Source organism: Lactuca virosa, chromosome 3 (genome assembly GCF_052849685.1).
Source record: "Lactuca virosa cultivar CGN04683 chromosome 3, Lactuca_virosa_CGN04683_v6, whole genome shotgun sequence".
Lineage (NCBI taxonomy): Eukaryota > Viridiplantae > Streptophyta > Magnoliopsida > Asterales > Asteraceae > Lactuca > Lactuca virosa.
In genome coordinates this window covers 413579659-413651747 of record NC_136428.1, presented here as the reverse complement: position 1 = coordinate 413651747, position 72089 = coordinate 413579659, and positions in this window count along the sequence as shown.

Here is a 72089-nt window from a genome sequence, read left to right as displayed (position 1 = left end):
CATTTAACTCCCTTCTTAGGGTTTCACATTGATAAACACATAGATTCTCCGAGACACTTGAATTCTTGAGATACAAATGCACATTTTTATATATAGGATAACTTTTATCATACAAGTACTAGTTAAGTTTGACCGGTTTTACTTGTTGACTTTGACTTTGACTTGAATTTGACAGTTGTCACATGTGTGTTTTGTACTTGTAACGTGTTTATAATTGTAATGTATACCCAATAAAAATTCAATATTTTCCTTATAAAAAGTTATGTAGTCTTAAATCCCAGGACTGAATGTCTGTGTGTTTTGTACTTGTAATGTGTTTGTAAGCAGTTTCAAAATAGGTAAAACCCCTTTTTAAAGTGGAAATTCCCATAAACTATATGTGTCGTTATCTCCCTATGTGAGTCGCTATAACCATACTATAACAGAGATGGTTGCTGCGACTTTCTTCAGGCGTCGGAATCGAAATGACATTTGTCACCTCCAATCGGCCGATCAGGCTTTTGCAAGCAGCATGGGTGTGGGTTGTCAATCCCAATATAGATCTATACACAATTATCACACTCTCTCTACAAGAGACTCTGGTTATAACTGTTCAGGAAATTTTAACCCATACTCTAAGAGTACAATGAAGACTAGTCTCATAAACTACGATAACGAGTTTACGTGTAGTATGCGTGTAAAACCTTTTCTGTGGTGGAATTGAAATCCCCTTTTGTGTAGTATGTTTGTAATATGAAATCCATAAACTATACCTGTTATAGTCTATCATGTGGTAAATGAAAACCCATTTGTATTGAGAGTAAAACCCTCTTCTGTGGTTGAATTGAATCCCCTTTCTACGTAGTATGTTTGTATTGTAAAAGTCCATAAACTATACTTATTATAGTTTATTGTACTTATTTGAAGTGTATGAAAACCCTTATCATGAATGACTAATTTCTGTTTATGATGTTATACTAACAAGAAATATACTCAAAATTTAGAAACTTATTGTTATACACGTTGCTCAACATGCTACAAAGTGTTGTTAATATTGTAAACTATGTAACTAGTTTTTTACTTTTCTGCACTGTTTTAGAAATATCATAGAAAAATAATACGAAGTCGAAAACTGAATCCGTAAACTCTGATAGTTTAGAAAATGTGTCTAGTTTATTCATAATTTTTAGAAGTCTCTAACTTGTGTGAAAATGTTCATATGCACAGACTGGTCCGAATTCGTTTATGAAATGGTAGGCCGTTTTGTAAAAATCACCATAAATTGTATAAAAATCGTATCGAGATGTGCAAGTAGTCATTAGAAAGGTAAAAACCTGAACTAGTTGCATATTAAACAGATATTAAAAATATTAAGTTTAAGATGGTCAAAACAGTCCGTGAATAGGACTCAACATTTCTGTGAAAAGCTGAAGTATGAGTTCGAGTTGTGTTAAGGTGATTTAACTTGTATCCCCCCCCCCTAAAACTTGAAAAAAACATGAAAATTTAGGGTTATGAACTCACCTTGAGTGATTTCCTGAGATGAATGTGGAAGAGGAGAGGTTTCCAAGTCAAGAACACCTGGGAGATACTAGAAGATTTGAAGATCCTAGGCACAAATATGACGATATTTATGTAAGAGATTCATTATTTGAGTGAATGAGTGTAGTGTATTCAAGTGTAGGATGAAGATACTTACCAAGACTGGAGGAGAATGCTCAAGAACAGCCTTGAAATCTCAAGTTTAGAGAGAAAAAGCGACAGAGAGAAATGGGTTCGTTTTTGATGAAAGAGAGAATATATTGGAGGAGAGATAAGGGTTTTTCCCAGGCCTTGATTAATGTATCTTGCTGGAGAAGGGTGGTGAAAGTACAAATAGTTGACTAGCTATAGGTGAATATTGACTAGAAGATGTCATGCAGTTGATATGGGAGATAGCTTGTGTCATTACTTTATGGGGAAGTCAACAGTCAAAGCCAATATCTTGGAGAAAAGATATTATTCTTAGATAAAGGTTTCCCTCAAAATGTGATTAAAATATGAATATACAGGGTCTTATATGTCAAAATATAAGTTTGGGTGAAAATCCCACGCGAAAATCAAGAAAAACGAGCTTAAAATGCGAAAGTGGTCGAAAACTGGGTTTTAGAGGCGAATCTACAAAGTTTGGTCCCTGAGAACCGAGAGGAGGCTCGGTCCGAGAAGCTCACAGGCGAACTCATCAAAAAGGAACCGAAGCGAAGTTAGGCGAATGGGTAAGAGGAGCGAAGGCGAAAGCATGCAGAGCTTCGGTCCGAGAGGCCTGATCCGAACCGAAGGGTGAGTTCGGTCTTTAAGGGTTGTTTCGGTTCTTGGCAGGTTCGGTTCCTAAGAGGGGTTCGGTTCCTAAGAGGTTTCGGTCCTTTAAGGCTGTTTTTCCATTAATCTTCCCGTTTCGAGTTTTTTCGACTAAATTAGGGGTCGGGATGCCCCGAGAGTTCATGAAAAGTTGAAAGGGATTTTTTAGAGAGATTTAGGAGAGAGTTGGGAGATATATATATATATATATATATATATATATATATATATATATATATATATATATATATATATATATATATATATATATATATAGCGAGAGAGATTGAGGGAGACTTTGTTTGTGACCTTTACGAGTGTTTAACTTCGAAATGCAAGGATTGTAAACCCCGTTTTGCCTTGTTATGAGCGTTATACGCCCCCAAAGGGTATGTACTAATGTTTTATCGAGTAGTTCCATCACTTACCCTGATTAGGGTTTAGATTTTCTGAACACGTGAAAACTCTAAGTGATACTTTGCATTAGGATGGTGTGTTGTACAATAGTAAAAATAATATAAACCCTAATATACAAGGGTTAATTGAGTTGGCCGGTTTGACTTGTTGACTTTCTTTGACTTTGACTTGACTAGAAAGTGACGGTTTTCACATCATCCCCCGTTAGAAGGAATTTCGTCCCGAAATTAGCACTTTGACCGGGACTTCAAGAGTTGGGGAAGAGATGTGGGTATTTTTGTTTCATTTGGTTTTCGCATATCCGGGTGAATGCGGGTCCTTGTTTAACGTTCGAACGGACCTTTACACTAGGGATGCGACTTTGTTTTGTTCTTTTGATCTCTCGATCCACGATTTCTACTAGTTCTTCCACGAAGTGGAGACTCTCGTTGATTTCAATATCGTCAAGAGGAATAAGAAGAGTCTCGTCGGACAAGCACTTCTTTAAGTAAAACACGTGGAAGGTCGGATGTACATTATTAAGCTCTCGTGGTAGTCGAAGTTTGTATGTCACTAGGCCAATCCTGGCAAGGATTTTGAATAGCCCGATGTACCTTGGATTTAGTTTCCCACGTTTACCGAAACATATCATTCCATTCAATGGTGAGACATTTAGTAGAACTCGGTCACCAGCCAGTAATTCCGAAGGTTTGCATCACTTATCTGTGCAGCTCTTTTGTCGCTCTCGAGATGCTTTCAGCCTTTCTCAGATTTGTACGATCTTTTCTATAGTCTTTCTTATGATTTCTGGTCCAACGACGGTGCTGTTAGGCACTCGCGCCTTTGCTAGTCGTGTATCTCCCCTTTCAGCCCAATGCAGTGGTGATCTGCACTTGCGACTATAGAGAGCTTCAAATGGTGCAACCTTGATGCTAGTGTGATAACTGTTATTGTACGAGAATTCGACAAGTGGTAAATGGGTATCCCAAGCTTTACGAAAGTCAACCACACAAGCTCTTAGCATATCTTCCAAGGTTTGAACAGTTCCTTTTGCTCTGCCTGTCGGTTTGGAGGTGGTAGGCCGTACTCATATCTGACCTAGTTCCCAGAGACTTTTTGAGTGATTGCCAAATTTGCGAAATGAATCTACTGTCTCTATCGGAGGTAATGGACATTGACACATCATGTAGTCGTACAATCTCTTTGATGTTCGTTCTAGTCAATTTCTACATCTTGTCGGTTTCTTTGATTGGTAGGAAGTGCGTGGTAACTTGGTTATGAAATCCATGGATATCCGCTTCCACTTCCTTTCGGGGATCACTGGTTCTTGTAGGAAACTCGAAGGCTTCTGTGATTCTACCCTGACTTTGGCACAAGTCAAATACTCGCCCACATATATAGCGAGGTCAGCTTTCCTATTCTGGCACCGATATCGCTTTTTGAGGTCCAAATTCATCTTGTCTAAGCCTGGATGAACGGAGTAGCGATTTTTGTGTGTTTCGTTTGTGACGACGTCCCTGAATCCACTAACTTCGGTGTGTAGATCCGGTTCATGGGATAACGTGCCCTGCCGCTCTTGCCTTCTAGGTTCTTATGATCGGTGAAGATTGTACATTTCGTGTCGTAGAGATAGTGCCTCCAAATCTCTAGGGCGAATACTGCTGCTCCTAGTTTGAGGTTATGCGTGAACTAGCCGACCCCGTACGTCTTTAGTTGTCTTGAGGCATAAGTAGTGACTTCTCCTAGAAGCGCTGGATAGGGCCTGCTTTAGTGATTCTCGTTTGTCTATTAGATCGGTAGGGAGCATATAGGTTCGGTTTACGCGAGTAGACTCATTCGAATGGTAGAACGTCCACTCGCACTCTTGGGTAACCTTGTCTCGAAGTTCATGGTAGGATTCGTACCTGGTCCATCTATCATTAACTCGCATATATAGGTCGTATGTAATTAAGATTGGTAAGACAGTCGGATGGGTGACCCTGCCCCAAGTCCACAAACAGTCATGGAATAGGAAAGAGGGCGGGAACACTCATCCAACGTCCATCAAATCTTAATTATATACATTCTCGTGTATACGCATAGTAGTGATAGGCTAACTGCATTCGTGCCAAGCCTCCGTGCTTGATCTTAACCTACTATACGAGTGATATTCTCGAAGGGTTAAGTAGGAATACTTTGAAAAGGTTTCGGAAGGTATAATGCTCCTCCAGTGAGTGCTTCGGGGTTCCGCAACGAGGGATGACCCGGAGGTCCGTGTCGTATTTTTGTTTAAGAGTGATGAGTGTTTCGATATTCAACGGGTTAGGTGTAGGGCCTTTTCATAGCACATCCAATTGGGAAGGTAAGGATTAAACCAATCCAAACCGAATGATGACAACGAATCTTTTTAGTAAAACATGTTTTATGTTGCATTCGCACGAAATATTTGTTAGGGAGATAGAGCATCCTGTGCTTCTTGGTAGTACGTTCTGTGTTGGTCGGTGTTATTATTAATGCAGATGATTCGCATTGCTGCTACTAGTACTGATAATAGAAGTGTTTTGTTAACTAGCGATGATACTTCATATTATGATCCCTAACAGGTCTCTCTAAAATCGTTCGATGAAAATAAGTGTTTTGATTCGATTGAACGAGAGTGTATTTTAACTGCTTTTTGAAAGACGGAAATTGTCACACCCCCAAACCAGAACTGCGAAAACGTTCGGGGGTGGATGACTTCATGTATAGTATCACAACAATTACATCATAGTAATCATAGTAAACACAACCATTACATTGAATACATATATGAAAAGGTATTACTGTTGGATTAATGTCTAAGTCCATAACTATATTTGGTATGTACTTGACCCGACCCGACATGGTCCATTTGGGTTGCACTTCACCGGCACAATTTATATGGATAGTCTTTTGAGAATAGTATATTTATGATTTATATTAATATATTATAAGTTCTAATATATTAATATGGAATCATATTATTTAATTAGTATTGATCAAGAATTAATTTAGAATTAATTAAGTGATCAAAAAGAACTAATTAAATATGGACTCTTATATATATGGAATGGGCCAAGTTCATTTAGGTTGGGCTAAGCTTTCATGGATGGTCCATGGAGCTTTTAACCCATGGATCCTATGTAAATGAAAGGTCATGGGTATTAGGGTTTACATGGATGTAACCCTAATCCTCCATAATATATAAAGGGGTCCTTGGCTCACAAAATTGGGACAAGTGCGAAAATAAGAGTGGGCCGATTTTAGTGTGCATACATATTCTCTCAAGTTCTTCCAAGGTGTTTTGGTGATTTGTGATTCCATTTGAGGCTTCCACACTATTGGGGCTAAGCTCTTAAAGCTTGAAGACATCAAGCTACATCAAAAGGTATGTCATCTAACTAGAACTTTGTAGTATAGGTGCTTCATAATATGCTAGTTTGGATGAAACCTTGGAATAGTTAATATTTGCATGTATAATAGAGAAAACATAGATCCAAGGTTTATAGGGTTGCATGTACACAATAGGAGTGTTAGAATGCTCAAAACCCAACAGTGGTATCAGAGCCATGGGTTGTTTTCTGTTATATTGATGCAAATGTTTTATTTTCAAGTTGAAAAAAAAAGGAAAAAAAAACATGACGTTTGTCAAATTTTAAGATAATTACTTGTTTTGTGAAAAACGAATTATTTGTAAAATTTGAATCATTTGTTATAGGAGTTGAATTAGGTCAAATTTAGTAAAGATAAAATGATATGATTATTTTATTAGTTTTAAAAGTTTGATCTAAATGTTTTAAGGAGTTAGATATTTTGTCATAAAATTTTGGAGCTCAAAAGTTTTTTTTTTAAAGTTGTGATCTTAAGGGTTCTTGAAACTTCCATAAGTTATGAATATGAAAGTTTTTTTTAAAAAAAAAAATTTGATTCAAAGTTTTTATGGAGTGACAAAATTTGGTGTTAATGTTTTAAAGAATTCCATAACTTGTTCTTAAATTATGGAACATGGAAAGTTTCATCATAAAACACCATTAATTCCATAAGTTATGGAATCCAAAGGTTTTCAAGAATTACAAAACTTGCCCTCAAGTTTTGGAATTTGAGAAAAGTTTTTTATGGAAAAAAAAGAATTGAATTCTAAAACTCTTGGGTTCATAACTTAAACAATTAATTAAATGGTTTTAATTTTGAGTTTAATAATTGGAAACATGATGTTTTGTTGAATAGTTCAAATTAACTATTATGGACTTTATTAATAGTTAATTAAAGCGTTTAATTAAAAGAGTATTATTATTCCATAAATATATGATTTGATTTTAATTAAATTAAAAGTCTAGTTTAATTAATAGATTAAACCACCAAGTATTTTAAATGTCTAAAATACACAATTATACTATTATAATATTAAAAGTTTAATATATTATATGTATAAGGGAAAGTCGTCTTACCATTAGTAGGCCTCATTCACGAAGCCAGTCTATAAGGGGGGTATAAGGTTACTACCTATAAAATGGCAGTTTAATGGGTGTCCACTCTCACTCACCGCTTCCTTGACCGGTGGAGGGTCGTTAGCTGAACATGTAGGACAAGGACTATAATTCTCCCTTCATTATAAGTATAATGATAAATACTAAGTAACTAAACACTTATAAATTCCCAATCTTAGTTACTTAGGAAAATGTGAATAAGGTGCTAATCCATGAAATTACACTTTGCACTTTGTTTAAGCTGTTAGTGGAGCGTGTGTGGTTAACCGGCACACTAACCTGGACTTAACAAGGTAGGCAAAGGGTAACTTAATGTTTATCATAGTATCGGTGGAGCGTGTGTGGTTAACCGGCACATCGATTGAGGGGTAAATATTAAGGGTACCAAGTATATTTGCATGGTTACTTCACACCTTGTTTTGTGATCCTCGACATCCCAGTCACAAAACCTGAAGGGCACACTCGAGCTTGAAACATGCCATTGAAAAGTTCAATGAATCTCAAAAGAATGTAGGAGTTTCAAAACCAATTAAAACCTAATAATACATTTCGTTTATCCTGGTGGAAATTGGTGAATCGTCATTCACCTACCTTCAAATATTTTATAGCTTGGATTACGACATCCCTCTTCCAAGTTATAAAATAGTTTGTTGGGTCATAGCCTTAATATATCATATTGGGTGTTATATTAAAGACTTAAATCAACTTTACGTGAATTTCTCCCATTGTTGATGTCTGGTTTGGACAACAATGATCTTCCCAAACCAAGCTTTCCTAATGAATATGACTTCCCGAGTTCGGCTCATGGAAGTCATACTTCTCTTCCTCCACCTCCTCCAATTATTCTCCCTAACCCACAAGTTCAAGGTCACTCAAGCCCTAATGGCAAGCAAGGTCTATGTGTGATCACATCTTAGAGATGAAGTTACATATTGACAAGCCGGGAGAGTTGGGTGTCAAAGTCTTGAGAAAGTTGGATGTTCAATCACTTTCTAAGTCACATAGTGAGTTCCTTTGGGACTACTATGAAACAGACTATGACATGAACCTTAATGATCATATCTATTTGCTTGGTGCTGCTGAATCGGCAATGATTTGGAACGATAGTAAAGCAAATTTGATTAGAAGATCAACTTCCCAAAAACTTTATGGACAGTGACAATGGTGACACTGGAAATCCAGAAAAAGCATTCTCTTCCCCATGGAAAGGGATTGGCCATAGTCAACCCGGTTGACCAAATGGTAAAGAAAAAAGGCTAAGTCTGAGATAGTCCCATTACCAAAGGGTCCATATGTTTATTTTGCCAAAGGAAGGGGCGTTGATTGCAAAGCTGCCAAATTTACCTAAGGATGTTAAAGTCAATAAGTTTGACTCTACATCAGGTAGAGCCCATTATCTAACTCTGTTAAGTTCTATTCTGAGATCCTCATTACATGATGTGACTGGGTCACATGTTGACGTTTTAAGAATCAAAGAATAGAGAGAAATCTTAAAGGAAGTATATGCTGATTCTGATCGCGAAGGTGGATTTTGATCGCATCGGAATTTTGAGCAGTTGCTTAAGAAGTTATGATACATTGCTAAGGAATAGATAAAAACAATTTTCCATGTGGATTGTAAGGATTAGTTTTTCCGCAAAGTTTTAAAATAAAAGAAAATTGTTTAATTTTATTTATTTGAAGTATCCGTACAATGGCATTTGTGGAAAAATTGTTGCTTATATGATTCCACTGACAGCAATATTGGAAAATGGATTTGATTCTTTCATTTGTGGTAGTGTCTAAATTTACCAAATCAGGAAAGTTTTTCATCACCCAAGTTTCAATTGGACCGAAACTTGGAATCATGCAAGTTGAATAGTATGATGAATGAGAACTTTCAAGCATTGGAAAATCAAGACTAATTACTTGTTCACATGGATGTGTGAGTCAAGTGAAGGACTAAAGGGATCGAGTACACATTCTTGTGCACTGGTCAAGTCCACCACAAAAGATCGATAAGACTAGTTGTCATGATTTACTAAATTTTAGTAAATATGGTTATACTTACAAGCTTAAGTATACGTCTGAGACATTGGAAAAGTTCCAATGTATAGAAGAACGAATAAGAAGAATCAAATTAGGCAGAAGGACAAAAGTTTCTCAAATCTGAAAAGATGGGAGAGTACTTTAGTATCATGTTTAATGGTCATCTTAGAGATTATGAGACCATATCACAATTCATCATCTTAGTGCATTCTTATGACTAAGAAGAGGAGTCATGAATTGTTGAAATGGTTAGATCAGGAAGATGAGTCATACTTCGTTCCAAAACAATTCTTAGAGTCATACTCCAAGATTGTAACTTGAGTGACATATCTTAAAGAAAGGTTTAAAACACTTGTTAAATGTAAGAGTAATAGTGTCCTACTCTTGTACATTTGAAATTGGTAAGTTGTGATGTTTTGGATAAAACAAAGACCAACTAAGGCCAATTGTGTGAAGTGTTTGTCTTGATAAAGAATCCGCACTATCTCTTGAATATTTGGCAAGATAGTCTTATATGTCAAGAGGATATTGGGAGTCTTAAAGATCCTAAAAAGAATTTCAAGAACTAATCAAGAATAAAACCTAAGGTTCTTCACTAGCACACGACTTGAGGTTTGTAACCTATTGTGTTGACATATTCTGTGCCCATTCCAGTTAAAGTTGGCTTTGCATAGGAGTTCTGAAAGTTCTCAATTGGTTGCATAACAACTTGGAAGCAATGGAAGGCCCTGTACTGCCAGGTGGCAAGAAGTTAAGATTGCATAAGTTCAGTCCATATGAGTTTAGATTTGTCATTATCCTTGTCTTGTGACTATGGTTTTGACGATTCACATGGATAAGAACACATACACCATAAAATCTAAGGGTCATAAGGTTTCTCTCCGATCCATGAAAATGATGGTGAGGAAATACTTCCACCAAGTAGATTTGAAGCAGATGGCAAAAGGTCTAAACAATTGAGACTATGATTACGGCATCCCTTTTCATAATTCTGAAATTGTTTAGACACACACGCATGCTATCTAAGGAAAGGTGTATGATTTTGATAAAGTTTTATCAAATCATCTCGTATCAGAAATCTGAACTTTGGTTAGAAAGTCAATAAAGTATTGATTTCTAGAAGTCCAGCTGATTTCTGAGTACATGTCAAAGCTAGTGGGAGCATAAGTGTTATGCTAATAATCATCATGTTAGTGGGAGCATGATAATTATTGTTAGTGTTGCAAGTTAGCAATGTTAATTATAGAAAACAAAAGTTTCAATTCGTGAGGCTGGAGGGATTGAAAAAGTTGTTTTGCTATAATTAAGGGAGAGGATATTCTTCATTTCAGTTCTAAAGGCTTAGATTGAGACCTTAATCATCTTTAGTCAAGAATATATATATGAATTTCATGTTGGATTGGTTCAACTTAAGGAAATTCTATATATTGCGTTCTCAAAATTCGATTATGATTACGGCATCCCTCTTCATAGTCAAATTTTGAAAACATGGCAAATAAAAATATTGTAGCAAAAGACTGGTCTAGAATCATGTCTTTATGTGAGACATCATGAATCGTGTACCATTTGCTTTGGGTACAGGATCGATTGCATGTGCTATAATATTTGTCATTTCTAAATTTTTCCAAATGCCTAGAGGCATTAAGAAGGGAAAAGGTCTAGAATTAGATATGAATAAAATGATTAAGCAATTGTCGAGGACAATCTGAGGTTTACCAAAGATTGGTTGCTCAGGGACAGTTGGAAGTATAGTGCTAATTTTGGAAGGACCATATTGACATATTCTGAAAAGAGGCATCTCTTATTCAGAAGTGATAGTCAAAATGAGAATATGGAGTTGTCTCCATAGGTGGAAGTTATCTGTGTAAGAGTAGAAAACTTATTGCAATAAGCATGTCCAAAGCAATGTACTTTGAATATGAGACTTAGTTTCCATGGAGTTGATCTCCATTGGAATACCTTATAATGACTGTTGACAAGTCTTTGTGACTTTGTACATATTCATTATAGGAGGGTCAGTGCATATAAATTTAAAATCTAAACAGATTCCGATAAATGATAGGAATTTGAAATTCTCACATTTTTCGATAAGGATTTGGGAGTGTGAAATTAGAATCATTGAAATTATTTTCAATTGGTTTAGTTCACAAAGTAAGGATCATAGACAAACATAGAGTGCATACTTGGTGTATGGCAAAGCTATTGTTTAAGAAAAACATAGTGTACATGCTTGGAGCATGGGACAACTAGTGTTTTTAATTCAAGTATAAAGTTGATAAAGCCGAAACAATGAATAATGAGTAATCAGTATGGTGATAAATAAAAGTGTTTATTTATATTCATAGGGTTTGATACCATATTTGATTCATTTATTCTTGTGTTTCACTTTGCATGTTTTGACTTCCAGAATAACTAAGTCGCTCGTCCTGAATGATTAAGTTATTTAAACCATCCACAGTCGGTCATATGTTGGAAGTAGATATGAATCAAGACTGTCATGGGTTGGTTTGTAGAGGTCCAAGTTGGTGGACAAAGTGGTGCTACAACACTCATGAGTGCTCATAAGTTCTGAGTATTGGATTCAACCCACGCTCATTTGAATCACTTCATGGATTTTATCACGAGTGATCATGAGACGATAATATCTTATATTCTTAAAACCTAGAGATATGAGTTGTTACTATGAGTTCGTTATACATTGATTGCACGAAAACACATTGGTAACTCAATCTTATAAAACGTGCCTTTATGTATGATTCAATAAGTTGTAGAACAAGCCATATGAGTCGAAGTTTATCCATTCCTTTTACCTTCGGGATAAAAGCGGTATCTGTGGGCCCCTCGATGATTTAGCGATGACTGATTTGATTTGTTCAATCAGTCAGTCATCATAAATCGAAAATCGGGAAACAACAAATGGACAGAGAGAATGATTATAATCCATGTCTCAGTCCATATGATATCTAGAATGGAGGAATATATGATCCCTTATCTAATGGACAAGTCTTTGACAAGGTCAGAGTTCGACAACGGCTTTAAGAGCTATGATTGCCAGTTAGGTTTTGAAGTCATACTCAATAATAGTTTTAGACTTATCCAAGTGGGAGACTGTTGGATTAATGTCTAAGTCCATAACTATATTTCGTATGTACTTGACCCGACCCGGCATGGTCCATTTGGGTTGCACTTCACCGGCATAATTTATATGGATAGTGTTTTGAGAATAGTATATTTATGATTTATATTAATATATTATACGTTCTAAAATATTAATATGGAATCATATTATTTAATTAGTATTGATCAAGAATTAATTTAGAATTAATTAAGTGATCAAAAAGAACTAATTAAATATGGACTCTTATATATATGGAATGGGCCAAGTTCATTTAGGTTGGGCTAAGCTTTCAAGGATGGTCCATGGAGCTTTTAACCCATGGATCCTATGTAAATGAAAGGTCATGGGTATTAGGGTTTACATGGATGTAACCCTAATCCTCCATAATATATAAAGGGGTCATTGGCTCACAAAATTGGGATAAGTGTGTGAAAATAAGAGGGGGCCGATTTTAGTGTGCATACATATTCTCTCAAGTTCTTCCAAGGTGTTTTGGTGATTTGTGATTCCATTTGAGGCTTCCACACTATTGGGGCTAAGCTCTTAAAGCTTGAATACATCAAGCTACATCAAAAGGTGTGTCATCTAACTAGAACTTTGTAGTATAGGTGCTTCATAATATGCTAGTTAGGATGAAACCTTGGAATAGTTAATACTCGCATGTATAATAGAGAAAACATAGATCCAAGGTTTATAGGGTTGCATGTACACCATAGGAGTGTTAGAATGCTCAAAACCCAACAATTACATCTGTTTGATTCATGTTTTTATACATCTCAAGTATAATCAAAAGAAAAAGACGTGACTCTATACGCTCCGTCTTCTCAAGACTCCAGAAGGTACATGTCTACTGATTTCCTGAGAATACAAGCAGTTTTGAAAAAGTATCAGCATAAAGTTGGTGAGTTCATAGGCGATGTTTTTGTAAGGAAAACCTAATGATGACTCTGTAAAAATGTTCGCATGTTTCCAAGAAATTCCAATATTTTTGTTTAGTAAAGTGTGATGATATCAGTTCCATCTATGACGACTTAGTTCATGCTAGCCATGTATAAACCAATATCGAACAGATGGTTGATTATGTGGATCTTCCCTTAGCCCACAACCAAACAAGGAACAGGAAATGAGGCGGAAACCACACATTCTACAGTCCGTTGAATATTCTCCATACGTAGCCTTGGTGCCAAAACTAAGTAATTACAGAATTAACTATGAATGTTTGTTACTGTATCCTGTTGTTGTATAGGAAAAACATTAGTTTGTATGTCTGGTTACTACCAATCGTAGTATGTGTGTATTCTTGTACAAAAACCTTTGTATAGTATTTTTTGTATGAAACCCTGGCTACCACCAGTATGTATAGTATGTTCTGTTTGAAAACCCTGGCTACCACCAGTATGTATAGTAGTTTCATTACTTAAAATAAAACTAATGAAGAATGAAATCCCATAAACAAATGATTAGTTTATACTATTGTGAGTCGTATAACCATGCTTGATATAACCTAGTGACCTTTACGACGTTGTTCAAATGTCGGTTAAATGACATCTATCACCCCAGGCATGCCTGCCTAACTGTAGCTAGCAGTTCAGGTGTGGGATTGTCAGTCCTGAGTAGATCTATTCACAAATCTCACGCTCTCCCTCCAGGAGACTCTGGTTATACTACGATAGGATTTAATTCAATACTCCTAACGGAGTTTGAAGTAGAGTCTCACAATTCTGTATAATCTACTTTATGTGTAAATCTGTATTGTTCTCTTGTATTTGAATCCGTTGTATACTATATAAGGAAATAATTATACTTAAATAATTATTAGATGTTGTACTCTTGTAGTAATGTATATCATAAACTAAATCTGTCATAGTTTATATGTTTACCCATGTATGTAATCTGAATCGGTAAAAGCTGTGTATTGAATTCCCCAAACTATAACCATTATAGTTTGCTTGAAATGTTATGTACTTGGTTTGTGAATTGTTCTGAAAATTATGCAATTAGGTTTCCAAGATAAAAGTGTCCCTTATGCTCAACCTAGTACAAAATGGATAAAATATCTAAATATTTTATAAAACGTGGAAATCGTTTGACTGTATCAATTGCATAAGTTTTAAACTTTTTAAAATCATTTGTGTTTGGCTTGTATTCCTCCCCCTGAAAACATTAAAAATCATAAAAGCGTAGGGGTATGAACTCACTGTTAGTTGTGTACAAGCGTCGAATCAACAAACTGGAATGAAGACCCTCGAGTTGTAGTGTGGAACTTAACAGAATCCTAATAACAATTAAATACATATATGTATTTAAATTAGCGATTTCGTTAGATAAAGTGTTAGAAAAACACGTGCTTTCGGTTAAGGAATGTAATTGGGGCTTTGTTGAATCGAGGAAAGTGGTTTTTAGTCTAATGCACCACTTAGGAAGTGTGTACGGCCGTGAATGGTGGTTTACAGCCATGAACAGGTGTACAGCCGTGAACAACCTCTTGAAGGGTGTACGACCTTTAAAGGTTTGAAGTGTGTATGGTCACGAGTTTAGACAGAGAAGGAGTGAGAGTTCGGCCAGAAAACTGTAAATGAGGGGTAGGGTCTCGTATTTTTAGGGGTTTTCGTGGTCGGTGGTGGGGTCCACCCGACACTGGACGTAAACAAGTGTACGGCCGTACACGGGTTTACGGTCGTAAACTCAGTCAGGCCGAAAATTGATTGATTTTCCAAGAAGGTTAGGGTTTTTCGCGCGATTTTTGGTTTCGACTCGTATATAAATTTAATTATATAAAACTATATGATTTTCTAAACCAAGAAGTGTGAGGGAAACTTAATAAAATTCAAATTTTATTAACGAAAATCGGTTAATGGAAACAGAAAAAGGTTCGGGTTGTCACATCATCCCCCCGTTAGAGGGAATGTCATCCTGAAATTCAAACACTGAATACAAATCATGGACTCGGAAATAGTTGAGGGTATTTCTGCTTCATTAAATCTTCGCGCTTCCAAGTGAATTCAGGCCCCCGATCCATGATTTCTACGGGTTCCTCTATGAAGTGTAAGCTCTCGTCTAGTTCGATCTCATCGAGGGGTATTACAAGTGTCTCGTTGGACATACACTTCTTTAGGTTCGACACGTGGAAGACGGGATGTATGTTGCTAATTTCTCGTGGTAGGTGAAGTTTGTATGCTACGGGATCGATCCTAGTGAGGATCTCGAATGGTCCTATGTATATCGGATTCAGCTTTCCACGCTTTCCGAAGCGTATCATACCTTTCCAGAGTGAGACCTTCAGAAGAACACGATCACCAACCTGGAACTCCAAGGGTTTTCGTCTCTTATCGGTGTAGGACTTTTGTCTATCTCTTGAGGCTTTTAATCTTTCCCGGATTTGTACGATCTTTTTAGTAGTTTCTCGGATGATTTTTGGGCCTGTGAGAGTGCAATCGGGGACTTGACCCTTGACTAGCTGCGTGTCACCCACCTCAGCCCAGCACAGAGGGGATCTGCACTTACGGCTATAGAGGGCATCGAACGACGCAGCCTTGATGCTGGTATGGTAGCTGTTATTGTTGGAAAATTCGACCAAAGGTAAATTAGTGTCCCACGACATGCCGAAGTCGATGACGCAGGCTCTCAACATATCTTCCAATGTTTGAATGGTTCTCTCACTCTGCCCATCTCTCTGTGGATGGTAAGTTGTGCTCATATCCAGCTTAGTTCCAAGAGCCTTCTGTAGTGACTGCCAAAATCTCGAGGTAAACCTGCTATCTCGATCGGAGATAATGGATACAGGTACACCATGAAGGCGAACTATCTCTCGAATGTAGATTTGTGTAAGTCTCTCCATTTTAAAGTTTTCTTTGATTGGCAGGAAGTGGGCGGATTTAGTTAGTGGATCGACAATTACCCAGATGGTGTCGTGCCCACTCAGAGACTTGGCCAACTTAGTAATGAAATCCATTGTAATCCTTTCCCACTTCCACTCAGGTATTTCTAGCTGCTGAAATAGACCAGAGGGCTTTTGATATTCCACCTTCACCTTGTCGCAAGTCAGGGACTTGCTCACGAAGGTAGCGATCTATGGTTTCATGTTTGGCCACCAATAGAGTTGTTTGAGATCCAGATAGATCTTATCTGAACCTGGGTGAACGGAGTATCTAGTCTTGTGAGCTTCGTTCATGACAACCTCTCTGTAACCGCCGTACTTCGGGGTCCAGATTCGGTTCATGAAATAGTAAAATCTGTCTCCTTTGACCTCTAACTTCTTTTCCATTCCCCTCAAGGCTTCATCCGACATGTTTTCTGGTTTTACGGCTTCCAACAGAGCCTCTTTGATTTGAGCGGATAAATGGGAATGGATGGTCATTGTCAGTGCCTTCACTCTACGACCTGAATACTCTTTTCGGCTGAGGGCATCCGCTACTACATTGGCCTTATCAGGATGATAGCGTATTTTGCACTCGTAATCACTGAGTAGCTCTACCCATTGCCGCTGTCTCATGTTCAACTCTTTCTGATCAAAGATATGCTATAGGCTCTTATGGGCGGTGAAGACAGTGTACTTGGTTCCGTAGAGATAATGTCTCCAAATCTTTAACGCAAAGACCACTGTTCCCAACTCAAGATCGTGAGTTGTGTAATTGACCTCGTGCGTTTTCAGCTGTCTCGAGGCATAGGCAATAACCTTTCCTCGCTTCATAAGCACACAGCCTAGGCCCTGATTGGATGCCTCATAGTAGACAACGAAGTCTTCCGTCCCTTCGGGCAGAGACAAGATAGGTGCACTGCATAGGGCCTGCTTCAATGTTTGAAATGTTGTGTCTTTCTTTTCTCCCCAACTAAAGGTTACACCTTTCTGTGTCAGGGTGTTTAAAGGCTTAGCAATTCTGGAGAAATTCTGGATAAATCTGCGATAGTAGCCAGCGAGACCCATGAATTGACGGATTTCTGTGGGTGTCTTCGGTGCTGACAAATTCTTAATTGCTTTGATCTTGGAAGGGTCCACGTGTATGCCTTCCTCGCTAACCACGTAACCAAGGAAGGTTACTTTTCGGATCCAGAACTCGCACTTAGAGAATTTCACATATAGTTTCTGTTGGATTAATGTCTAAGTCCATAACTATAATTGGTAAGACTTAACCCGACCCGGCATGGTCCATTTGGGTTGCATGGCATCATGCATTTGGATAGACTATAATGAGAGAAATAACACTTAAGGTTGGTTAATATATTATAAGTTCTAATATATTAATAAGGTTATTTAATTAGTATTGATCAAGAATTAATTCGGAATTAATTAAGTGATCAAAAGGAGACTAATTAAATATATGGGTTGATTGTGTAAATCATTCATTCTTATATATGTGGGCTTGTGATCCAAGATTCCTTATGTTGGACTAAGTCCATGGGGTGACCCATGGATACTCCATGGAGGTTAAAATCCATGGAGCATAAGGAATGGGTAAAGTTATGAGTTACATGGTGTAACCCTAATAGCCACCATATAAAAGAATCCCATGGCTCAAGAAATCGTGCACTAATGTGTGAGTGTGAGGGCTAGACGATTTTAAGGAGTGTTCAAGTTTCTCTCAAGTTATTCCAAGTGTATTTGGTGTTGTGTGAACCATTTGAGGTGTCACACTTGGGGCACTAGGCACTCAAGCTTCATGAAGACATTCTACATCAAAGAGGTATGTATTCTATCTTGTTATATTTATTATTTTGTATGCTAGATTAGGATAATACCTTGGATGTTCATAATTGTATGTATAATAGAGAAAACATAGATCCAAGGTATTTAGGGTTGCATGTACACTTAGGAGTGTTAGAATGCTCATAACCCAACATTGGTATCAGAGCCAGGTTTGTTTTCTTGTTATACTTGCAAAAGTAGCTGAAAAATCGAGTTGGATGCATATATTCGATTGTTTTGGCTGGAATTGGACTAGGAATATTACCCTAAGATGTTTTTGGACTTATAAACTTGTTTTTGATGTGGTAATGTTCATGCTAATCCAATTTCTAAGATAATTGTCATAATTTCAAGATTTGTATTAGTTTGTATGTTCATGCTAATTTCTTGAAGATTGATGATTTGAATTATCTTGTTCTTATGAGGTTCTTAGATTAATAGAAAAGTTGTGTGAAATAGTTGTTTTCAATCCATTTTAATCTAAGAGTTGATTCCAAAGTGTGTTTTTGTAACTTATCCTCAAGTTATATGAAAAGTCACATTTAAGAATCATAAAACTCATAAAAGTTGGTAAAGGTTACAAAATGAAGAGTCTAGTTCTAATTAAATGGTTTTATGACTCCATAACTTGTCCTCAAGTTATGGAGGTTCAAGAGTCTCTTCATTAAATTAAAAAAAAATGTAACCTTAATTAGTTCCATAAGTTACAATAAAAAAAAGTTATTTTTTTTATTAATTAGTTTAAAGTCTTCCATAACTTGTCCTCAAGTTATGGAACTTGAAGAGTTTATTTTTTTTAATTAAAACTACTTTAAACTCATAAGTTATGGAATTAATTAGTTTTGAATAGTTTCAAAACTTGCCCTCAAGTTTTGGAATTTGAAAAGTTTTCACTTATGAATACTTTAATTCCAAGTTAGCCCTTAGAATTTTAAAAGTTAAAATTCAACCCTTATACTTTATAATATTATAAGTTAAAAATATTTATATATATGTATAAGAGTAAAGTCAGACTTACCGTTAGTAGGCCTCATTCACGAAGCCGGTCTATAAGGGGGGGTATAAGGTTACTGCCTATAAAATGGCAGTTTAATGGGTGTCCACTCTCACCCACCGCTTCCTTGACTGGTGGAGGGTCGTTAGGCGAACGGGTAGGACAAGGACTATAATTCTCCTTTCATTAAAAGTATTAATGATAAATACTAAGTAACTAAACTCTTATTAATACCCAATCTTAGTTACTTAGGAAAATGTGAATTTGGTGCTAACCCATGAAATTACACTTTGCACTTTGCTTAAGTCGTTAGTGGAGCGTGTGTGGTTAACCGGCACACTAACCTGGACTTAACAAGGTAGGCAAAGGGTAACTTAATATTTATCATAGTATCGGTGGAGCGTGTGTGGTTAACCGGCACACTGATTAAGGGGTAAATATTAAGGGTACCAAGTATATTTGCATGGTTATTCAAACCTTGTTTTGTGATCCTCGGCATCCCAGTCACAAAACCTGAAGGGCACACTCGAGATTGAAACATGCCTTTGAACAGTTCAATGAATCTCAAAGATCTAGGACTTTCAAATCCAATTAAAACCTAATAAATTATTTCGTTTTTCATGGTGGAAATTGGTGAATCGTCATTCACCTACCTTCAAATATTTTATAGCTTGGATTACGGCATCCCTCTTCTAAGTTATAAAATAGTTTGTTGGGTCCTAGTCTTAATATTTCATATTGGGTGTCATATTAAGGAATTTAAATCAATTATCTTGAATATCTCCCAAAAAGATGTCTGGTCTACACATTTATGATCTTCCCAAATCTCTTGAAACAAGCTTTCCTAAATGAAGATGATGTCCCATGGATATCATACTTCTTTCACCTCCTCCAATTATTCTCCCTAACCCACAAGTTCCTAAAAAGTTTAAGGTCACTCAAGCCCTATTGGCAAGGCAAGGTCTAGGTGTGATCATATCTTGGAGATGTAGTCAAATATTGACAAGCCGGGAGAGTTGGGTGTCAAAGTCTTGAGAAAGTTGGTGACTCAACTACTTTCTAAGTCATATAGTGAGTTCTTTTGGGAATCCTATGAAACAGACTAAGACAAGACCCTTAATGATCTTATCTATTTGCTAAGATCAACTTCCTAAAAAGTTATGGACATTGACAATGATGACATTGGATATCCAGTAAAGCTCTCTCTTCCCAATGGAAAGGGATCGGCCATAGTCAACTCGGTTGACCCAATGGTAAAGAGAGAGGCGAAGTCTGAGATAGTCCCATTATCAAGGGTCCATTTGTAACTATTGCCAAAGGAAAGGGCATTGGTTACGAAGCTGCCAAATTTACCTAAGGATGTTAAAGTCAATAAGTTTGGCTCTACTTCAGGTAAAGTCCATTGTCTAACTCTATTAAGTACATGCTGATTCTAATCGCGAAGATGGATTTCAATCGCATGGTTCGGTGATCAGAATTTTGGGCTATTACTTAAGAGTTATGATATTTATATTGCTTAGGAATAGATAACAACAAGGTTTTCATATGAATTGTAAGGATAAGTTTTTCCGCAAAGTTTTAAAATAAAAGAAAAAGGTTTTGATTTTATTTATTTTAATTATCCTTACAATGGCATTTGTGAAAAGTTGTTGCTTATAGGATTCCATTGATAGCAATATTGGAAAAATGGATTTGATTCTTTCGGTTGTGGTAGTGTCTAATATTACCAAATAAGGAAAGATTCTCATCACCCAAGGTTCAATTGGACCGAAACTTGGAATCATGCAAGTTGTATAGTATGATGAATGAGAACTTTCAGCTTGGAAAATTAAGACTAATTCCTTCTGTGAAGAAGGAAAGGACTAAGGGATCGAGTACACATTCTTGTGCACTGGTCAAGTCAACCACAAAAGATCAAGAAGACTATTCGTCATGATTTACTTAAGTTCAGTAAATATGGTTATACTTATAAGTTTAAGTATAAGTCTGTAGCATTGGAGAAGTTTCAATGTGAGACAGAACGAATAAGAAGAATCAAAGTATGGCAGAAAGATAAAAGTTTCTCAAATCTGAAAAGATGGGAGAGTACTTTAGTATCATGTTTATGATCATCTTAATGATTAAGATACCATATCACAATTGGTCCTCTAAAGTCATCTTAGTGCATTCTTATGACTAAGAAGAGGAGTCATGAATTGTTGAAATGGTTAAATCAAAAAGATGAGTCATACTACGTTCCAAAACAAATCTTAGAGTCATACTCCAAAATTGTAACTTGAGTGACATATCTTAAAGAGGGTTTCTTTACACTAGTCAAATGTAAGAGTAAAAGGTTATCTACTCTTGTACATTTGAAATTGGTAAGTTGTGATGTTTTGGATAAAACAGATACCAACTTAAGCCAATTGTGTAAAGTGTTAGTCTTGATAAAGAATCCGCAGTACCTCTTGAATATTTGACAAGGGAGTCTTATATGTCAAGAGGACAGTGGGAGTCTTAAAGCTCTTGAAAGTTTCAAGACTTAATCAAGAATAAAACCTAAAGTCCTTCACTAGCACGCGACTTGAGGTTTATAACCTTTCGTGTTGAAATTTTTGGGCCTATTCAAGTTGGCTTTGCATAGGAGTTCTGAGAGTTCTCAATTGGTTGCACAACTACTTGGAAGCAATGGCAGGCACCTGAGCTGCCAAATGGCAAGAATTTAAGATTGCACAAGTTTAATCAATATGAGTTTGGATTTGTCACTAACCTTGTCTTGTGATTATGGTTTTGACAAATTCACATGGATAAGAACACATACACTATTAAATCTAAGTGTCATAAGGTTTCTCTCCGATTCATGAAAATGATGGTGAGGAAACACTTTCACTAAGTAGATTTTAGCTAGATAGCAATTGTGATATTTGCATTCTCAAAGTCGTTAGTGGAGCGTGTGTGGTTTACCGGCACACTAACATGGACTTGTGAGAAGTGGCAAAGGTCTAAATAATTGAGACTATGATTACGGCATCCCTTTTCATAGTTCTAAAATTGTTTAGACACACATGTGAGCTATCTAAGAGAGGTGTATGATTTTGATAAAGTTTTATCAAAACAATCTAGTATCAGAAATCTGAACTTTGGTAAGAAAGTCAGCTGATTTCTGAGTACATGTCAAAGCTAGTGGGAGCATAAGTGTTATGCTAATAATCATCATGTTAGTGGGAGCATGATAATTATGACAAAGGTTGCAAGTTAGGAATGTTAATTATAGAAAACAAAAGTTTCAATTCGTGAGGTTGCAGGGGTTGAAAAAGTTGTTTTGCTATAATTAAGGGAGAGGAAATTATACTTCATTTCAATTCTAAAAGCTTAGATTGAGATTTTAATCGTATTTAATCAAGGATGTATATATGAATTTCATGTTGGAATGGCTCAACATAAGGAAATTCTATATATGGGTCCATTATTTGCGTTCTAAAATTCGATTATGATTACGGCATCCCTTTTCATAATCTGAATTTTGAGAACTTGGCAAATTGAAATGGAAATATTATAGCAAAAGACTGGTTTAGTCTTTATGTGAGACATCATGAATCGTGTCCCATATGCTTCGGATATAGGATCGATTACATGTGCTATATTCATCCTTTCTAAAATTTTCCAAATGCCTGGGGCATTATGAAGGGAAAAGGTCTAGAATTGGATATGACTAAAATGATTAAGCAATTGTCGAGGACAATCTAAGGTTTACCAAAGATTGGTTGCTCAAGGACAGTTGGAAGTATAATGTTAATTCTGGAAGGACCATATTGACGTAATCTGTAAGGAGGCAACTCTTGTTCAGAAGTGATAGTCAAAATGGAATATGGAAATGTTTCAAAGTTAGAAATTAGTCAATCTGTGTAAGATTAGGAAACTTAATGAAAGAAGGACGTTTCCAAGGAGCTGATCTCCTTTGGAATGCTCTGTAATGATTGTTGTCAAGTCTTTCTGACTTCGTGCATAATCGTTAAGAGGATCAATGCATATAAGTTTAGAATCTAACAGATTTCAGTAAATGGCATGAATTTGGAATTCTTGCATTTGCAGTAAGGATTTGGGACTGTGAAAAGAGGATCATTGGAGTGATGTTCAATTGATCTATTTTACAAAGTAAAGATCATAGACAAACATATTATACATACTTGGTGTATGGCATGACTAGTGTTTAGAAAACATAGTGTACATGCTTGGAGCATGGGACAACTATTGTTTTAGATTCAAGTATAAAGTTGATAAAACCGAAACAATGAATAATGAGTAATCAGTATGGTGATAAATAAAAGTGTTTATTTATATTCATAGGGTTTGATACCATATTTGATTCATTTATTCTTGTGTTTCACTTTGCATGTTTTGACTTCCAGAATAACTAAGTCGCTCTTCCTGAATGATTAAGTTATTCAAACCATCCACAGTCGGTCATATGTTGGAAGTAGATATGAATCAAGACTGTCATGGGTTGGTTTGTAGAGGTCCAAGTTGGTGGACAAAGTGGTGATACAACACTCATGAGTGCTCATAAGTTCTGAGTATTGGATTCAACCCGCGCTCATTTGAATCACTTCATGGATTTTATCACGAGTGATCATGAGACGATAATATCTTATATTCTTCAAACCTAGAGATATGAGTTGTTACTATGAGTTGGTTATACATTGAGTGCACGAAAACGCATTGGTAACTCGATGTTATAAAACGTGCCTTTGTGTATGATTCAACAAGTAGTAGAACAAGCCATATGAGTCGAAGTTTATCCATTCCTTTTACCTTCGGGATAAAAGCGATATCTGTGGGCCCCTCGATGATTTAAAGATGATACATGTGAGTGCTTGGCCAAGCCATGACTGATTTGATTTGTTCAATCAGTCAGTCATCATGAATCGGAAATCGGGAAACAACAAATAGACAGAGAGAATGATTGATAATCCATGTCTCAGTCCATATGATATCTAGAATGGAGGAATATATGATCCTTATCTAATGGACAAGTCATTGACAAAGGTCAGAGTTCATCGACAAGGTCAGAGTTCGACAGAAGCTTTTGAGAGCTACGATTGCTGATCGGTTCCTGAAGTCATACGCAATAATAGTTATAGATTTATCCAAGTGGGAGACTGTTGGATTAATGTCTAAGTCCATAACTATAATTAGTAAGACTTGACCCGACCCGGCATGGTCCATTTGGGTTGCATGGCATCATGCATTTGGATAGACTATAATGAGAGAAATAACACTTAAGGTTGGTTAATATATTATAAGTTCTAATATATTAATAAGGTTATTTAATTAGTATTGATCAAGAATTAATTTGGAATTAATTAAGTGATCAAAAGGAGACTAATTAAATGTATGGGTTGATTGTGTAAATCATTCATTCTTATATATGAGGGCTTGTGATCCAAGATTCCTTATGTTGGACTAAGTCCATGGGGTGACCCATGGATACTCCATGGAGGTTAAAATCCATGGAGCATAAGGAATGGGTAAAGTTATGAGTTACATGGTGTAACCCTAATAGCCACCATATAAAAGAATCCCATGGCTCAAGAAATCGTGCACTAATGTGTGAGTGTGAGGGCTAGACGATTTTAAAGAGCGTTGAAGTTTCCCTCAAGTTATTCCAAGTGTATTTGGTGTTGTGTGAACCATTTGAGGTGTCACACTTGGGGCACTAGGCACTCAAGCTTCATGAAGACATTCTACATCAAAGAGGTATGTATTCTATCTTGTTATATTTATTATTTTGTATGCTAGATTAGGATAATACCTTGGATGTTCATAATTGTATGTATAATAGAGAAAACATAGATCCAAGGTATTTAGGGTTGCATGTACACTTAGGAGTGTTAGAATGCTCATAACCCAACAGTTTCTCCGCCCTTAGCGTTTCTAGCACTAGCCTCAAGTGCTGTCTATTGTCACACCCCCAAACCAGAAGGCGGAAACGTCTGGCGGTGGAGGACTTCATTTTTAGTATCACAACACATGCATTATAGTAATCAGAGTACAAACAACAACTGTATTTAAAAAGTATAAATATTTACATGTGTTTCAACGTTTTATACTGAAACTAACTAGTTGTACAAAAGAAGAAGACAAGACATAAATAGCTCCATCTTCTCAAAAGCTCGGGGTGTACGTCTCTACTAGTTCCCTGAGAATACAAGTAATTTGAAAAGAGAGTATCAACATAAAGTTGAGTGAGTGCATAAGTATTTATGTTTTGAAAGAATGTCTTTTGTTTCTTGAATTTGTAATCTGTTTCCAGAAAATCCTATATTTTCTGCGGTATATGAAAAGTAGTTTTAGTTACATAAAATTGTTTTGTTTGTAAACCAATATTCTATATTTGTAATCCTTTTGTAAACTTATATCTGAGAGTATGTCTGAATTCATCAACTGTTATTGGAAACTGTAATGTAATACTGTAAACTGTATCTTGTAAACTTGGTACTTTGAAAATGTACATAAGTTTAGTTAATTATACACTAACGTATTGCTAATATTTTTTATGAGCTATTATAACCATACTGACTAGATGACCTGTCCCGACGCTATGAATGCACTGAAAACTGTTGATAACAATTTGTCACTCACAAGCGTGTATGCCTAACTGTAGCTAGCAGTCTGAGTGTGGTGTTGTCAATCCCAATATAGATCTATACACACATTGTTTCGATCCCCTGCTGGAGATTCTGGTTATAAAGTCAGGACTTTAACTATGTTGTTTAAAATGAATTAAACAACTTGAACTACTTGTCTCATAAAAGCATATAAACGTTACATGTATAATAGTTATGAAAACCCAATCATTCTGAAATAAATGATTGATAGTATGTTCTTGAATTAGTATACTTAACATGTATCTGAAAGAATGTATACTCTTGAGTAGTTTTGAATCAAACCTTTGTTCTTGTAAAACAATGTATTTTAGTATACTTGAATCGTGAATTAATGTTCTGTGAATCATAAATTATACCTATTATAATTTATATGTACTTTCTGATTTGATAACGAGTATTCATGAATGTAACCCCTTGCTCAACATGTTACAAAGGGTAATTGAAACTTAATGAACTAGCTTTTATACTTGTATACATATACAAATATATATATATAAGTAAAATTTAAATGACACTCAGACAAATAACTGATGCTTATAATCCCACATCCAAACAAGGAAAAGGAACCAAAGTGGGTTATCAGTCCTAAGCCCTTTAAATCTTATTTATATAAATATATGTATACTAGTATGATTTTTGGGAGAAATATAAGTTTATGAAAACATTAAAAAGAAGTTTAATATTTTGAAATTCATTTTGGTGACTTGATGTCATTTTGAAACAGTCATTGAAAACCATTTGATTTGATAATAACAGAAATTTATTTTTATAAGATATTTGAAATAACTTCCTTATAACACAAAAACTTTGTGTTACACTTGTATTCCCCCCCCCCCCTTAAAACAGTAAAAACTATGAAAATACGAGGGTATGAACTCACCTGTTGTAAGTTATTCAATTGTAAGATCGGTGTAGGATGCTAAGTGTCAAGTGAAGTCTTGAACACAACGGATCCTATTAAACAAATAGTGACACCTATATGTGTATAGTTAGTGTTTAAGCAACTAATCATGATAGAGATTCACCTTAGGAACTAGGAAACACTTATATAGAAGTGTTATAATCACAAAGGATTGCATATAAGGGGTGTATTGCCACACAATGGTGTTTACAGCCAAGGTGTTCACGGCCCTATGTGTTTATGTCCATAGGGTTTATGGCCATATGTGATTACGACCGTAAACTCATGAAGTCTTGTGCCAAAGGGTGTTTTTAAGGTCTTTCAAGCATCAAGGAAGTGTTCTAGACCCATTCCAATCCTTAAGAAGAGTTTATGGCCAAACTAGTAGCCTTAACAAGTGTTTACGACCAAGGGAGATGCTCTTGGCCGTAAACTCTCATTGTTCTTTGAAATTGGTTGATTTGAAGGATGTAAATCAGAAGCTTCTACTAGATATCAAGTATATGGAAAGATACTTACAATATGGAAGCAAAAAGGGTTGATTTCGACCGAAAGAACTTGTGTGTGTGTTCTTGGTGTTCTTGAAGATCTAACCCAAAAGATGAAGTTCATGGATGAAATCAAAGGGTGATACTAGTTAAGGAGATGTATCAACAAATCAAAGGATGAAACATTTACATTTTTTAAGATAAAAATGAAGACCCTTATGCTACTTGAGAGAGAATTTGGGTTTCTTGACTTGAAATGGCGAATAATGAGAAAAAGTGAAGGAATATCATCCTTAAGGCCAAGAGTTTACGGCCACCTTGAGTTTACGGCCGTAAACTCATGTGATGTGGCCGTAAACTCCCCATGAAGGAGTTTATGGCTTGATTGGTGGTTTTGAGCTTCAACAGATACTGCCTAACACTCATTCCTTGGATGTACTAGGCTTAGAACACTCAAACAGACCCTAAACAATGCTAAAAGATAGCAGAAACAAGTCTGACTTTGATTGAGTTGAAATGTTGTACAAGATAGAAATTTCGGGTTGTCACATCATCCCCCCGTTAGAGAGAATTTCATCCCGAAATTAGAGTTTAAGCAATTAAGCAATCACAAACAACTAAGCAAAAAGATGAGGATATTTCAGTTTCATTTGATCCTCGCGCTCCCTAGTGAATTCAGGTCCCCGCATGGAATTCCAACGAACCTTCACTATAGGAATACGGCTTTGCTTTGTTTGCTTGACATCTCGGTCCATGATTTCTACTGGTTCTTCCACGAAGTTGAGGCTCTCGTCAATCTCGATTTTATCGAGTAGGATAACAAGAGTCTCGTCAGACAGACACTTTTTCAAGTTTGAGACGTGGAAAACAGGATGTATGTTACTTAGTTCTTGAGGTAGTCGGAGTTTGTAAGCTACAGGACCGATTCTAGCAAGAATCTCGAATGGTCCTATATACCTTGTATTAAACTTGTCACGCTTTCCAAAGCGTATCATGCCCTTCCAGGGTGAGACCATTAACATGACGTGGTCACCAACCTGGAACTCTAAAGGTTTTCTTCTTTTGTCAGCGTAGCTTTTCTGTCTATCTCTGGAAGCTTTAAGCCGCTCCCAGATTTGCACGATTTTCTCTTTGGTTTCGCGAATAATTTCCGGACCACTGAGAGTACTGACAGGAACTTGACTTCTAGCCAGCTGCTTGTCACCCACTTCAGCCCAGCACAGAGGTGATCTGCACTTGCGGCCATAGAGAGCTTCAAAAGGAGCAACCATTATGCTAGTGTTATAACTGTTGGATTAATGTCTAAGTCCATAACTATATTTGGTATGTACTTGACCCGACCCGGCATGGTCCATTTGGGTTGCACTTCACCGGCACAATTTATATGGATAGTCTTTTGAGAATAGTATATTTATGATTTATATTAATATATTTTAAGTTCTAATATATTAATATCGAATCATATTATTTAATTAGTATTGATCAAGAATTAATTTAGAATTAATTTAGTGATCAAAAAGAACTAATTAAATATGGACTCTTATATATATGGAATGGGCCAAGTTCATTTAGGTTGGGCTAAGCTTTCATGGATGGTCCATGGAGCTTTTAACCCATGGATCCTATGTAAATGAAAGGTCATGGGTATTAGGGTTTACATGGATGTAACCCTAATCCTCCATAATATATAAAGGGGTCATTGGCTCACAAAATTGGCACAAGTGTGTGAAAATAAGAGTGGGCCGATTTTATTGTGCATACATATTCTCTCAAGTTCTTCCAAGGTATTTTGGTGATTTGTGATTCCATTTGAGGCTTCCACACTATTAGGGCTAAGCTCTTAAAGCTGGAAGACATCAAGCTACATCAAAAGGTATGTCATCTAACTAGAACTTTGTAATATAGGTGCTTCATAATATGCTAGTTACGATGAAACCTTGGAATACTTAAGATTTGTATGTATAATAGAGAAAACATAGATCCAAGGTTTATAGGGTTGCATGTACACCATAGGAGTGTTAGAATGCTCAAAACCCAACAGTGGTATCAGAGCCATGAGTTGTTTTTCTGTTATATTGATGCAAATGTTTTATTTTCAATTTGAAAAAAAAGGAAAAAAAACATGATGTTTGTCAAATTTTAAGATAATTTCTTGTTTTGTGAAAAACGAATTATTTGTAAAATTTGAATTATTTGTTATATGAGTTGAATTAGGTCAAATTTAGTAAAAGATAAAATGATATGATTATTTTATTAGTTTTAAAAGTTTGATATAAATGTTTTAAGGAGTTACATATTTTGTCATAAAATTTTGGAGCTCAAAAGTTTTTATTTAAAGTTGTGATCTTAAGGGTTTTTGAAACTTCCATAAGTTATGGATATGAAAGTTTTTTTTTTAAAAAAAAAATTTGATTCAAAGTTTTTATGGAGTGACAAAATTTGGTGTTAATGTTTTAAAGAATTCCATAACTTGTTCTTAAGTTATGGAACATGGAAAGTTTCATCATAAAACACCATTAATTCCATAAGTTATGGAATCCAAAGGTTTCAAAGAATTACAAAACTTGCCCTCAAGTTTTGGAATTTGAGAAAAGTTTTTTATGAAAAAAAGAATTGAATTCTAAAACTCTTGGGTTCATAACTTAAACAATTAATTAAATGGTTTTAATTTTGAGTTTAATAATTGGAATTATGATGTTTTGTTGAATAGTTCAAATTAACTCTTATGGACTTTATTAATAGTTAATTAAAGCGTTTAATTAAAAGAGTATTATTAATCCATAAATATATGGTTTGAGTTTAATTAAATTAAAAGTCTAGTTTAATTAATAGATTAAACCACCAAGTATTTTAAATGTCTAAAATACACCCTTATACTATTATAATATTAAAAGTTTAATATATTATATGTATAAGAACAAGTCGTCTAACCATTAGTAGGCCTCATTCACGAAGCCGGTCTATAAGGGGGGTATAAGGTTACTGCCTATAAAATGGCAGTTTAATGGGTGTCCACTCTCACTCACCGCTTCCTTGACCGGTGGAGGGTCGTTAGCCGAACAGGTAGGACAAGGACTATAATTCTCCCTTCATTATAAGTATAATGATAAATACTAAGTAACTAAACACTTATAAATTCCCAATCTTAGTTACTTAGGAAAATGTGAATAAGGTGCTAATCCATGAAATTACACTTTGCATTATGTTTAAGCTGTTAGTGGAGCGTGTGTGGTTAACCGGCACACTAACCTGGACTTAACAAAGGTAGGCAAAGGGTAACTTAATGTTTATCATAGTATCGTTGGAGCGTGTGTGGTTAATCGGCACATCGATTGAGGGATAAATATTAAGGGTACCAAGTATATTTGCATGGTTACTTCACACCTTGTTTTCTGATCGTCGGCATCCCAGTCACAAAACCTGAAGGGCACACTCGAGATTGAAACATGCCATTGAAAAGTTCAATGAATCTCAAAAGAATCTAGGAGTTTGAAAACCAATTAAAACCTAATAATACATTTCGTTTATCTTGGTGGAAATTGGTGAATCGTCATTCACCTACCTTCAAATATTTTATAGCTTGGATTACGGCATCCCTCTTCCAAGTTATAAAATAGTTTGTTGGGTCATAGCCTTTATATATCATATTGGGTGTTATATTAAGGACTTAAATCAACTTTATGTGAATTTCTCCCATTGTTGATGTCTGGTTTAGACAACAATGATCTTCCCAAAGCAAGCTTTCCTAATGAATATGACTTCCCAAGTTTGGCTCATGGAAGTCATACCTCTCTTCCTCCACCTCCTCCAATTATTCTCCCTAACCCACAAGTTCAAGGTCACTAAAGCCCTATTGGTAAGCAAGGTCTATGTGTGATCACATCTTAGAGATGAAGTCACATATTGACAAGCCGGGAGAGTTGGGTGTCAAAGTCTTGAGAAATTTGGATGTTCAATCACTTTCTAAGTTACATAGTGAGTTCCTTTAGGACTACTATGAAACAGACTATGACATGAACCTTAATGACCAAATGGTAAAGAGAAAGGCTAAGTCTGAGATAATCCCATTACAAAAGGGTCCATATGTTTATTTTGCCAAAGGAAGGGGTGTTGATTGCGAAGCTCCCAAATTTACCTAAGGATGTTAAAGTTAATAAGTTTGACTCTACATCAGGTAGAGCCCATTATCTAACTCTGTTAAGTTCTATTCTGAGATCCTCATTACATGATGTGACTGGGTCACATGTTGATGTTTTAAGAATCAAAGAATAGAGAGAAATCATAAAGGAAGTATATGCTGATTCTGATCGCGAAGGTGGATTTCGATCGCATCATAATTTTGAGCAGTTGCTTAAGAAGTTATGATATATTGCTAAGGAATAGATAACAACAATTTTCCATGTGGAATGTAAGGATAAGTTTTTCCGCAAAGTTTTAAAATAAAAGAAAATTGTTTAATTTTATTTATTTGAAGTATCCTTACACTGGCATTTGTGGAAAATTGTTGCTTATATGATTCCACTGACAACAATATTGGAAAATGGATTTGATTCTTTCATTTGTGGTAGTGTCTAAATTTACCAAATCAGGAAAGTTCCTCATCACCAAAGTTTCAATTGGACCGAAACTTGGAATCATGCAAGTTGAATAGTATGATGAATGAGAACTTTCAAGCATTGGAAAATCAAGACTAATTACTTGTTCACATGGATGTGTGAGTCAAGTGAAGGACTAAAGGGATCGAGTACACATTCTTGTGCACTGGTCATGTGCACCACAAAGCTCGTTAAGACTATTTGATTTACTAAAGTTTAGTAAATATGGTTATACTTACAAGTTTAAGTATAATTCTGAAACATTGGAAAAGTCTCAATGTATGGCAGAACGAATGGGAAGACTCAAATTAGGCAGAAAGATAAAAGTTTCTCAAATATGAAAAGATGGGAGAGTACTTTAGTATCATGTTTGTGATCATCTTAATGATTTAGAAATCATATCACAATTAGTCCTCTAAAGGTCATCTTAGTGCATTCTTATGACTAAGAAGAGGAGTCATGAATTGTTGAAATGGTTAGATCAGGAAGATGAGTCATACTTCGTTCCAAAACAATTCTTAGAGTCATACTCCAAGATTGTAACTTGAGTGACATATCTTAAAGAAAGGTTTAAAACACTTGTCAAATGTAAGAGTAAAAGTGTCCTACTCTTGTACATTTGAAATTGGTAAGTTGTGATGTTTTGGATAAAACAAAGACCAACTAAGGCTAATTGCGTGAAGTGTTTGTCTTGATAAAGAATCCGCACTATCTCTTGAATATTTGGCAAGATAGTCTTATATGTCAAGAGGATATTGGGAGTCTTAAAGATCCTAAAAAGAATTTCAAGAACTAATCAAGAATAAAACCTGAGGTTCTTCACTAGCACACGACTTGAGGTTTATAACCTATCGTGTTGACATATTCTGTGCCCATTCCAGTTAAAGTTGGCTTTCCATAGGAGTTCTGAAAGTTCTCGATTGGTTGCATAACAACTTGGAAGCAATGGCAGGCCCTGTACTGCCAGGTGGCAAGAAGTTAAGATTGCATAAGTTCAGTCCATATGAGTTTGGATTTGTCATTATCCTTGTCTTGTGACTATGGTTTTAACGATTCACATGGATAAGAACACATATACCATAAAATCTAAGGGTCATAAGGTTTCTCTCCGATTCATGAAAATGATGGTGAGGAAACACTTCCACCAAGTAGATTTGAAGCAGATGGCAAAAGGTCTAAACAATTGAGACTATGATTACGGCATCGCTTTTCATAGTTCTGAAATTGTTTAGACACACATGCATGCTATCTAAGGAAAGGTGTATGATTTTGATAAAGTTTTATCAAAGCATCTCGTATCAGAAATCTGAACTTTGGTAAGAAAGTCAATAAAGTATTGATTTCTAGAAGTCAAGCTGATTTCTGAGTACATGTCAAAGCTAGTGGGAGCATAAGTGTTATGCTAATAATCATCATGTTAGTGGGAGCATGATAATTATTGTTAGTGTTGCAAGTTAGCAATGTTAATTATAGAAAACAAAAGTTTGAATTCGTGAGGCTGCAGGGATTGAAAAAGTTGTTTTGCTATAATTAAGGGAGAGGATATACTTCATTTCAGTTCTAAAGGCTTAGATTGAGACCTTAATCATCTTTAGTCAAGAATATATATATAAATTTCATGTTGGATTGGTTCAACTTAAGGAAATTCTATATATTGCGTTCTCAAAATTCGATTATGATTACGACATCCCTCTTCATAGTCAAATTTTGAAAACATGGCAAATAAAAATATTGTAGCAAAAGACTGGTCTAGAATCATGTCTTTATGTGAGACATCATGAATCGTGTACCATTTGCTTTGGGTACAGGATCAATTGCATGTGCTATAATATTTGTCATTTCTAAATTTTTCCAAATGCCCAGAGGCATTAAGAAGGGAAAAGGTCTAGAATTGGATATGACTAAAATGATTAAGCAATTGTCGAGGACAATCTGAGGTTTACCAAAGATTGGTTGCTCAGGGACAGTTGGAAGTATAGTGCTAATTTTGGAAGGACCATATTGACATATTCTGAAAAGAGGCATCTCTTATTCAGAAGTGATAGTCAAAATGAGAATATGGAGTTGTCTCTATAGGTGGAAGTTATCTGTGTAAGATTAGAAAACTTAATGCAAGAAGCATGTCCAAAGCAATGTACTTTGAATATGAGACTTACTTTCCATGGAGTTGATCTCCATTGGAATACCTTATAATGACTGTTGACAAGTCGTTGTGACTTTGTACATATTCATTACAGGAGGTTCAGTGCATATAAGTTTAAAATCTAAACAAATTTCGATAAATGATAGGAATTTGAAATTCTAACATTTTTCGATAAGGATTTGGGAGTGTGAAATTAGAATCATTGAAATTATGTTCAATTGGTTTATTTCACAAAGTAAGGATCATAGACAAACATAGAGTGCATACTTGGTGTATGGCAAAGCTATTGTTTAAGAAAAACATAGTGTACATGCTTGGAGCATGGGACAACTAGTGTTTTTAATTCAAGTATAAAGTTGATAAAACCGAAACAATGAATAATGAGTAATCAGTATGGTGATAAATAAAAGTGTTTATTTATATTCATAGGGTTTGATACCATATTTGATTCATTTATTCTTGTGTTTCACTTTGCGTGTTTTGACTTCCAGAATAACTAAGTCGCTCTTTCTGAATGATTAAGTTATTCAAACCATCCACAGTCGGTCATATGTTGGGAGTAGATATGAATCAAGACTGTCATGGGTTGGTTTGTAGAGGTCCAAGTTGGTGGACAAAGTGGTGCTACAACACTCATGAGTGCTCATAAGTTCTGAGTATTGGATTCAACCCGCGCTCATTTGAATCACTTCATGGATTTTATCACGAGTGATCATGAGACGATAATATCTTATATTCTTCAAACCTAGAGATATGAGTTGTTACTATGAGTTGGTTATACATTGATTGCACGAAAACGCATTTGGTAACTCGATGTTATAAAACGTGCCTTTGTGTATGATTCAACAAGTAGTATAACAAGCCATGTGAGTTGAAGTTTATCCATTCCTTTTACCTTCGGGATAAAAGCGATATCTGTGGGGCCCTCGATGATTTAGCGATGACACATGTGAGTGCTTGGCCAAGCCAGGACTGATTTGATTTGTTCAATCAGTCAATCATCATAAATCGAAAATCGGGAAACAACAAATGGACAGAGAGAATGATTATAATCCATGTCTCAGTCCATATGATATCTAGAATGGAGGAATATATGATCCCTTATCTAATGGACAAGTCATTGACAAGGTCAGAGTTCGACAGCGGCTTTAAGAGCTACGATTGCCAGTTAGGTTTTGAAGTCATAGTCAATAATAGTTTTAAACTTATCCAAGTGGGAGACTGTTGGATTAATGTCTAAGTCCATAACTATATTTCGTATGTACTTGACCCGACCCGGCATGGTCCATTTGGGTTGCACTTCACCGGCACAATTTATATGGATAGTCTTTTGAGAATAGTATATTTATGATTTATATTAATATATTATAAGTTCTAATATATTAATATGGAATCATATTATTTAATTAGTATTGATCAAGAATTAGTCTAGAATTAATTAAGTGATCAAAAAGAACTAATTAAATATGGACTCTTATATATATGGAATGGGCCAAGTTCATTTAGGTTGGGCTAAGCTTTCATGGATGGTCCATGGAGCTTTTAACCCATGGATCCTATGTAAATGAAAGGTCATGGGTATTAGGGTTTACATGGATGTAACCCTAATTCTCCATAATCTATAAAGGGGTCCTTGGCTCACAAAATTGGCACAAGTGTGTGAAAATAAGAGTGGGTCGATTTTAGTGTGCATACATATTCTCTCAAGTTCTTCCAAGGTGTTTTGGTGATTTGTGATTCCATTTGAGGCTTCCACACTATTGGGGCTAAGCTCTTAAAGCTTGAAGACATCAAGCTACATCAAAAGGTATGTCATCTAACTAGAACTTTGTAGTATAGGTGCTTCATAATATGCTAGTTAGGATGAAACCTTGGAATAGTTAATATTTGTATGTATAATAGAGAAACATAGATCCAAGGTTTATAGGGTTGCATGTACACCATAGGAGTGTTAGAATGCTCAAAACCCAACAATAACTATTGTTGTAAGAGAATTCGACAAGGGGTAAATGAGTATCCCATGCCTTACCAAAGTCTATCACGCAAGCTCGCAACATATCTTCTAAAGTTTGAATCATCCTCTCACTTTATCCATCATTAGTGGATGGTAGGCTGTACTCATGTCCAGCCTAGTTCCCAAAGATTTTTGTAAAGACTGCCAGTAACGAGAAGTGAATCTACTATCTCGGTCAGAAATAATAGATATTGGCACACCATGCAGTCTAACGATTTCTTTGAGGTAGGTTCTTGTTAGCTTCTCCATCTTGTCTGTCTCTTTGATTGGTAAGAAGTGTGCGGATTTGGTTAATTTATCGATGATTACCCAAATAGTATCATAACCACCCGATGTCTTGGGTAACTTGGTTACAAAATCCATTGTAATCCGCTCCCACTTCCATTCAGGGATTTCAGGTTGTTGCAATAAACCTGAAGGTTTCTGGTATTCTACCTTGACTTTGGCACAAGTAAGGCACTTGCCCACAAACGTAGCAATTTCGGCCATCATGTTTGGCCACCAGTATAGTTTATTGAGGTCTAGGTACATCTTGTCTGAACCTGCATGAATGGAGTATCGGGTTTTGTATGCTTCATTGATAACCACGTCGCTATAACCACCGAGCTTTGGTGTCCAGATCCGGTTCATGAAACAATAAACTCCATCATCCCTGACTTTGAAGTTTTTATCCATTCCTCTCAAGGCTTTATCTACCACGTTTTCAGGTTTTAAGGGCTCCAGTTGAGCCTCTCTGATCTGTGTGGATAGATGTGAATGGATTGTCATGGTCAACGACTTTACTCGGCGTCCCGAGTATTATTTTCTGCTAAGGCCGTTAGCTACTACGTTAGCTTTACCAGGGTGATAAAGTATCTCACAATCGTAGTCGTTCAGTAGCTCCACCCATCGTCTTTGTCTCATGTTCAGCTCTTTCTGATTGATGATATGTTGAAGAGTTTTATGGTCCGTGAATACTGTTCATTTCGTGCCACATAAATAATGTCACCAAATCTTCAAAGCAAATACCACTGCTCCAACTTCAAGGTCATGAGTTGTATAATTGACTTCATGTGTCTTTAGCTGTCTTGAGGCATAGGATATAACCTTTCCTCTCTGCATAAGAACACATCCAAGCCCTTGATTAGAAGCATCACAATACACTACGAACTCCTCCATCTCTTTAGGGAGAGACAGGATCGGTGCACTACACAAAGCTCGCTTCAGCGTTTGGAACGTTGTTTCTTGTTTTTCTCCCCAGCTAAAACTTACACCCTTTTGTGTGATGGTGGTAAGAGGTTTAGCTATTTGAGAGAAATTATGGATGAATCTGCGATAATATCCAGCAAGACCTAAGAATTGACGGATTTCTGTAGGTGTTTTGGGTGCTGACCAGTTTTCAATTGCCTTAATTTTGGAAGGGTCGATGTGTATTCCTTCTCAACTGACCACGTGACCTAGGAATTCAACCTTCCTGATCCAAAATTCACACTTTGAAAACTTCGCATAGAGTTTCTCTGTTCTAAGAGTTTGCAAAACTTGACGAAGATGTTGGCCATGTTTCTCTTCACTTCTTGAGTAGATAAGGATGTCGTCAATGAAGACTATGACCAATTTGTCCAGGAATGGACGACACACTCTGTTCATTAGATCCATGAACACAGCAGGTGCATTCGTCAATCCGAATGGCATCACTATGAACTCATAATGACCATAATGAGTTCTGAATGGCGTTTTGGGAATGTCATCCTCCAAAATCCGTAACTGGTGATACCCGGATCTTAAATCTATTTTTGAGAAGTAGCTTGCAACTTGAAGTTGGTCGAACAGATCGTCAATGCGAGGCAAAGGGTGTCGATTCTTAATGGTAAGTTTATTCATCTCGCGGTAGTCTATGCACATACGGAATGATCCATCCTTCTTCTTCACGAACAAAACCGGTGCTCCCCAGGGTGGGAAGCTTGGTCTTATGAAACCTTTGCTAAGGAGTTCGTTAAGCTGACTGGATAATTCCTGCATTTTAGAAGGTGCAAGACCATAGGGAGATTTGGCTACTGGGGTAGCCCCTGGAATTAAGTCGATTCTGAACTCGACTTGTCGTTCAGGAGGCACTCCTGTAAGATCATCAGGAAAAATGTCGGGAAAGTTGCAGACCTTAGGAATGCTCGCTATGTCTTTCACTTCTTGCTTTTTGTCTTCCACGTGAGCTAATAAAGCATAGTACTCTTTGCGAAGGTACCTTTATGCCTTGATGCAAGAGATGATATGGAGGTTCGTTCCGTGTTTGTCGCCATAAATAACAAGAGTTTCGTTAGTTGGCAAGTTCATACAAATGATTCTTTCATAGCATAGGATGTCAGCATGGTTAGGACACAACCAATCCATACCTATTATGATGTCGAAACTTTTGATAGAGACCGGCATAAGGTCTATTGGAAACAAAAATTTATTCAAGGTAAGAGTACATCCTATGTATATGTCATTGGTGGATTCGGATTTCTCGTTAACCATTTCGAATGTGAATGTTTCTTTTAGTGGTTGGGAGTTTTGATTTAGCAAGTGTTTGAAATTATGGCTCACAAAGGTCTTCTCAGCACCACAATCAAATAGAATGCATCCATAGGTGTTGTTGAGAAGGAACGTATCCGTGACTACGGCAGGGTTTGCTACCGCTTGTTCATGACCCAAGGCTAAAATTCTCCCAACTCCACCGACATTTCCAGCTTTAGGACAGTCTTTCTTGAAATGTCCCACTTCACCACAATTGTAGCACGCTTGTCCTACTCCAGCAGCAGGTACTTGGTTAAGTGGTTGGGGTGGTGCTCTACAGAATCGGGCAGTATGCCCTTTGCTGTTGCAGTTACGACACTACATTTCCCTGTAATTTCCATTATGGTGAAAATTGCACTTGTTGCACTTGGGGAGATTACCAACATACGGCTTAGTTGGTTCTGGGTTAACAGGAACAGCAGCAGGTACAGTAGCAGCAGTAACTGTAACTAGCTGTTGTTTCTTTGAGGAATCCTATGAAAACTTGCCCTTCCTCTTGTTCCGACCCTTCTTCTTGCTGTTGTTGTTGTCATTGTTGTTGTTGTTGTTTCCCTTCGGTTTTTCTTATGTAACAACCACTGAGTTTTGACGGGCTCCGTGGTTGATAAGATATTGTGCCAGCTCTTTGGCACTGTCAAAACTAATAGGCCTCAAAGCTAAAACACTTGACTGAATTTGGGGCGACAGTGCCCAAATATATCTCTAAATCTTCTTGCTCTCCAGAGCAACCATATCCGGGCAAAGAATTGCCAGATCACAGAATCTACTTGTATAGGTTGATATATCAGAACCAACCATTGTGACACCCAGAGCTCCTGCTCGAGATTCTGAACTTCTCCTCGCGGACAGTATTCCCGCATAAGCATGGCTTTAAAGTTCTCCCAGCTTATAGAGTTAGCCACTACCAGAGTAAGTGACTTAATGTGGCCATTCCACCACGTTAATGCTCTATCATAAAAGGTACAAACATCGAATTTGACCTTGGTGCTATCAGGACAGGAGCATATTTCGAAAATTGCTTCTGTCTTTTCTATTTACTGCCTTAATGCCATAACACTTCCGGTTTCATTAAAGGTCCTGGGTTTGGCATTGGAAAAATCTTTGTAAGTGCACTCTTGCGAGTGCCCATGACTCTCACCATGGTTAGAAGGATTCGCACCAGCTCCCGACCCACTAGCACCTGGAGTATTAATATAAGACATGGCAGCAGCTACAGCCGCCGTGACCGCCACTTGGAACATAGCGGGGTCGAACTGAGGAGGCGGTGGCGGAGGTAGCGGAGGTGCTTCATTAACATTGTTACATCTTGGATTTCTACGAGGAGGCATCTTTTTCTATGAAAATCAAAGGATACAAGGATGATAAGATATCAAGAGTGAATATGAATTTTGATACCTCTGAACTAAAAGATATAGTTTAATATGAATCTTGTAATGAATTGGAAATAGAAGTCTACGACAAGTACAACTTGTAATAGAATGATAAAAAATTGAATGGTTATTTTTCAATGATTATGAAAATGCATGTCGATTAAATTTGAATATTGAGTACATAAAGTCTGGAAAACTTGACCTTAAACAGGTCTACAATACACCAAATTCTGGGAAAACATCGACATCATACAAACCTACCGAAAATAAAATTGATGTGGTCTTACTGAAAAACATGAAAAATAAGGCTAGAACCTATTCGTAGACTTAACTATAGCCAAAAGAGTGAACATCAAACGAGTAGAGCATCTTCTACTGGCGACGGGTATCACTTGGACGAAACCTCAACTCATCCAGTTGACGCTCCATAGCAAGAAGATGTCTTTCGTATACTGTCAGACGTGCTCGCAACTTTATGACTTCAGCTCGAGTTACAACTAACTCTTGAAGTAAGGCTTCATTGTCTCTCACAGCTCTCTCGTGAGCATATTCAAGACGACGAATACGGATTGTATTAACTCTCGCATTGGCATCAACTTCCCTGATTTGGTTGACGGTTGTTCTACCCTGAATTTCATTTCGGGCAACCCTGCGGACTAGAATTGGCAGGAATCTGTCTCCTGAGCCTCCTTGGCTCAGGTTGTAAAAGCTTCTATCTCCGTTGTATGGCATAGTTTGCCCCTGCTCTTGACTCCATGTTTCCAAATTTTCCACCCACAGAGGCGTTGGGCCTTAGAAAGTCGGACGAGGGTTAGGATTTTGGGCTAGTGGTGGAGGATTATATCCTTCTGATTCGGAATCATTTTCTTTAGGGAAATTTCTGCAAAATCATCATCTAAGGGAATTTCGTGATTTTCTTATGGCTCTGCATCTTGTTCTTGACCGGGAAAGTACGGGTCTCCGGGTAAGTTGAATCCAGCCATTGCTATCTAAGCGAGAATAGGGATAAGAGATATAAAATATAGTTAGTAATGATAGGTTAAGGATATAAGTTTCTACGAAAGAGACCTACAGTTATCAAGTAATGTATTCTGAATGACTTGTTCTAGGTATTACTATAACTATAAAGTGTATACTAATTATATATAACTTGGGTATAATCGACCTTTGATTAAATGACCTGGCTCTAAATCCACAACCAAACAAGGAACAGGAAATGAAGCTAGATCACATATTCTAAGTCTATATAACTTTAATTATATATAATTGTAATATACTCTAAATATTTATAGTTCTACCCTTAATTGTTCTTATTGTTTTCATATGTTTGTTTTTAGTATGTAGTGCCTAAACTATCACTATGGTATTTTAATCTTTATGTTCTGTCCTAGAATTCTTCTGAATATATATGACTGGTAAGTTTTAGACATGTCGCACCACCACTATCACTCCCAAACACATGTTGGTCATATCTCAAATCAATATAGTTGATCATGCTATATTAATCCCAGATATGATTACATAACTGCCCAGGTTTGACTGTAATGTTCAACATCCAAATACTTTTAAGTTCTTATGATTGTGATACCGTACTTGTAGATATGAGTGTTAGTATACTTCTTGTAAAAATAATTATTTTTTTTTTATTTTTTATATAAAAGTATACTTGTAGTCAGAGCCCTTAGCCCCAAATGTATTTATAGTTTGTATATTATTTATGGATTGGTACACTGAGTTCACTATAAACAATGATCTGATACCAATCCGTCACACCCCCAAACCAGACGGCGGAAACGTCCGGGGGTGGAGGACTTCATTTGTAGTATCACAACACATGCATTATAGTAATCAGAGTACAAACAACCACTGTATTTAAAAAGTATAAATATTTACATGTGTTTCAACATTTTATACTGAAACTAACTAGTTGTATAAAAGAAGTAGACAAGACATAAATAGCTCCATCTTCTCAAAAGCTCGGGGTGTACCTGTCTACTAGTTCCCTGAGAATACAAGTAATTTGAAAAGAGAGTATCAACATAAAGTTGAGTTAGTGCATAAGTATTTATGTTTTGAAAGAATGTCTTCTGTTTCTTGAATATGTAAACTGTTTCCAGATAATCCTATATTTTCTATTGTATATGAAAAGTAGTTTTAGTTACATAAAAGTGTTTTGTTTGTAAACTAATATTCTGTATTTGTAATCCTTTTGTAAACTTATATCTGAGAGTATGTCTGAATTCATCAACTGTTATTGTAAACTGTAATGTAATACTGTAAATTATATCTTGTAAACTTGGTACTTTGAAAATGTACATATGTTTAGTTAATTATACACTAACGTATTGCTAATATCTTTTATGAGTTATTATAACCATACTGACTAGATGGCCTGTCCCAACGCTATGAATGCGCTGAAAACTGTTGATAACAATTTGTCACTCACAGGCGTGTATGCCTGACTGTAGCTAGCAGTCTTAGTGTGGGGTTGTCAATCCCGATATAGATCTATACACACGTTGTTTCGATCCCCTGCTGAAGATTCTGGTTTAAAAGTCAGGACTTTAACTATGTTGTTTAAAATGAATTAAACAACCTAAACTACTTGTCTCATAAAAGCATATAAACGTTACATGTATAATAGTTATGAAAACCCAATCATTCTGAAATAAATGATTGATAGTATGTTCTTGAATTAGTATACTTAACATGTATCTGAAAGAATGTATACTCTTGAGTAGTTTTGAATCAAACCTTTGTTCTTGTAAAACAATGTATTTTAGTATACTTGAATCGTGAATTAATGTTCCTTGAATCATAAATTATACCTATTATAATTTATATGTACTTTATGATTTGATAACGAGTATTCATGAATGTAACCCCTTGCTCAACATGTTACAAAGGGTAATTAAAACTTAATGAACTAGCTTTTATACTTGTATGCATATACAAATATATATAAGTAAAATTTAACTGACACTCGGAAAATAACTGATGCTTATAATCCCACATCCAAACAAGGAAAAGGAACCAAAGTGGGTTATCAGTCCTAATCCCTTTAAATCTTATTTATATAAATATATGTATACTAGTATGATTTTTGGGAGAAATATAAGTTTATAAAAACATTAAAAAGAAGTTTAATATTTTGAAATTCATTTTGGTGACTTGATGTCATTTTGAAACAGTCATTGAAAACCATTTGATTTGATAATAACTGAAATCTATTTTTATAAGATATTTGAAATCACTTGCTTATAACACAAAAACTTTGTGTTAGAGTTGTATTCCCCCCCCCCTTAAAACAGTAAAAACTATGAAAATACGGGGGTATGAACTCACCTGTTGTAAGTTATTCAATTGTAAGATCGGTGTAGCATGTTAAGTGTCAAGTGAAGTCTTGAACACAACGTGAAAGCTTGGATGATCCTAAGAACGATTTTTGGTGTTAAAATGTGTATAGATGATCCAAGAGTGTTATGAAAATATGGAATAACACTTGAGTTTAGATGAAATACTTACCAAAAAGTGAAGTAGTAGCTCAAGAACACCTCCACAAAGTGGCTGGAAGTAGAGAGAAAAAGAGGCTTTCTTGAGGGGTAAGAGAAGTGTAAGTATTTGATGGTGAAGGAAATGATCAAGGAAAACAAAGAAATCCTCAAGGGATTTCTTTATATAGGAGGTTGCTAGAGCAATTTGCAAGATTTATAGGATGTTTGCCTTGGTTTGTGTGATGTGGATAAGATTGGGCTAATGAGGAGGTGACACATAGAAGGCAAGTGGGCACACTTGACCCACTTGGTATTCTAAGCTATTTTCTTTATTGTAAAATAATGATTTATAATTAATAAATCTTTGAGAAATGAATAAAATATGAGTTTTGAGAGTTTACAATGGTAAAATATGAATTTGGTGAAAAATCCCCGTCAAAAACGGGCTTAACAGGCGAAAGTAGTCAAAAACCGGACATAAGGAGCGAACCTGAGAGGGGTTCGGTTCTTTGGAGATGAGGACCAAAAGTGGGGAGAAGAATCCGAAGGGAAGGGTCTGTCCCGAAGGTGCCAGAAGCGAAATGGGTCTCGGGTCCGGTCCGAAGGTGATAGGGAAGCGAAATGGACCGAGGGCTCGGTTCATTTCGTGTGTTCTTGAGGTTCGGTCCGAGATTGGTGACTTTGGTCCTGAACGCTAAGTTCGATTCTCAAAGGTAGCTTCGGTCCTAAAAGAGGTGAGTTCGGTTCCCAAGGGTTCGGTCCCTAAGGGTTTGGTTCCTAGGGGTTTCAGCCCTATTTAGCTGTTTTTCAATATAACTCCCCGATTCAAGCGGTTTTTCGCCAAGTTAAGGGTCGGGACGACCCGGATGACTATAAGAAGTTGAAAGAGATTTTGAGAGAGATTTGGGACAGATTTGGGAGAGATTTAATTTTTGCCATTATTAGTGTATAATCTCGCAATGCAAGGTTCGTGAGCCCCGTTATGCTTCGTTTATGATTGTTTTAAGTCTGCAAAAGGGTCCATAGTCGTGTTTTGATGCATTTAACTCCCTTCTTAGGGTTTCACATTGATAAACACATAGATTCTCCGGACACTTGAATTCTTGAGATACAAATGCACATTTTTATATATCGGATAACTTTTATATTACAAGTACTCGTTAAGTTTGACCGGTTTTACTTGTTGACTTTGACTTTGACTTGAATTTGACGGTTGTCACGTGTGTGTTTTGTACTTGTAACATGTTTATAATTGTAATGTATACCCAAGAAAAATTCAATATTTTCCTTATAAAAAGTTATGTAGTCTTAAATCCCAGGACTGAATGTCTGTGTGTTTTGTACTTGTAATGTGTTTGTAAGTAGTTTCAAAATAGGTAAAACCCCTTTTTAAAGTAGAAATTCGCATAAACTATATGTGTCGTTATCTCCCTATGTGAGTCGCTATAACCATACTATAACAGAGATGGTTGCTGCGACGTTCTTCAGGCGTCGGAATCGAAATGACATTTGTCACCCCCAATCGGCCGATCAGGCTTTTGCAAGCAGCATGGGTGTGGGTTGTCAATCCCAATATAGATCTATATACAATTATCACACTCTCTCTACAAGAGACTCTGGTTATAACTGTTCAGGAAATTTTAACCCATACTCTAAGAGTACCATGAAGACTAGTCTCACAAATTACGATAACGAGTTTACGTGTAGTATGCGTGTAAAACCTTTTCTGTGGTGGAATTGAAATCCCCTTTTGTATAGTATGTTTGTAATATGAAATCCATAAACTATACCTGTTATAGTCTATCATTTGGTAAATGAAAACCCGTTTGTATTGAGAGTAAAACCCTTTTCTGTGGTTGAATTGAATCCCCTTTCTACGTAGTATGTTTGTATTGTAAAAGTCCATAAACTATACTTATTATAGTTTATTGTACTTATTTGAAGTGTATGAAAACCCTTATCATGAATGACTAATTTCTTTTTATGATGTTATACTAACAAGAAATATACTCAAAATTTAGAAACTTATTGTTATACACTTTGCTCAACATGCTACAAAGTGTTGTTAATATCGTAAGCTATGTAACTAGTTTTTTACTTTTCTGCACTGTTTTAGAAAAATCATAGAAAAATAATACGAAGTCGAAAACTGAATCCGTAAACTCTGATAGTTTAGAAAATGTGTCTAGTTTATTCATAATTTTTAGAAGTCTCTAACTTGTGTGAAAATGTTCATATGCACAGACTGGTCCGAATTCGTTTCTGAAATGGTAGGCCGTTTTGTAAAAATCACCATAAATTGTAGAAAAATCGAATGGAGATGTGCAAGTAGTCATTAGAAAGGTAAAAACCTGAACTACATGTATATTAAACAAATATTAAAAATATTAAGTTTAAGATGGTCAAAACAGTCCGTGAATAGGACTCAACGTTTCTGTGAAAAGCTGAAGTATGAGTTTGAGTTGTGTTAAGGTGATTTAACTTGTATCCCCCCCCCCCTAAAACTTGAAGAAAACATGAAAATTTAGGGTTATGAACTCACCTTGAGTGATTTCCTGAGATGAATGTGGAAGAAGAGAGGTTTCCAAGTCAAGAACACTTGGGAGATATTTGAAGATTTGAAGATCCTAGGCACAAATATGACGATATTTGTGTAAGAGATTCATGATTTGAGTGAATGAGTGTAGAGTATTCAAGTGTAGGATGAAGATACTTACCAAGACTGGAGGAGAATGCTCAAGAACAGCCTTGAAATCTCGAGTTTAGAGAGAAAAAGTGAGAGAGAAATGGGTTCGTTTTTGATGAAAGAGAGAATATATTGGAGGAGAGAAAAGGGTTTTTCCCAGGCCTTGATTAATGTATCTTGCTGGAGAAGGGTGGTGAAAGTACAAATAGTTAACTAGCTATAGGTGAATATTGACTAGAAGATGTCATGGAGTGGATATGGGAGATAGCTTGTGTCATTACTTTATGGGGAAGTCAACACTCAAAGCCAATATCTTGCAAAAAAGATATTATTCTTAGATAAAGGTTTCCCTCAAAATGTAATTAAAATATGAATATACAGGTTCTTATATGTCAAAATATAAGTTTGGGTGAAAATCCCACGCGAAAATAATGAAAAACGAGCTTAAATTGCGAAAGTGGTCGAAAACTGGGTTTTAGAGGCGAATCTACAAAGTTTGGTCCCTGAGAACCGAGAGGAGGCTCGGTCCGAGAAGCTCACAGGCGAACTCATCAAAAAGGAACTGAAGCGAAGTTAGGCGAATGGGTAAGAGGAGCGAAGGCGAAAGCATGCAGAGCTTCGGTCCGAGAGGCCTGATCCGAACCGAAGGGTGAGTTCGGTCTTTAAGGGTTGTTTCAGTTCTTGGCAGGTTCAGTTCCTAAGAGGGGTTCGGTTCCTAAGAGGTTTCGGTCCTTTAAGGCTGTTTTTCCATTAATCTTCCTGTTTCGAGTTTTTTTCGACTAAATTAGGGGTCGGGATGCCCCGAGAGTTCATGAAAAGTTGAAAGGGATTTTTTAGAGAGATTTAGGAGAGATTTGGGAGATATATATATATATATATATATATATATATATATATATATATATATATATATATATATATATATATATAGCGAGAGAGATTGAGGGAGACTTTGTTTGTGACCTTTACGAGTGTTTAACTTCGAAATGCAAGTTTTGTAAACCCCGTTTTGCCTTGTTATGAGCGTTATATGCCCCCAAAGGGGTATTTACTAATGTTTTATCGAGTAGTTCCATCACCTACCCTGATTAGGGTTTAGATTTTCTGAACACGTGAAAACTCTAAGTGATATTTTGCATTAGGATGGTGTGTTGTACAATAGTAAAAATAATGTAAACCCTAATATACAAGGGTTAATTGAGTTGGCCGGTTTGACTTGTTGACTTTCTTTGACTTTGACTTGACCAGAAAGTGACGGTTTTCACATCATCCACCCGTTAGAAGGAATTTCGTCCCGAAGTTAGCACTTTGACCGGGACTTCAAAAGTTGGGGAAGAGATGTGGGAATTTTTGTTTCATTTGGTTTTCGCATTTCCGGGTGAATGCGGGTCCTTGTTTAACGTTCGAACGGACCTTTACACTAGGGATGCGACTTTGTTTTGTTCTTTTGATCTCTCGATCCACGATTTCTACCAGTTCTTCCACGAAGTGGAGACTCTCGTTGATTTCAATATCGTCAAGAGGAATAAGAAGAGTCTTGTCGGACAAGCACTTCTTTAAGTAAAACACGTGGAAGGTCGGATGTACATTATTAAGCTCTCGTGGTAGTCGAAGTTTGTATGTCACTAGGCCAATCCTGACAAGGATTTTGAATGGCCCGATGTACCTTGGATTTAGTTTCCCACGTTTACCGAAACATATCATTCCTTTCAGTGGTGAGACAGTTAGTAGAACTTGGTCACTAGCCCGTAATTCCGAGGGTTTGCATCACTTATCTGTGCAGCTCTTTTGTCGCTCTCGAGATGCTTTCAGCTTTTCTCAGATTTGTACGATCTTTTCTATAGTCCATCTTATGATTTCTGGTCCAACGACGGTGCTGTTAGGGACTCGCGCCTTTGTTAGTCATGTATCTCCCCTTTCAGCCCAGTGCAGCGGTGATCTGCACTTGCGGCTACAGAGAGCTTCAAATGTTGCAACCTTGATGCTAGTGTGATAACTGTTATTGTACGAGAATTCGACAAGTGGTAAATGGGTATCCCAAGCTTTACCAAAGTCAACCACACAAGCTCTTAGCATATCTTCCAAGGTTTGAACAGTTCCTTTTGCTCTGCCTGTCGGTTTGGAGGTGGTAGGCCGTACTCATATCTGACCTAGTTCCCAGAGACTTTTTGAGTGATTGCCAAATTTGTGAAATGAATCTACTGTCTCTATCGGAGGTAATGGACATTGACACATCATGCAGTCGTACAATCTCTTTGATGTACGTTCTAGTCAATTTCTCCATCTTGTCGGTTTCTTTGATTGATAGGAAGTGCGTGGTAACTTGGTTATGAAATCGATGGTTATCCTCTTCCACTTCCTTTCGGGGATCACTGGTTGTTGTAGGAAACTCGAAGGCTTCTGTGATTTTACACTGACCTTGGCACAAGTCAGATACTCGCCCACATATGTAGCGAGGTCAGCTTTCCTATTCGGGAACCGATATCGCTTTTTGAGGTCCAGATTCATCTTGTCTAAGCCTGGATGAACGGAGTAGCGATTTTCGTGTGTTTCGTTTGTGACGACGTCCCTGAATCCACTAACTTCGGTGTCCAGATCCGGTTCATGGGATAACGTGCCCTGCCACTCTTGCCTTCTAGGTTCTTATGATCGGTGAAGATTGTACATTTTGTGTCGTAGAGATAGTGCCTCCAGATCTCTAGGGCGAATACTGCTGCTCCTAGTTTGAGGTTATGCGTGAACTAGCCGACCCCGTACGTCTTTAGTTGTCTTGAGGCATAAGTAGTGACTTCTCCTAGAAGCGCTGGATAGGGCCTGCTTTAGTGATTCTCGTTTGTCGATTAGATCGGTAGGGAGCATATAGGTTAGGTTTACGCGAGTAGACTCATTCGAATGGTAGAACGTCCACTCGCACTCCTGGGTAACCTTGTCTCGAAGTTCATGGTAGGACTCGTACGTGGTCCATCTATCATTAACTCGCATATATAGGTCGTATGTAATTAAGATTGGTAAGACAGTCGGATGGGTGACCCTGCCCCAAGTCCACAACCAGTCAAGGAATAGGAAAGAGGGCGGGAACACTCATCCAACGTCCATCAAATCTTAATTATATACATTCTCGTGTATACGCATAGTAGTGATAGGCTAACCGCATTCGTGCCAAGCCTCTGTGCTTGATCTTGACCTGCTATACGAGTGATATTCTCGAAGGGTTAAGTAGGAATACTTTGAAAAGGTTTCGGAAGGTATAATGCTCCTCCAGTGAGTGCTTCGGGGTTCCGCAACGAGGGATGACCCGGAGGTCCGTGTCGTCTTTTTGTTTAAGAGTGATGAGTGTTTCGATATTCAACGGGTTAGGTGTAGGGTCTTTTCGTAGTACATTCAATTGGGAAGGTAAGGATTAAACCAATCCAAATCGAATGATGACAACGAATCTTTTTAGTAAAACATGTTTTAAGTTGCATTCGCACGAAATATTTGTTAGGGAGATAGAGCATCCTGTGCTTCTTGTTAGTACATTCTGTGTTGGTCGGTGTTATTATTAATGCAGATGATTCGCATTGCTGCTACTAGTACTGATAGTAGGAGTATTTTGTTAACTAGCGATGATACTTCATATTATGATCCCTAACAGGTCTCTCTAAAATCGTTCGATGAAAATAAGTGTTTTGATTCAATTGAACGAGAGTGTATTTTAACTGCTTTTTGAAAGACGGAAATTGTCACACCCCCAAACCGGAACTGCGAAAACGTTCGGGGGTGGATGACTTCATGTATAGTATCACAACAATTACATCATAGTAATCATAGTAAACACAACCATTACATTGAATACATATATGAAAAGGTATTACATATGTTTGATTCATGTTTTTATACATCACAAGTATAATCAAAAGAAAAAGACGTGACTCTATACGCTCCGTCTTCTCAAGACTCCAGAAGGTACATGTCTACTGATTTCCTGAGAATATAAGCAGTTTTGAAAAAGTATCAGCATAAAGCTGGTGAGTTCATAAGCGATGTTTTTGTAAGGAAAACCTGTTGATGACTCTGTAAAAATGTTCGCATGTTTCCAAGAAATTCCAATATTTTTGTTTAGTAAAGTGTGATGATATCAGTTCCATCTATGACGACTTAGTTCATGCTAGCCATGTATAAACCAATATCGAACAGACGGTTGATTATGTGGATCTTCCCTAAGCCCACAACCAAACAAGGAACAGGAAATGAGGCGGAGACCACACATTCTACAGTCTATTGAATATTCTCCATACGTAGCCTTGGTGCCAAAACTAAGTAATTACATAATTAACTATGAATGTTTGTTACTGTATCCTGTTGTTGTATAGGAAAAACATTAGTTTGTATGTCTGGTTACTACCAATCGTAGTATGTGTGTATTCTTGTACAAAAACCTTTGTATAGTATTTTTTGTATGAAACCCTGGCTACCACCAGTGTGTATAGTATGTTCTGTTTGAAAACCCTGGCTACCACCAGTATGTATAGTAGTTTCATTACTTAAAATAAAACTAATGAAGAATGAAATCCCATAAACAAATGATTAGTTTATACTATTGTGAGTCATATAACCATGCTTGATATGACCTAGTGACCTTTACGACGTTGTTCAAATGTCGGTTAAATGACATTTGTCACCCCACACATGCCTGCCTAACTGTAGCTAGCAGTTCAGGTGTGGGATTGTCAGTCCTGAATAGATCTATTCACAAATCTCACGCTCTCCCTCCAGGAGACTCTGGTTATACTACGATAGGATTTAATTCAGTACGCCTAACGGTACAGTTTGAAGTAGAGTCTCACAATTCTATATAATATACTTTATGTGTAAATCTGTATTGTTCTCTTGTATTTGAATCCGTTGTATACTATATAAGGAAATAATTATACTTAAATAATTATTAGATGTTGTACTCTTGTAGTAATGTATATCATAAACTAAATCTGTCATAGTTTATATGTTTACCCATGTATGCAATCTGAATCGGTAAAAGCTGTGTATTGAATTCCCCAAACTATAACCATTATAGTTTGCTTGAAATGTTATGTACTTGGTTTGTGAATTGTTCTGAAAATTATGCAATTAGGTTTCCAAGATAAAAGTGTCCCTTATGCTTAACCTAGTACAAAAGGGATAAAATATCTAAATATTTTATAAAACGTGGAAATCGTTTGACTGTATCAATTGCATAAGTTTTAAACTTTTTAAAATCATTTGTGTTTGGCTTGTATTCCTCCCCCTGAAAACATTAAAAATCATAAAAGCGTAGGGGTATGAACTCACTGTTAGTTGTGTACAAGCGTCGAATCAACGAACTGGAATGAAGACCCTCGAGTTGTAGTGTGGCACTTAACGGAATCCTAATAACAATTAAATACATATATGTATTTAAATTAGCGATTTCGTTAAATTAAGTGTTAGAAAAACACTTGCTTTCGGTTAAGGAATGTTACCGGGGCTTGATTGAATCGAGGAAAGTGGTTTTTAGTCTAATGCACCACTTAGGAAGTGTGTACGGCCGTGAATGGTGGTTTACGGCCATGAACAGGTGTACAGCCGTGAACAACCTCTTGAAGGGTGTACGGCCTTTAAAGGTTTGAAGTGTGTATGGTCACGAGTTTAGACAGAGAAGGAGTGAGAGTTCGGCCAGAAAAGTGTAAATGAGGGGTAGGGTCTCGTATTTTTAGGGGTTTTCGTGGTCGGTGGTGGGGTCCACCCGACACTGGACGTAAACAAGTGTACGGCCGTACACGGGTTTACGGTCGTAAACTCAGTCAGGCCGAAAATCGATTGATTTTCCAAGAAGGTTATGGTTTTTCGCGCGATTTTTGGTTTCGACTCGTATATAAATTTAATTATATAAAACTAGATGATTTTCTAAACGAAGAAGTGTGAGGGAAACTTAATAAAATTCAAATTTTATTAACGAAAATCGGTTAATGGAAACAGAAAAAGGTTCGGGTTGTCACATCATCCCCCCGTTAGAGGGAATGTCATCCTGAAATTCAAACACTGAATACAAATCATGGACTCGGAAATAGTTGAAGGTATTTCTGCTTCATTGAATCTTCGCGCTCCCAAGTGAATTCAGGCCCCCGCTTGGCATTTCAGCGAACCTTCACTATCGGGATACAGCTTTGTTTCGTTCGCTTGACTTCCCGATCCATGATTTCTACAGGTTCCTCTATGAAGTGTAAGCTCTCGTCTAGTTCGATCTCATCGAGGGGTACTACAAGTGTCTCGTTGGACATACACTTCTTTAGGTTCGACACGTGGAAGACGGGATGTATGTTGCTAATTTCTCGTGGTAGGCGAAGTTTGTATGCTACGGGATCGATCCTAGTGAGGATCTCGAATGGTCCTATGTATATTGGATTCAGCTTTCCATGCTTTCCGAAGCGTATCATGCCTTTCCAGAGTGAGCCCTTCAGAAGAACACGATCACCAACCTGGAACTCCAAGGGTTTTTGTCTCTTATCGGTGTAGGACTTTTGTCTATCTCTTGAGGCTTTTAATCTTTCCCGGATTTGTACGATCTTTTCAGTAGTCTCTCGGATGATTTTTGGGCCTGTGAGAGTGCTATCGGGGACTTGACCCTTGACTAGCTGCGTGTCACCTACCTCAGCCCAGCACAGAGGGGATCTGCACTTACGGCTATAGAGGGCATCGAACGGCGCAACCTTGATGCTGGTATGGTAGCTGTTATTGTTGGAAAATTCGACCAAAGGTAAATGAGTGTCCCACGACATGCCGAAGTCGATGACGCAGGCTCTCAACATATCTTCCAATGTTTGAATGGTTCTCTCACTCTGCCCATCTCTCTGTGGATGGTAAGTTGTGCTCATATCCAGCTTAGTTCCAAGAGCCTTCTGTAGTGACTGCCAAAATCTCGAGATAAACCTGCTATCTCGATCAGAGATAATAGATACAGGTACACCATGAAGGCGAACTATCTCTCGAATGTAGATTTATGTAAGTCTCTCTATTTTAAAGTTTACTTTGATTGGCAGGAAGTGGGCAGATTTAGTTAGTGGATCGACAATTACCCAGATGGTGTCGTGCCCACTCAGAGACTTGGCCAACTTAGTAATGAAATCCAATGTAATCCTTTCCCACTTACACTCAGGTATTTCTGGCTGCTGAAATAGACCTGAGGGCTTTTGATATGCCACCTTCACCTTGTCGCAAGTCAGGGACTTGCTCACGAAGGTAGCGATCTATGGTTTCATGTTTGGCCACCAATAGAGTTGTTTGAGATCCAGATACATCTTATCAGAACCTGGGTGAACGAAGTATCTAGTCTTGTGAGCTTCGTTCATGACAACCTCTCTGTAACCGCCGTACTTCGGTGTCCAGATCCGGTTCATGAAATAGTAAAATCCGTCTCCTTTGACCTCTAACTTCTTTTCCATTCCCCTCAAGGCTTCATCCGACATGTTTTCTGGTTTTAAGGCTTCCAACTGAGCCTCTTTGATTTGAGCGGATAAATGGGAATGGATGGTCATTGTTAGTGCCTTCACTCTACGACCTGAATACTCTTTTCCGCTGAGGGCATCCGCTACTACATTGGCCTTATCGGGATGATAGCGTATTTTGCACTCGTAATCACTGAGTAGCTCTACCCATTGCCGCTGTCTCATGTTCAACTATTTCTGATCAAAGATATGCCATAGGCTCTTATGGGCGGTGAAGACAGTGTACTTGGTTCCGTAGAGATAATGTCTCCAAATCTTTAACGCAAAGACCACTGTTCCCAACTCAAGATCGTGAGTTGTGTAATTGACCTCGTGCGTTTTCAGCTGTCTCGAGGCATAGGCAATAACCTTTCCTCGCTGCATAAGCACACAGCCTAGGCCCTGATTGGATGCATCATAGTAGACAACGAAGTCTTCCGTCCCTTCGGGTAGAGACAAGATAGGTGCACTGCATAGGGCCTGCTTCAATGTTTGAAATGATGTGTCTTTCTTTTCTCCCCAACTAAAGGTTACACCTTTCTGTGTCAGGCTGTTTAAAGGCTTAGCAATTCTGGAGAAATTCTGGATAAATTTGGGATAGTAGCCAGCGAGACCCAAGAATTGACGGATTTCTGTGGGTGTCTTCGGTGCTGACAAATTCTTAATCGCTTTGATCATGGAAGGGTCCACGTGTATGCCTTCCTCGCTAACCATGTAACCAAGGAAGGGTACTTTTCGGATCCAGAATTCCACTTAGAGAATTTCACATATAGTTTCTCCGCCCTTAGCGTTTCTAGCACTAGCCTCAAGTGCTGTCTATTGTCACACCTCCAAACCAGAAGGCGAAAACGTCCGGCGGTGGAGGACTTCATTTTTAGTATCACAACACATGCATTATAGTAATCAGAGTACAAACAACCACTGTATTTAAAAAGTATATATATTTACATGTGTTTCAACATTTTATACTGAAACTAACTAGTTGTACAAAAGAAGAAGACAAGACATAAATAGCTCCATCTTCTCAAAAGCTCGGGGTGTACCTCTCTACTAGTTCCCTGAGAATACGAGTAATTTGAAAAGAGAGTAACAACATAAAGTTGAGTGAGTGCATAAGTATTTATGTTTTGAAAGAATGTCTTTTGTTTCTTGAATATGTAAACTGTTTCCATAAAATCCTATATTTTCTGCTGTATATGAAAAGTAGTTTTAGTTACATAAAAGTGTTTTGTTTGTAAACCAATATTCTATATTTGTCATCCTTTTGTAAACTTATATCTGAGAGTATGTCGGAATTCATCAACTGTTATTGGAAACTGTAATGTAATACTGTAACTGTATCTTGTAAACTTGGTACTTTGAAAATGTACATAAGTTTAGTTAATTATACACTAACGTATTGCTAATATTTTTTATGAGCTATTATAACCATACTGACTAGATGACCTGTCCCAACGCTATGAATGCACTGAAAACTGTTGATAACAATTTGTCACTCACAGGCGTGTATGCCTAACTATAGCTAGCAGTCTGAGTGTGGTGTTGTCTATCCCAACATAGATCTATACACACATTGTTTCGATCCCCTGCTGGAGATTCTGGTTATAAAGTCAGGACTTTAACTATGTTGTTTAAAATGAATTAAACAACCTAAACTACTTGTCTCATAAAAGCATATAAACGTTACATGTATAATAGTTATGAAAACCCAATCATTCTGAAATAAATGATTGATAGTATGTTCTTGAATTAGTATACTTAACATGTATCTGAAAGAATGTATACTCTTGAGTAGTTTTGAATCAAACCTTTGTTCTTGTAAGACAATGTATTTTAGTATACTTGAATCGTGAATTAATGTTCTGTGAATCATAAATTATACCTATTATAATTTATATGTACTTTCTGATTTGATAACGAGTATTCATGAATGTAACCCCTTGCTCAACATGTTACAAAGGGTAATTGAAACTTAATGAACTAGCTTTTATACTTGTATACATATACAAATATATATAAGTAAAATTTAAATGACACTCGGACAAATAACTGATGCTTATAATCCCACATCCAAACAAGGAAAAGGAACCAAAGTGGGTTATCAGTCCTAAGCCCTTTAAATCTTATTTATATAAATATATGTATACTAGTATGATTTTTGGGAGAAATATAAGTTTATGAAAACATTAAAAAGAAGTTTAATATTTTGAAATTCATTTTGGTGACTTGATGTCATTTTGAAACAGTCATTGAAAACCATTTGATTTGATAATAACTGAAATTTATTTTTATAAGATATGTGAAATAACTTCCTTATAACACAAAAACTTTGTGTTAGACTTGTATTCCCCCCCCCCTTAAAACAGTAAAAACTATGAAAATACGAGGGTATGAACTCACCTGTTGTAAGTTATTAAATTGTAAGATCGGTGTAGGATGCTAAGTGTCAAGTGAAGTCTTGAACACAACGGATCCTATTAAACAAATAATGACATCTATATGTGTATAATTAGTGTTTAAGCAGCTAATCATGATAGAGATTCACCTTAGGAACTAGGAAACACTTATATAGAAGTGTTATAATCACAAAGGATTGCATATAAGGGGTGTATTGCCACACAATGGTGTTTACGGCCAAGGTGTTCACGGCCCTATGTGTTTATGTCCATAGGGTTTACGGCCATATGTGATTACGACCGTAAACTCATGAAGTCTTGTGCCAAAGGGTGTTTTTAAGGTCTTTCAAGCATCAAGGAAGTGTTCTAGGCCCATTCCAAGCCTTAAGAAGAGTTTATGGCCAAACTAGTAGCCTTAACAAGTGTTTACGGCCAAGGGAGATGCTCCTGGCCGTAAACTCTCATTGTTCTTTGAAATTGGTTGATTTGAAGGATGTAAATCAGAAGCTTCTACTAGATATCAAGTATATGGAAAGATACTTACAATATGGAAGCAAAAAGGGTTGATTTCGGCCGAAAGAACTTGTATGTGTTCTTGGTGTTCTTGAAGATCTAACCCAAAAGATGAAGTTCATGGATGAAATCAAAGGGTGATACTTGTTAAGGAGATGTATCAACAAATCAAAGGATGAAACACTTACATTTTTTAAGATAAAAATGAAGACCCTTATGATACTTGAGAGAGAATTTGGGTTTCTTGACTTGAAATGGTGAATAATGAGAAAAAGTGAAGGAATATCATCCTTAAGGCCAAGAGTTTACGGCCACCTTGAGTTTACGGCCGTAAACTCATGTGATGTGGCCGTAAACTCCCCATGAAGGAGTTTATGGCTTGATTGGTGGTTTTGAGCATCAACAGATACTTCCTAACACTCATTCCTTGGATGTACTAGGCTTAGAACACTCAAACAGACCCTAAACAATGCTAAAAGATAGCAGAAACAAGTCTGAATTTGATTGAGTTGAAAGGTTGTAGAAGATAGAAATTTCGGGTTGTCACATCATCCCCCCGTTAGAGAGAATTTCATTCCGAAATTAGAGTTTAAGCAATTAAGCAATCACAAACAACTAAGCAAAAAGATGAGGATATTTCAGTTTCATTTGATCCTCGCGCTCCCTAATGAATTCAGGTCCCCGCATGGAATTCCAACGAACCTTCACTATAGGAATACGGCTTTGCTTTGTTTGCTTGACCTCTCGGTCCATGATTTCTACTGGTTCTTCCACGAAGTTGAGGCTCTCGTCAATCTCGATTTTATCGAGTAGGATAACAAGAGTCTCGTCAGACAGACACTTTTTCAAGTTTGAGACGTGGAAAACAGGATGTATGTTACTTAGTTCTTGAGGTAGTCGGAGTTTGTAAGCTACAGGACCGATTCTAGCAAGAATCTCGAATGGTCCTATATACCTTGGATTCAACATGTCACGCTTTCCAAAGCGTATCATGCCCTTCCAGGGTGAGACCTCTAACATGACGTGAAAACCAACCTGGAACTCTAAAGGTTTTGTTCTTTTGTCAGCGTAGCTTTTCTGTCTATCTCTGGAAGCTTTAAGCCGCTCCTGGATTTGCATGATTTTCTTTGTGGTTTCGCGAATAATTTCCGGACCACTGAGAGTACTGATAGGAACTTCACTTCTAGGCAGCTGCGTGTCACCCACTTCAGCCCATCACAGAGGTGATCTGCACTTGTGGCCATAGAGAGCTTCAAAAGGAGCAACCTTTATGCTAGTGTTATAACTGTTCGATTAATGTCTAAGTCCATAACTATATTTGGTATGTACTTGACCCGACCCGGCATGGTCCATTTGGGTTGCACTTCACCGGCACAATTTATATGGATAGTCTTTTGAGAATAGTATATTTATGATTTATATTAATATATTATAAGTTCTAATATAATAATATGGAATCATATTATTTAATTAGTATTGATCAAGAATTAGTCTAGAATTAATTAAGTGATCAAAAAGAACTAATTAAATATGGACTCTTATATATATATGGAATGGGCCAAGTTCATTTAGGTTGGGCTAAGCTTTCATGGATGGTCCATGGAGCTTTTAACCCATGGATCCTATGTAAATGAAAGGTCATGGGTATTAGGGTTTACATGGATGTAACCCTAATTCTCCATAATCTATAAAGGGGTCCTTGGCTCACAAAATTGGCACAAGTGTGTGAAAATAAGAGTGGGTCGATTTTAGTGTGCATACATATTCTCTCAAGTTCTTCCAAGGTGTTTTGGTGATTTGTGATTCCATTTGAGGCTTCCACACTATTGGGGCTAAGCTCTTAAAGCTTGAAGACATCAAGCTACATCAAAAGGTATGTCATCTAAGTAGAACTTAGTAGTATAGGTGCTTCATAATATGCTAGTTAGGATGAAACCTTGGGATAGTTAATATTTGTATGTATAATAGAGAAAACATAGATCCAAGGTTTATAGGGTTGCATGTACACCATAGGAGTGTTAGAATGCTCAAAACCCAACAGTGGTATCAGAGCCATGGGTTGTTTTTCTGTTATATTGATGCAAATGTTTTATTTTCAAGTTGAAAAAAAAGGAAAAAAAAAACATGACGTTTGTCAAATTTTAAGATAATTTCTTGTTTTGTGAAAAACGAATTATTTGTAAAATTTGAATCATTTGTTATATGAGTTGAATTAGGTCAAATTTAGTAAAAGTTAAAATGATATGATTATTTTATTAGTTTTAAAAGTTTGATCTAAATGTTTTAAGGAGTTACATATTTTGTCATAAAATTTTGGAGCTCAAAAGTTTTTCTTTAAAGTTGTGATCTTAAGGGTTTTTGAAACTTCCATAAGTTATGGATATGAAAGTTTTTTATTTTTTTTAAAAAAAATTTGATTCAAAGTTTTTATGGAGTTACAAAATTTGGTGTTAATGTTTTAAAGAATTCCATAACTTGTTCTTAAGTTATGGAACATGAAAAGTTACATCATAAAACACCATTAATTCCATAAGTTATGGAATCCAAAGGTTTTCAAGAATTACAAAACTTGCCCTCAAGTTTTGGAATTTGAGAAAAGTTTTTTATGAAAAAAAGAATTGAATTCTAAAACTCTTGGGTTCATAACTTAAACAATTAATTAAATGGTTTTAATTTTGAGTTTAATAATTGGAATTATGATGTTTTGTTGAATAGTTCAAATTAACTCTTATGGACTTTATTAATAGTTAATTAAAGCGTTTAATTAAAAGAGTATTATTAATCCATAAATATATGGTTTGAGTTTAATTAAATTAAAAGTCTAGTTTAATTAATAGATTAAACCACCAAGTATTTTAAATGTCTAAAATACACCCTTATACTATTATAATATTAAAAGTTTAATATATTATATGTATAAGAGCAAGTCGTCTTACCATTAGTAGGCCTCATTCACGAAGCCGGTCTATGAGGGGGGGTATAAGGTTATTGCCTATAAAATGGCAGTTTAATGGGTGTTGTGACAACCGTCAAAATTCGAGTCGGTTCTAGATTTAAATAAACTTAGTTGCACATATATGCACGACACATACTGGACATAGTGACTAGAAACTCAGTTATAACCTACTAGAAACTTGGAAGCAACTAGAAACAATGGATAATGTACTTAGATTTCACATTGATATGTGAATTCTACAACTACTTAACTGTAGAGGCTATCCATATTCGGGTCACTCTTTGACTAGAACACCTTTTCATGAATCATATACACACATCATGCACTTGACCTAGAAGTAGAAATTAGGTCAAAGTCTCATAGAAACTTAAGTCAAAGTTGATGACTAGGACTAGTATACTTGATTCCTCAATTTCGCTTGAATCTCGGAATCACTACATGGAATGCCAATAAACCAATAAAAATAAATTACAAACATTATTTATAACTATAAAAGAGTTATAATATCATAAGATAATTTAAAGTCTCAAATATTCTATTTATTTTGATATCCAAATTTTTACAAACTCTCAAAAACCCTAAAAACCCTAAAACTTAAATTTTATAAACTTTAACATCAAGAATTCTATAAAAATAGTTATGAAACTTATAATATTATCTTAAAAAAATTAAATTCAGGGAAATATAATCAAGGAAAATTAAAATTTAAGTCATTAACATTCATCCTTAATTTATAAGTCAAAAATCAAGGTTTCATGAATAAACACTTGATTTTAGTGCACATTTTATATAAAATTTAGATATTTTATAAAATAACTTAAATTTTATAAAACAAAATGAATGAGAAAGGGTTATTATACTCAAAATTTCGGACCCCTCTCTTCTCATATCTCTCTCTCTCACTCTCATTCTCCAATACACACACATCTCTCTTCTTTCTCTCTCTAGAAAACTCTCTCTACCTTCTCTCTAATTTTTTTCTCCAAACACCACAACCACAGCCTCTTAACCACGAAATTATGGAGATTCATAAGGGTTTTTCAAGCCACAAATAAATTTAAGGTAAAGAACATACATCTCTTGAAGATCCACAACAATGATTTAAGCCACGCATGTGCATTTTACTTCAAAAACCGACTTCTACTTCTTCATCTTCTTCAAACTTGTTTTCTTTTTGTTAAAATGGTTTTTAGAACATCATGGATGTGTTTTAACACCATGCATGTATGATAAACAAGGTTGCATGTTCATGATCTTAGTGCAAAAATCGATTTTAAGGATTAAAACATCAAACTCAAGTTAAGAGTTTTTGAGAAACAAAATTTTGTTCATAAATGAATGTATACATTTTGATAAGTTTTAATCTTTTGATCTCTGGAAACATGACTAGAATATAAGTTTATCATGATATCTTTTAAAATATTTCAAAAGATTTACTCAAAGAAATGATGAAAACTCATTTTTCTAACCAATCACCATGCATGCAATCTGCCAGATTTCTTTACCTGACTTTAAACTGTCATATCTCACTCATTTCTTAACCAAAATTCGGGATTCTTTTTCTGAAATATAATATTTTGAGTTAGCTTTCAAACCCATCTGACCTCACTGGAAAATTCAAATATTTCGATTTTTAGCAATTTTTACAAAACTGTTGCTCAATCAGCACCTTTTTGTGAATACTAGTTTTGTATTGCATGTTCAAAGATCTTATTCATCACTAAAAATCAAGGAAAAATTAACTTGAGCACTTAACATCATGTATTAAGAGGTATAAAAATATCTTGATTCAAAAGCCTTTGGAACATGTTGCAAAATTGTCAAAGTAACATCAATAATTTTTACCAAAATCACAATAATCAAGTTTTCTCTATAATTGTTTGAGCCTTTAGGCATGTTTTTCGACATCAAAAATAAGAAAACAATTTTTCATTGTTATTAAATTGTTTGAAGTTGCATTCTGGAAATTTTCAGCTTAATATATATTTTCTTTATTTTTACATGAAAATAATAATAAAATAGAGTGTTAAAGCATATAAAATACTTAAACTTGTAAATAAATTCTGGAAATATTTGTGGATGACCCTTTAAGTTAGTAAACATCTCTCATGAAGTTTCATCGATTTTTGTTACTGTTTAGTATGGTTTTTAATTTTCTTTTTATTTAGATCTAATAAATCATAAAACCACTTTAGGGAATGTAAAAATATTATTTCTTATTTTTCGCAGCTTGTACCTTATATTTAAGACTCCGAAAAATATTTTGGGAATTTTTGAAAATGTATATCTATTTCTCTTGAATTTTTGTGTTTATAATGGACTAAAAACAGGAAAAATAGTTTTACTAATCGAAAATTCATGAAAGTTTACCAGAAACTCTTATAATATGTTAGGATGATACATAAAATTTTTGATGATTTTTATCTTCTGTATGCTATTTTTCTTCTATTTTCCCAAGATTTAATACACTTAAATGTACAAAAATCAGAAAAATTGTGTTAAACTTTTTGAAAACACATATTAATATTTTTCCTAGATTATGTACACTGTAAAATAGTTACACAAAAAATACAAGAATTTTTCATGATAATTTACTATTTTTCCATGATTTTATGATTATTCATGGAATTAAATGGTGAAAAATAGTTAGACAAATCAAAAATTCAAGAAAATTTATCTTAAGGTGTTTGACTTCAATTAAAAATGAAATACAAAGTTTGGGAAAGTTTAGAACTAAATTGATTTCGTTTTGAATATTTAATCATTGGAACACCTCTAAAATGTTAAATATTAACATTTCAATAATGGAAATTTTCCACTTAAACTGTTATATAACAATTGATTCTTTGAAACTTAATTTCCACAGAAAAATGTTTGTAACTTATCAATATTAAATTTTGACACATTATTGGCATAATTCTATTGTAGTAGTAAGTATACTAGTATTAGATTTCAATTAGAGACTCATTAGTGTGTAACATCGTTGTAGGAAAACGATAGTGGTACGAGTGGAGCGTAGATCAAGGCATCATTTGCATCATCTCAATACATTGTGAGTATTCACGACTCCCCCTATTTTTGGTTTTTAAATATTTTGGGGTGGAAAAGCATGTCCTAAACTATTTATGTTCGTTGTATTTAATTGACTCGTATAAACTTGACTACTATATTTTGCATATAGTGAGTATTCACGCACTCCCCTATTTTCAGTTTTTTATGTTTTGGGGTGGAAAAGCATGTCCCGAAAAACTATTATTTGAATGTTGTATTTAAATTGATTTGTATCAAACATGATTGCTATTTTATTGCTATGTCTCTCTATGTATGTCTATGCAACACGGAACATGAGAACTTATCGTACTAAGGCCCTTCCCTTATCTCTAACCATTAACTCTTTGAGCCAATGGTCATTATGGATAGCGCTATTAGGAATTGACAACTCCTCACTCGCCCTATTGCTGGAGTGCATGATACCATATTCATCTATGGAACGATAAGCATAGATCTTGATAGGGCTTCAGTCATAGGTTTGGTTGAGACTCATTGTTTGCTCATACACATACAAACTCGTTTCTCGTTATAGCAATAAACTTGTTTATTAATTATAGCAATGAACTTTGTTTCTCATTACAACAACGAACTGTTATTACTGAAAACTTATATACATGTTTTAGCAATGAAATTGTTTGCTCCTTGTAGCAACGAAATTGATTGCTCATTTTAGCAATGAAACTTGTTTACTCGTTTGAGTAACGAACTTTATCTTCCATGAGAATATGAATGTTGCATCTTATTTGGGCAACATACCTTATCTCTCATGATGACAAAGAACTTTGTTTTTACAAACTTATTTAGTCATTTTAACAATATACTTTTATTATTGGAAACTTTTATCAAAACTTTGATTTCAATTCATGGAACCAGTATTATTTTGTTTATCTGTGAGTACTCACCAACTATTTTTATAGTTGACGCTCGTTTTACATGCTTTTTCAGGAATCATCGAGTAAGTGGCACTTAGGGACACTTCACTTTTAGGAGCATTCGCATGTGTTGTATTTCAATTTACATTGTAATTTCTTTTAAAAGTTGTTCAAACCCATTGTGAATTTGTAATGATTTTTAATACTATGGTTGGTGTTGTCTTTTAACTTTTGCGATGAAACCCTTTGTACTGCCACGCCCTGTGTTTCCGCTTTAGCGGGGTGTGACAGGTGTCCACTCTCACTCACCGCTTCCTTGACCGGTGGAGGGTCGTTAGCCGAACAGGTAGGACAAGGACTATAATTCTCCCTTCATTATAAGTATAATGATAAATACTAAGTAACTAAACACTTATAAATTCCTAATCTTAGTTACTTAGGAAAGTGTGAATAAGGTGCTAATCCATGAAATTACACTTTGCACTTTGTTTAAGCTGTTAGTGGAGCGTGTGTGGTTAACCGGCACACTAACCTGGACTTAACAAAGGTAGGCAAAGGGTAACTTAATGTTTATCATAGTATCGTTGGAGCGTGTGTGGTTAACCGGCACATCGATTGAGGGGTAAATATTAAGGGTACCAAGTATATTTGCATGGTTACTTCACGCCTTGTTTTGTGATCGTCGGCATCCCAGTCACAAAACCTGAAGGGCACACTCGAGATTGAAACATGCCATTGAAAAGTTCAATGAATCTCAAAAGAATCTAGGAGTTTCAAAACCAATTAAAACCTAATAATACATTTCGTTTATCATGGTGGAAATTGGTGAATCGTCATTCACCTACCTTCAAATATTTTATAGCTTGGATTACGGCATCCCTCTTCCAAGTTATAAAATAGTTTGTTGGGTTCTAGCCTTAATATATCATATTGGGTGTTATATTAAGGACTTAAATCAACTTTACGTGAATTTCTCCCATTGTTGATGTCTGGTTTAGACAACAATGATCTTCCCAAAGCAAGCTTTCCTAATGAATATGACTTCCCGAGTTTGGCTCATGGAAGTCATACTTCTCTTCCTCCACCTCCTCCAATTATTATCCCTAACCCACAAGTTCAAGGTCACTCAAGCCCTAATGGTAAGCAAGGTCTATGTGTGATCACATCTTAGAGATGAAGTCACATATTGACAAGCCGGGAGAGTTGGGTGTCAAAGTCTTGAGAAAGTTGGATGTTCAATCACTTTCTAAGTCACATAGTGAGTTCCTTTGGGACTACTATGAAATAGACTATGACATGAACCTTAATGATCATATCTATTTGCTTGGTGCTGCTGAATCTGCACTGATTTGGAACGATAGTAAAGCAAATTTGATTAGAAGATCAACTTCCCAAAAACTTTATGGACAGTGACAATGGTGACACTGGAAATCCAGAAAAAGCATTCTCTTCCTAATGGAAAGGGATTGGCCATAGTCAACCCGGTTGACCAAATGGTAAAGAGAAAGGCTAAGTCTGAGATAATCCCATTACAAAAGGGTCCATATGTTTATTTTGCCAAAGGAAGGGGCGTTGATTGCAAAGCTCCCAAATTTACCTAAGGATGTTAAAGTCAATAAGTTTGACTCTACATCAGGTAGAGCCCATTATCTAACTCTGTTAAGTTCTATTTTGAGATCCTCATTACATGATGTGACTGGGTCACATGTTGATGTTTTAAGAATCAAAGAATAGAGAGAAATCTTAAAGGAAGTATATGCTGATTCTGAACGCGAAGGTGGATTTCGATCGCATCAGAATTTTGAGTCGTTGCTTAAGAAGTTATGATATATTGCTAAAGAATAGATAACAACAATTTTCCATGTGGATTGTAAGGATAAGTTTTTCCGCAAAGTTTTAAAATAAAAGAAAATTGTTTAATTTTATTTATTTGAAGTATCCTTACAATGGCATTTGTGGAAAATTGTTGCTTATATGATTCCACTGACAGCAATATTGGAAAATGGATTTGATTCTTTCATTTGTGGTAGTGTCTAAATTTACCAAATCAGGAAAGTTCCTCATCACCAAAGTTTCAATTGGACCGAAACTTGGAATCATGCAAGTTGAATAGTATGATGAATGAGAACTTTCAAGCATTGGAAAATCAAGACTAATTACTTGTTCACATGGATGTGTGAGTCAAGTGAAGCACTAAAGGGATCGAGTACACATTCTTGTGCACTGTTCATGTGCACCACAAAGCTCGTTAAGACTATTTGATTTACTAAAGTTTAGTAAATATGGTTATACTTACAAGTTTAAGTATAATTCTGAAACATTGGAAAAGTCTCAATGTATGGCAGAATGAATGGGAAGAATCAAATTAGGCAGAAAGATAAAAGTTTCTCAAATCTGAAAAGATGGGAGAGTACTTTAGTATCATGTTTGTGATCATCTTAATGATTTATAAATCATATCAGAATTAGTCCTCTAAAGGTCATCTTAGTGCATTCTTATGACTAAGAAGAGGAGTCATGAATTGTTGAAATGGTTAGATCAGGAAGATGAGTCATACTTCGTTCCAAAACAATTCTTAGAGTCATACTCCAAGATTGTAACTTGAGTGACATATCTTAAAGAAAGGTTTAAAACACTTGTCAAATGTAAGAGTAAAAGTGTCCTACTCTAGTACATTTGAAATTGGTAAGTTGTGATGTTTTGGATAAAACAAAGACCAACTAAGGCCAATTGTGTGAAGTGTTTGTCTTGATAAAGAATCTGCACTATCTCATGAATATTTGGCAAGATAGTCTTATATGTCAATAGGATATTGGGAGTCTTAAAGATCCTAAAAAGAATTTCAAGAACTAATCAAGAATAAAACCTGAGGTTCTTCACTAGCACACGACTTGAGGTTTATAACCTATCGTGTTGACATATTCTGTGCCCATTCCAGTTAAAGTTGGCTTTCCATAGGAGTTCTGAAAGTTCTCGATTGGTTGCATAACAACTTGGAAGCAATGGCAGGCCCTGTACTGCCAGGTGGCAAGAAGTTAAGATTGCATAAGTTCAGTCCATATGAGTTTGGATTTGTCATTATCCTTGTCTTGTGACTATGGTTTTGACGATTCACATGGATAAGAACACATACACTATAAAATCTAAGGGTCATAAGGTTTCTCTCCGATTCATGAAAATGATGGTGAGGAAACACTTCCACCAAGTAGATTTGAAGCAGATGGCAAAAGGTCTAAACAATTGAGACTATGATTACGGCATCCCTTTTCATAGTTGTGAAATTGTTTAGACACACATGCATGCTATCTAAGGAAAGGTGTATGATTTTGATAAAGTTTTATCAAAGCATCTCGTATCAGAAATCTGAACTTTGGTAAGAAAGTCAATAAAGTATTGATTTCTAGAAGTCCAGCTGATTTCTGAGTACATGTCAAAGCTAGTGGGAGCATAAGTGTTATGCTAATAATCATCATGTTAGTGGGAGCATGATAATTATTGTTAGTGTTGCAAGTTAGCAATGTTAATTATAGAAAACAAAAGTTTGAATTCGTGAGGCTGTAGGGATTGAAAAAGTTGTTTTGCTATAATTAAGGGAGAGGATATACTTCATTTCAGTTCTAATGGCTTAGATAGAGACCTTAATCATCTTTAGTCAAGAATATATATATGAATTTCATGTTGGATTGGTTCAACTTAAGGAAATTCTATATATTGCGTTCTCAAAATTCGATTATGATTACGGCATCCCTCTTCATAGTCAAATTTTGAAAACATGGCAAATAAAAATATTGTAGCAAAAGACTGGTCTAGAATCATGTCTTTATGTGAGACATCATGAATCGTGTACCATTTGCTTTGGGTACAGGATCGATTGCATGTGCTATAATGTGACAACCGTCAAAATTCGTGTCGGTTCTAGATTTGAATAAACTTAGTTGCACATATAGGCACGACACATAATAGACTTAGTAACTAGAAGCTAAGTTATAACCTACTAGAAACTTGGAAACAAGTAGGATCGGATGATAGTGTACTTAGATTTCACAGTGATATGTGAATTCTACTACTACTTAACTGTAGTGACTATCCATATTTGGGTCACTCTTTGACTCAAACACCTTTTCATGAATCATATACACACATTATGCACTTGACCTAGCAGTAGAAATTAGGTTGGAGCCTCATAGAAACTTAAGTTAGAGTTGAAAACTATGACTAGTTACTTGATTCCTCAATTTCATTTGAATCTCGAAACCACTACATATAATTCCAATAAACCGATAAAATAAGTTACAAATATTATTTATAACTATAAAAGAGTTATAATACCATAAGATAAATTGAAGTCTAAAAGATTCTATTGATTTTGATATCTAAAGATTTATTAATTCTCAAAACCCTAAAAACCCTAAAACCTAAATTTTATAAAATTTGACATCAAGAATTCTATAAAAATAGTTATGAAACTCATAATATTATCCTAAAACAATTAAATTCAGGGAAATATAATCAAGGAAAATGAAATTTAACTCATTAACATTTACCCTTAATTTATAAATCAAAAATCAAGGTTTTATGAATAAAAAATTGATTTTAGTGCACATTTTATATAAAAATTGAGATATTTTATAAAAGAACTTAAATTTTATAAAAGAAAATGAATGAGAAAGGGGTATTATACTAAAAAATTCGGATCCCTCGCTCCCCATATCTCTCTCTCACACTCTCATTCTCCAACACACACATCTCTCTTCTTTCTCTCTCTAGAAAACTCTCTCTACTTTCTCTCTACTTTTTCTCTCCATTCTCTCTTCCTCCCTCTAAAGAACCAAGAAATATTCCAGAAAACAAACCCAATAACACTCCTCAAACTCGAAATCTTCATCATCTTGTGGTATTCTTGAAGGTAAAATCGATTTCTACTTCACTTTTCCTTCAAGTTTTGCTCTTTTCTTACACTTTCTCCTTCTTCATCTTCTTCAAACTTGTTTTCTTTTTGTTAAAATGGTTTTTAGAACATGATGGATGTGTTTTAACACCATGCATGTATGATAAACAAGGTTGCATGTTCATTATCTTAGTGCAAAAATCGATTTTAAGGATTAAAACATCAAACTCAAGTTAAGAGTTTTTGAGAAACAAAATTTTCTTCATAAATGCATGTATACATTTTGATAAGTTTTAATCTTTTGATCTCTGGAAACATGACCAAAATATGAGGTTATCATGATATATTTAAAATACTTCAAAAGGTTTACTCAAGGAAATGATGAAAACCCACTTTTCTAACCAATCATCATGCATGCAATCTGCCAGATTTCTTTACCTGACTTTAAACTGTCATATCTCACTCATTTCTTAGCCAAAATTCATGATTCTTTTTCTGGAATATAACATTTTGAGTTAGCTTTCAAACCCATCTGACCTCACTGAAAAATTCCAACATTTCGATTTTTACCAATTTTTACAAAACTGTTGCTCAAACAGCACTTTCCTTATGAACATTTGTTTTGTGTTGCATGTTCAAAGGACTTATTCATCACTAAAAATCATTCAAAAATTATTTTGAACTCTTAATATCATGTATTAATAGGTACAAAAAGATCTTGATTCAAAAGTCTTTGTAACATGTTGCAAAAATTGTCAAAGTAACATCACTAATCTTTACATAAATCACAAGAACCAAGTTTTCTCTATAATTTATTGAGCCTTTAGGCATGGTGTTCAACATCAAAAATAAGAACACAAATTGTCATTGTTATCAAATTGTATGAAGATGCATTCTAGAAATTTTCAGCTCAATATATATTTTCTTTATTTTTATATGAAAATAATAAGAAAATAAAGTGTTAAATCATATAAAATACTTAAGCTAGTAAATAAATTATGGAAAAATTCTTGGATGATCCTTTAAGTTATTAAACATCTCCCATTAAGTTTCATCCATTTTTGTTACTGTTTAATATGGTTTTGTATTTTCTTTTTGTTTAGCTCTAATAAATCGTAAAACCACATTAGGGAATATAAAAATGGTATCTAATAATTTTTGCAGCTTATACTCTCTGTGGAACACTTAGAAAAATATTTTCAGAATTTTTCATAGTGTATTCCTATTTTTCTGTGATTTTTGTATTTATAATGGACTAAAAACAGGAAAAATAGTTTTCCTCATCCAAACATTATGAAAATTTACCAGAACACCTTTAAGTACATTAGGATGCTACATAAAAATTTTGATGATTTTTCTCTTCTGTATACTATTTTTCTTCTATTTTCCCAAGATTAAATACACTTAAACCCAATTTTTATTAGAATACATACACAAAAATCATAAAATTGGGATAAACAGTTTAGAAATTCATTTTTATATTTTTCGTAACTTAATAATGACTAATAACAGCGTTACAAAAATTTTGGACAATCTTGAAAACTATTTTCTATTTATTTCAATTTTTATTAGAATAAATGCTCAAAAATCATAAAATTGGGTTAAATTGTCTGGAAATCTATTTTTATATTTTAACCAGGTTAAGTACGTGTAATGACATTACAATAAAAAGTTTGGGGCATTTTCTTAACCGATTTATATTTTTCATGAATTTTTATATATTTAGAGAATTAAATATATGAAAAATGGTTATGCATATCCATAATCAATGAAAATTTATCTAGAAGTCTTCTAACATATTTAGAACCAAAATCTGAAGTTTGGTAATTTTTATTAATTGTTTAGTATTTTTCATGATTTTATGGTTATTCAAGAAACTAAAATGGTGAAAAATAGTTAGACAAATCAAAAATTCAAGAAAATTTATCTTGAGGTCTTTAACTTCAATTAAAACTGAAATGCAAAGTTTGGGAACTTTTAGAACTAAATTGATTTAGTTTTGAATATTTAATCATTGGAACACCTCTAAAATGTTAAATATTAACATTTCAATAATGGAAATTTTCCACTTAAATTGTTATATAACAATTGATTCTTTGAAACTTAATTTCCACAGAAAAATGTTTGTAACTTATCAATATTAAATTTTGACACATTATTGGCATAATTCTATTGTAGTAGTAATTATACTAGTGTTAGATTTCGATTAGAGACTCACTAGCGAATACCATTATTGTAGGAATCGGTAGTGGTACACGTGGAACGTAGTTCAAGGCACCATTTGCATCATCTAAATGTATTGTGAGTATTCACGCACTCCCCTATTTTCAATTTTTATGTTTTGGGGTGGAAAAGCATGTCCCGAAAAACTATTATTTGAATGTTGTATTTAAATTGATTTGTATCAAACATGATTGCTATTTTATTGCTATGTCTCTCTATGTATGTCTATGCAACACAGAACATGAGAACTTATCGTACTAAGGCCCTTCCCTTATCTCTAACCATTAACTCTTTGAGCCAATGGTCATTATGGATAGCGCTATTAGGAATTGACAACTCATCACTCGCCCTATTGCTGGAGTGCATGATACCATATTCATCTATGGAACGATAAGCATAGATCTTGATAGGGCTTCAGTCATAGGTTTGGTTGAGACTCATTGTTTGCTCATACACATACAAACTCGTTACTTATTATAGCAATAAACTTGTTTATTAATTATAGCAATGAACTTTGTTTCTCATTACAACAACGAACTGTTATTACTGAAAACTTATATACATGTTTTAGCAATGAAATTGTTTGCTCCTTGTAGCAACGAAATTGATTGCTCATTTTAGCAATGAAACTTGTTTACTCGTTTGAGTAACGAACTTTATCTTCCATGAGAATATGAATGTTGCATCTTATTTGGGCAACATACCTTATCTCTCATGATGACAAAGAACTTTGTTTTTACAAACTTATTTACCCATCTTAACAATATACTTTTATTATTGGAAACTTTTATCAAAACTTTGATTTCAATTCATGGAACCAGTATTATTTTGTTTATCTGTGAGTACTCACCAACTATTTTTATAGTTGACGCTCGTTTTACATGTTTTTTCAGGAATCATCGAGTAAGTGGCACTTAGGGACACTTCACTTTTAGGAGCATTCGCATGTGTTGTATTTCAATTTACATTGTAATTTCTTTTAAAAGTTGTTCAAACCCATTGTGAATTTTTAATGATTTTTAATACTATGGTTGGTGTTGTCTTTTAACTTTTGCGATGAAACCCTTTGTACTGCCACGCCCTGTGTTTCCGCTTTAGCGGGGTGTGACATATAATATTTGTCATTTCTAAATTTTTCCAAATGCCCATAGGCATTAAGAAGGGTAAAGGTCTAGAATTGGATATGACTAAAATGATTAAGCAATTGTCGAGGACAATCTGAGGTTTACCAAAGATTGGTTGCTCAGGGACAGTTGGAAGTATAGTCCTAATTTTGGAAGGACCATATTGACATATTCTGAAAAGAGGCATCTCTTATTCAGAAGTGGCAGTCAAAATGAGAATATGGAGTTGTCTCCATAGGTAGAAGTTATCTGTGTAAGATTAGAAAACTTAATGCAAGAAGCATGTCCAAAGCGATGTACTTTGAATATGAGACTTAGTTTCCATGGAGTTGATCTCCATTGGAATACCTTATAATGACTGTTGACAAGTCGTTGTGACTTTGTACATATTCATTACAGGAGGGTCAGTGCATATAAGTTTAAAATCTAAACAAATTTCGATAAATGATAGGAATTTGAAATTCTAACATTTTTCGATAAGGATTTGGGAGTGTGAAATTAGAATCATTGAAATTATGTTCAATTGGTTTATTTCACAAAGTAAGGATCATAGACAAACATAGAGTGCATACTTGGTGTATGGCAAAGCTATTGTTTAAGAAAAACATAGTGTACATGCTTGGAGCATGGGACAACTAGTGTTTTTAATTCAAGTACAAAGTTGATAAAACCGAAACAATGAATAATGAGTAATTAGTATGG